Raw genomic sequence first — 72089 nt, 5'->3', positions numbered from 1 at the left:
ACTTAAAACAATGTCAAAACAAGTAGGGATGCCCCAGTCACTGTTTTTGCTGCTGATGTGCACAGGCGGTTCCACCATTAAGCCAAAGTCAGCATTCTCTGAGGGTCTCCTGCTGCACGGGGGCCTCAAGATGCTGATAGTTGAGCTTCAAATAGGAAATCAAACCAGACGTGTATTTTGAATGTAAGAAAGGAGCAAAGAATGTCTTTAAAACATTAAATAGATTTTTATTATCCAAAATAGCCCCAGATGAGGACCCCTGGCCCAAACATTAATGTCCATGCCCCTAAGAAAGCCCCCAAATGTCTTCATATCAAGCAAAGATAGTTTGATCAACCCCCACTGACATACTGAAACAGTGATCAACTGTGTGGTAAAATGCACCAAATAATCCAAATGTCGGACTAGTGTCAGACTATGTCACAAATAGTGAGCATCTATTTTTATTTTTTTAAGTTCCACCTGGACTGGAGATGTATTAAAATGTTAAGCTGTGCTGAGTTTGAGGTCTGGTGCTCTTCTCAGAGCTGATGAAGGACTGTTGGCTAGTTGGGGATTTAGATTTACTGTTTGAGTATGCTCTGTAGTTCTCTGACTTTGGTACCTGAAGAGAGACGCTTCAGAATATTTGCTTCACTCACTGTGATTGTTTTTAGTGAAATGTAGAACGGCCCCATTTTGGTTTGCCTCAGAGACTCCACATTATTCTTCTGGGTTGGGCCTAGACTGGCCTGCATGCAGAAGGCAAGGATGGAATGTTTTATAGGCTTTAAAGGATGACATAATCTCCAAAGGCAGAGGATGAATTGTTAGTGAAGCTTGGGATGTTGGGGTCTCTTTCCACGACTCGCCGATCAGGGTGATCTTGGTCGGACAAAGGCTTTTCGACAAAACACTCGACCAATCGAATGGAAGCTGTCAGCCCTAGATTTTTGTATGTCTCTGTTTCAGCCCTGCATAGAACGAGCTGTTTCTGTGTCTGTGGCTTTAAATGTTAATAAGCTGTCCAACTCTGCCCCAGACTCCACCTCTCTCTGGAAATGGATGTGACTCGGTGGGTGTGGCTTAATGAGGAGGGTGGAACTTTCTTCCAAGAGGGGCAGGCCAACTGAACCCGGGGGCGGGACTAACTCCCCCACATGACATCATGAGGGGAAAATCTGAGAACGGCTTGTTTCAGCAAACATTTTCTGAAAGGTGGATAAAGGGGTGGGGGGTGGGGGGTGGGGATTTTTCTGATTCTTGGGGTGATTGTTGACAGGCCAGTGGTACAAAAAAAAAAAAAAGCCTGAAAAAGTGATTTTTGCACAATATGTGACCTTTAATATGAGATTATTATAAGGTTCCTCATCAACAAATTCAAGCAATAAATCATTCTATATTTAACCTACCTTTAGCCAGGAACACTCTCGTCAACTATTTTATTGCTAAATAGATTCACAGTTTTACTTGGCAGAAAGGGCTCTGCTCTAAAGATGCTCCGTGGTTTGTCAGCAGCATGCTTTGACTTTCCAGGGAGCACATTGCTAGAAACTCCTGATATGGATAGATACATTTATGACAGTGTGTGTGTTAAAATTCAGTAAACTCTTTCAGAATATGAGTTTGCAACAAGCTTTAAGCTGTAAAGGAGGAGGCTACGGTGGAGGAGGTTGAAATTTGCCAGCAGCAGCGTGGTGCATCAGCATTAATGAAAGCTAGGATTAGTCAGAAGTACGTCATATTTAAATACACTGCTAAAAAGAGACGTGATTGGCCGTGGGAACAGGGAGGTGATGATTGGCTTCAGCTGGCCATCAGCTGTTCACAGCTGGGCGTATGACTTACGTAAACTAACGCTAAGCTTCACCAATTGATAGAATGAACTAGAGCAGAACAATTTTTAAAAAATCAAATTGCAATAAATTTTGCTCCTATTGCAAATCTGATATCGGTTGCTTTATTTAAGGGGATTATCATTTTAGGTCATTCTCATTTTGATAAAAACTGAAAAGGAGGATTTTTGTATGCCATTCTAAAAAAAATTGACACTTGAATGTTTGCATAATGTGCACAAAAGTTCTGGTCCTACAAAAAGTGAATGCATTAAACTGGTATTTTGACACAATTCAAGTTAAAGAAATATTACACCTTCTGCGATTTGTAAATTGCAGCAGGATATTGTGATTTGATCAAATTTGCAATTGATTGCCCAGTCCTATGTCATTTTTTGAACTTTTAGACTCATAATTTAAAATTTGATCTTATATTTTGGCCTTTTAAAGTTGGGATTTTGAATTTTATGTTGTATTTTGAACTTTTAGACTCAATTTAAAATTTAAACATATTTTGGCCTTTTAAAGTCAGGATTTTGATTTTATGTCATATTTTGAACTTTTGGCCTCATAATTTAAAATTTAAACTTATATTTTGGCCTTTTAAAGTCATGATTTTGAATATTGTGTTGTATTTTGACCTTTTAAACTAATGATTTTGAATTTTATATCTTTTGAAGTTTTAGAATCATAATTTAAAATTTAAATTTCTAATTTGGCCTTTTAAACTCATGATTTTGAATTTTATGTTGCATTTTGAACTTTTAGACTCATAATTTAAAAATTAAATTCATATTTTGACCTTTTAAACTCTTGATTTTGAATTTTATGTTGCATTTTGAACTTTTAGACTAATAATTTAAAATTTTAACTCATATTTTTACAACACAAAAAATCTGAAGAAAAAAGACAAAATTGACATAATTTTACACAAAACTCAAAAAATTAGCCGGAGGAAATTACTGTCCCTTTTTAAAAGCTGTGGGTAAATCATTTTATTTCCAGCATGTGATGCTCATTTAAACTCACCTGTGCCAAGTAACAGGTGCTGATAATCTAGACATCACACCTGAAGCCAGTTAGAATGTCTAAAAGTTGACTCAGCCTTTGTGTTGTGTGCCTGTGTGTATCACACCAAGCATGGAGAAGAGAAAGAAGAGCCCAGAGTTATCTGAGGACTTAAAAAGCAAAACTGTAGAAAAATATGAACAATCTCAAGGTTACAAGACCATCTCCAGAGATCTAGAAATTCCTTTGTCCACTGTGTGTAATATAATCAAGAAGTTTATAACCCATGGAGCTGTGGCTAATCTCCCTGGATGTGGACGGAAGAGAAAAACTGACCAAAGAATGCAACGCAGGATAGTTAGAATGGTGGATAAACATCCTCAGTCAACTTCCACACAAATTCAGGCTGTCCTGCAGACTCAGGGTGCAAAAGTGTCAGCTGGGACCATACGTGATCATCTGAATGAGATGAAGCGCTATGGCAGGAGACCCAGGAGAACCCCACTGCTGACAAAGCCAGACATAAAAAAGCCAGACTGAAGTTTGCAGAAATGTCCCTGAGTAAGCCTCAATCCTTCTGGGAGAACATTTAGTGGACAGATGAGACTAAGGTAGAGCTTTTTGGAAAAGCACGTCATTCTACTGTTTACAGAAAACAGAATGAGGCCTACAAAGAAAAGAACACAGTACCTACAGTCAAACATGGTGGAGGTTCAAGGATGTTTTGGGGTTGTTTTGCTGCCTCTGGCACTGGGTGCCTTGATTTTGTGCAAGGAATCGTGACATCTGGAGACTAGCAAACAATTTTGGGCCGCAATGTAGGGCCTAGTGTCAGAAAGCTGGGTCTGGGTCAGAGGTCATGGGTGTTCCAGCAGGACATTGACCCCCCAAACATACCTCAGAAAGCACCAAGAAATGGTTGGAGACAAAGCTGGAGAGTTCTGACGTGGCCAGCAATGAGTCTGGATCTAAATCTCATTGAACATCTATGGAGAGATCTCAAAACTGCTGTTGAAGAAGGCACCCTTCAAATCTGAGAGACCTGGAGCAGTTTGCAAAAGAAGAGTGGTCCAAAATTCCAGTTGAGAGGTGTAAGAAGCTTGTTAATGGTTATAGGAAGCGATTGGTTTCAGTTATTTTTTCCGAGGGTGTGCAGTCAAATGTTAAGTTGAAGGGGCCAACAATTTTGTCCGGCCTATTTTTGAGTTTTGTGTAAAATTATGTCAATTTTGTATTTTTTCCTCTGTTCATTTGTAATTGCAACAATTTCTGGGAGAAATGGTGTATTTTCTGGAAGAATTCCAGGATTGGCAATACTTTCATCCATGACTAATTAATCCACATTTGAAAAGCCAAACTGGTTCCAATTGAAGAGCCTTTGGGAGTGGGTCAGCATGCTTTGTGCAGGGTTTTAAGCAGTGAGGATGCTGCACAACCTGCAGAAAACATTGGCTTCAATTTTAGATCAAAGAAACACAGAGAAGCTGAGCCATTACACAGCTAAATATTGGGAATAATTTATGTGCATTTTACCTTATTAGAAAAAGAGTGACAGCCTCCTGCAGAGCAATAGATGATGAGAGCAGATGTGAGTGCTTTATGAGATCGCAAACAAACTTTCCAGTGATCAAAGGTCTGACCTGATAAATGATGCTTTACCTAAATAAAGTCTGTTATATTATTTTTTTGTTATCATTATCATTAAAATAGGAGTTAGAAAATCAAATGCATTCATTTCCAACCTTAATGGCATCATTATTAACATGTTATTGCTGCCAGCTCTACTCAGACTTAAAGGGAAGTAAAAAGGGTCATAACACAGCAGGTACAGTGTTCATGCATATTTCAGGATTATTTTTCCCTGATTGATGTGATTCATCTTTGTTCAAATGCAAACGTCTGACCCTGAAGCCGAGCATTTTAGATAACAGGAACATTTATGAACGCTGGATGACGACGGTCCTTCAGCTCCTCTCAGAAATATGAAATTGTTCCATTAAAGGAGAAAGTGGTGGTAATTGTTTTAGTGACGTTTTCGTGTTCCTCTCCTGCAGAGAGAAGAATGAGGCTGATTACAGATGAGGGAGAGGACGAGACGGGGTTATATAAGACGAATTAATGAAGCTCCATGGATGTAGACTGACTCCACAGAGACCTGGGCACACCGACACAAACACGGTAACATATGGAGCGCACACACGGATGTACAGGCACGTAAATATACACACAAGTAAGCTGAAATACTGGATATAAACTGAGCGTTAAATACAGCAAGACTTCACAAAAGGCTCAGAAAATTGGGGGGGGGTGCAAAGAAGTTTTTGGAAAGAGACCCCCCTCCCATTAGGCTGGCAGAAGCCTTGGACTGGTTGGCCAATCAGAGAGCCAAGAAAAGGTTAGTTTTTCCCATTCAGGTTTAGTGAAAGTGAAGGTTGCAGGATGGATAGAAGTCATTGTTGGATAAAAACGACTGACAGGAGATGAAGAGGGAGTAAAAGGAGAGAGTGAGCAGGGTCACGGACAGGCCATGCCACTGTAAATCGTCTTTGGCTTCACTGGCTGTTTCTCGTTAACCCTCTGTCCTGTACCGTCCTCCAACTTCCTCCTTTTCATCACCAAAACTCTCTTTTCTTCCTCTTTAAAAAGATTTCTCAGCCCGCTGTCCTCTGTGCTTTTGTCTCCGTCCCGTTCTTTTTCAAGGATTCCTACTCTCTCCCTCTCGCTCGTCATTCACTGGTCACTCCGTCCTCTAATATTGTGTCTTTTAGTGCAGACTCACATGTCGCCCGGGGGAAGGTTGTTGGAGCTGTGGTCACTAGGGACCCGTGGTTGAGAGTGCAGTGATGCAGAGAAAGTCTCGCTCTCTGCAGGACAGAAAACAACCCCTCCTCTTTACACCCATGCACAAAACATCACCACATGTATCACTCTGTGTTGTTTCTTAAAACATTTATACTTGTTATAAACTCTATATAGACAAAAGTAATAGACCGCCTCACCATTACACCAACAGGGACTGTAAGGCACTGTGTTTAAATCTATGCACTTTAATATCCTTATTTCCTGCATTGGTGACTAAGTCAAAGTTCTTCCACACTGTTGGTTCTCCTGCTTCCTTCTTCCTGCTTAGTTTTTTAGTAGCTCTGAACTCCAGAGATGACCTTTGTTTGATGTCAACCACACTGATCACATGATTATCCAGTAATACATTAAAGCATTCTTGCTAACATATGTTTTGGTTATCACAGTGTGTCAGGGCTGTCAAAGTCAAGGTAAAGGGGCCAAATCTGACCCATTATACCCAACCTGCAAGATCATTTCATGTTTCTGCTATAACTGGCCCAGCAATATGAGGTCTGAAGGTTTCCTCCGGTATCAAAATGCAAACTTTACCTTGATTATTTAAAATATCCTTGTTACGACATAAAATTTGAAAATATAAGAGTAAAATGATTCAATAACAAGACAAGAATGTGGAAAAAGAAAATAATTTGTGTTTTCTTCATATTTTAAAATTTGCCTTTCACAATTCTGACTTAAACTTATGATTTGTATTTTTACTTCATACACTGACTTTTAAATTCACAATTTTAAATTTCAAATTCTGTTTTGACCTGTTAAACACATGATTTAGTATTTTACCTCACATTTTGACTTTGTCAACTCCTAACTCTGAATTTGATCCCGTATGTTGAACTTTAAGACTCACATTTACCTAGACTCATTATATTTAATTTTATGTCATATTTTGAACTTTTAGACTCATGCGTAAAAACTTAAACCTATATTTTGACTGTTAAAAGTCGGGATTTTGAATTTCATGTCATATTTTGAACTTTAAAACTCATAACATAAAATTTAAACTTATATTTTGTCATTTTAAAGTCATAATTTTGAATTTTTTTGTCATATTTTCAACTTTTAGACTCATAATTTAAAATTTAAACTCCTATTTTGACTTTTTAAAGTCTGGATTTTGAATTTTATGTCATGTTTTAAACTTCAAGACTCATATTTAAAAATTTTAGCTTATATTTTGGCCTTTTAACGTCATGATTTTTGAATTTTTTTGTCATATTTTTAACTTTTAGACTTATAATTCAAAATTTAAACTCATATTTTGACCTTTTAAAAATCATGATTTTGAATTTTATGTCATATTTTGAACTTTTAGACTCATAATTTAAAATTTAAACTCATATTTTGACATTTTAAACTCATGATTTTGAGTTGTATGCCATATTTTGAACTTTTAGACTCATAATTTAAAATTTAAACTCATGTTTTGACCTTTTAACGTCATGATTTTTGATTTTTTTTCATAATATGACCCCTAAAACTGAGGATTTTTAATTTTATAACATGTTTTGACCTTTAAACCCATGATTTGGACCTTCTCTCTCATTTATTTACCTTTTAAAAAACTTTTTGACTTTTAATTCTGTGTTTTGATCTTATGAACTGATAAGTTTGACTTTTTACCTCAGATCATCATCATCAATGCTAATCCCCCCCCACACCCCCCACTCCCCACCCGTAATTCATCAGTGGTGAAAATGGGGTTTACATTTTATGGTCTATGTTGACCCTGTTTGGCTCTCAGGTTACACCTTAATTCAGAATCCCTGCTGTAATGGAGTTTAACACACCTGCAATATGTTATTACTGAATGTTTACTTATTCTATAATTGGCATATTTTTTAACCAGACATTTTGGCTAATAATCTTCTTATCTGCCAAACATCCGCCCATGAAAACACCAAAGAAAACGCCAAATACTGCCAACATAACCCTGCTTCTAGTACTTGGGTTTTTTTGAAACCATATCATCTAAATGTGTGTCGACTGCAGTCGGTACCTTTGCATGCATAAAGTCGTTCTGTAGTTTTAGCTCTGGTTTTATTAAAGGAAGTGAGTCCTATCATACATGTTTGATATTCACAGTTTGATATTCACTGCACAGTGGTGCAGTGGTTGGCACAGTTATTTCATAAGAAGAGCTACTGGTTCACATCTTGGTCAGAAGAGGCCGTATGTTTTCCCCCCCAAAGTCTACAGACATGCTCCTTAGACTGACTGGTGATGCTAAATTGCCCTTAGTTGTGAGTGTAAACATGTCTGTCACTGCATGTCCACCCTGTGATTGGCTGGTGACACTGCAGGGTGCCCCGCCTCCAACCCAGTGGCTGCTGGGATTAGTCCAGCCCTTCTGTGACCCAGAACAGGACTATAGATAATTGATGGATGGATGAATTATACATGTCAGGTTTAAAAATAACCTCTGCATGTTTCATCTAGAAGGAAAAGCTGTGAAAACATCTTCATATGAGCACAAATTAAAAGATAAAGTTGACACATGGTCAAAAAGAAGAAGAGAAAAAGTTTATTTCTTTATTAATCTTATATACAGACATTTACATCAATCATTGCTAACGTTATAGTGAAGGTAACTTCCTGTGGACTACGACAGTGTAACAGATAATGTCATTTGTTCCTTACACGCTCGGCCCGGGTGTTTGTGCCGTATAAATGATGAACAGTAGATTATATCGAAGAAGCAGGGTCGTCAGTTTGGCACACAACAGACAGCAATCATTCCTCTTTCACTGACTAAACACTAAAAACAACAAAGGTAAAAATATCTCCCACTTCTCGTCTTTGTCTTTACAGTGGTTTAATCCACGTGAGATGGTTCTGTAAATGTGAAACACGCCCACGCTGCAGAAACATGCGATCAATGAAACACCAAGAGGCGGTTTAAAGGACTCCTAAGGCAGTCCGTACCGTACTCGAGCATGTTTGACCCCAGAGTCCAGTCATTTTGACCAAGAGGGCTCCAGCCTGATCATAGAGGTGAGCTTTGGCTCAGGCACTGGAGTACAGGCTAGGGGCGTTGGCGGGGGAAGGGGGAAGGGGGGGCAACCATGCTTCAGTACGGTACACAGCCCCCTATCCTCTTTTAACAACTTTTCAACATTTCTATGTATTTGATCGTCCCGACAGCGCAGTTTGTTTTTAAAGAGCCTAAAATCAAAGCGGTTAATGCCACAGGCTGACATTTCTGTGTTTGGGATTCTCCACGTTTTATTTAGTCAGATATTTCTGGTTGGTTCTCTGATGGTTTTATTGTAAGCACGACTTCATGATGAACTTCAACCCTGCTCCGGTTTACGTGTTCAGGACAAAGACACCTTACCATGAGGGATGAGTACGTTTTCACTCTGCAGCTCTAAATGTTGTCATTCACCTCAGTCTGCTCAAGTACTTCCTGGGAAACACGTTTGTGGTTTATCACCATGAACTCTAATGAGTGACAAGATCCTGTTGGGATGTTTTCATGCAACTAGCTCTGCAGAATGACTAGAAGCAAAGGGGAATGGCTAGTTTGTGTTCAGCTCCTTAACAATCAACCAATCACTGAGAGCAGAAAAATGCCACTTCCTGCTTGTAACCACGCCCTCATTTGGGTCAAACCAGCCCTAATAATGTTCTGGCAGGGATTAGGAAGCACTGGTAGCACCTGGATTTATGCTAGTGGCACACATCATGATACAGTTATGAGTTTGCAGCTGAGGGCAAAGTGGCTAGGCTGAGGGTCACGACCCCCAGGGCCGAGATTCTCTGCTGAATAACTCTCCAGGTGGGAGGTGAGTCTCTGCTTTGAGTTTCTTTCAATCATCCTCCAGTTTAGCATCTGTCTAAGTCCACAGGAAGGTGGGTATTTTCAAAAACTGAGTTTTTTCTGTGTGTTTTGAACTTCCACACGTGCAAACAGGCCACCAAAGACGCACCTTTTTGAAAACTCCTTCTACAGGAAGATTTTTGGAGACTGTTTATTTGCTTTTGCGTGTAGACGAGGAAAAAGGAAAATTTGACCCGAAACGTCACACTGTGTGCTGGTTTCTCCTCTATGTGAACTAGCTGGTGCACGATGTTAGTTGTGTTTCCATAGCAACGTTGGATGCAGCTAACTGGACTTGCTACAAAGCTTTCTCCATGCTTACAAAAAAACAGTCGCTCTCCATCTGTGTTGAAAAAAAGACACCTGGCTGGACGACAGCGCTCACTGTGGTTTTATAACCTTCAGCCAACATCTGCAGTTCGGATCAGGTTAACGGGACAACTCTGAGAAGGAATAGGGCACTATAGATGACTGAATTTCCAAATGTAGGGTGTTACTTCTGTCTATGAGTAAACTGCTTCACCTAGAAAGTAAAGCACAGACTGTTGACATGGTGTGAGCTCTGGTGTGTCTCTGTGTGTACATAGATGTTCATAAAATGCTGCATGTCAGAATGAGATTATTTTTGAATACGGATGAGGACAAACCTCTGGTTCTTAAAAATATCACTCCTTTGGTTCCCAGCCTGGAGTGTCAGATGCCCTGGTGTTAACCCTCTGATACCCCTTGTACCAAAAATGCACACATTGTTGATATATGTTTTTTTTAAACTTTGTCCTCTTTCATAATTAATATTATCATGTATTATATTTTTTGTTCATTTTTGCACAATTTTCAAAATTCTGTCCCAGCCACAACAATCAGCCCAACATAAATAAGGTAACCTTTTTTATAGCGTTAATATCCCTGGTGTGCAAAAAATGCGCATTGAAACCCATTCAAACCACTTCTTTTAAACTATATGCCATTAAGGCATGAATCATGCATTTTCTGGTTTCTGGGCTTCATTTGAGAGTTGGGGCTTTACTTCTGCACCTGGACTTTTTTTACCCTGTGATGTGACGTTGACCATATTTGGGCGAGGGCAGGAAATACATGTTTTTTCCACCAGATTTCAGTGTTATACTTCCCTTTGCTCCCCTTCTCACTAACTCTCTGAGGTTTTGTTTAAGTGCAGATCAGTGTGTGAGTCTGTGTAGTGATGATGCAGTGGCATCATCAGTGAAACATGGCATTTAAAGGGTTAAAAAAATTAAATGAATGAGTATTTGACATTTATCGTTAGGGCTGACCTTAAATGAGAAAAATATAATTCAATAACAGTAATACAATTCTGAAATGTATGATATTTATAACATGATTTAAAGGTGTGCTTTTTTTTGCAGAAGGGTGAAAAACGTGAGTATTTTAGAATAATTGACCTCACAAAAAACTAATAATGCATTTTAACCAATGTTACTATTGATCAATGACGTATGCCAGGCTGCAATCATACTTAAATAAGTTATTCACTTTCAGTGTAGTATCTTGAAAAAAATCAATTTGTGTTTTTTTTTCATCAAAAAATTGTGTTTGTTTACATTACAAACATGGCAATTAAAGGGTTAAAAGATATGACAATTATTGAATATTTGGTATTTTTGTTAATGGCACAAGCTGATGAAACAAGGAAAAAATTAAACACTTAAAAATAAACTACTATAACTTTTCTATTTACAGTAATAACCCCCCTGTGAATTTTTGGCACACTAGGAGGAAAATGAGGCAGCAATTTGTAGGGGTACCAGAGGGTTGAAAGTAGACTGGCATATATTGACAAAAATCATGATAAAACATAGGGTAAATAGTGTTTACCAAGGTCTTTTGGTAAGAAAATGTATTTGTCTATCTTCTTGTGGATTTATCAATGAAACTGTTCATTGGAAAACTCATTCAAGCAAGCTTCGCCTTCACATAGAGGTTGGCCAGGCGCAGGCTCTTGGAAGATTCCAAACATGAGAATTCCGGAGGCCACTGTTCTCTTGGGAACCTTCAGAGCAGCAGAAATGTTTCTGGAGCCTTCTCCAGATCTGTGCCTGTCAACAATCCTGTCTTGGAGCTCTGCAGCTCTGCAGCTCCTCTAAACTCATGGCTCGGTTTTTACTGTGATATCATTGTCAGCTGTGAGGCATTCTATAGAGAGGCGTGAGCCTTCCCAAATCGTGTCCAATCAGTATAATTTAGCACAGGTGGACTCCAATCAAGGTGTAGAAGCATCTCAGCAACAATCAGAGAAATTGGAGGAACCTCAGCTAAATTTACTGTGTTGTTGCAAATGGTCTGAATACAAATGTTAATGTGGTATTTTAGTGTTTAGTTTGTAATTGATGTGCAAAATTTTCTAAAATTCTGTTCTCACTTTGTCATGATGGCATATAGAGCCCGACCAATATGGGACTTTTGGGGCTGATGCCAATACTGATATTAGGGGCTAAAAAAGCCGATATCCGATATATCGGCCGATATATCAAATAAGAATATTGATGTACACAGGGTATATACTGTACATGAACACAAATGTGGACATGTGAATTAACAGTTGGATTTATCTTTGTTTATTTCACAAATATGCAACTTAGACGACGTTAAAACGCTGTATAATAGTCTTATACTGTGGCTGTGGACCATATTAGACAGGAAAGTGATAAATGGAGAGCCATATTTACATCGTTCTGGCAAATATGCACATAGAATATGTTTACAGTGTGTTTCTTGATAACCCTGAGGAAGGCCACAAGCTTAAATGCGCCTGTTTTATAAAGTTGTTCTCTAAACATCTACTATTAGTGAAACTTTCTGTCTCCACACTGGTAGAAGATGTCACAGGAAAGATTAACACCGTATGAATGCCTTTCTGGTTTTTGCTTTTCAAAGTAAGAGCCTTGTTAGCATTTCTACAGAGAAACTCCATTCACTTGTACATAATGCTTTTATTTTGAATAGTTCCTGACAGACTTCCTCTGTACACTGAATCAAGTTGCTTTTATAAGGGTGGTTTATTGAGGTAAAACTTATAAAGAAGGACAGGGCTTTGAGAGCAGGGAGATGCGGCTGACACGAAGAAAACTCGCGCCCCGTGTGAAAGCCGCACCGGCAGGAACCAGAGCTGACACGCCTGGCACACGCAAGCAGCAAAACATGCTCACAGTCTGAAACAGACGTGAGTCTGACTACAGCAGGGACTGCTGCAGATGAGGCTGTCTGTGAGCAACAACAATACGTGCTTTCACGTCAGAGTCTCCAAAAGTCTCCAATAACACCAGAAAAAGTAGCTAGATTTGTCGCTAGATGCTTTTTTGAAAAAGAGTCACCAGAGGGGTCTGAAAACTAGCTAAATATAGCGACAAAGTGGCTAAGTTGGCAACACTGAGTGGGGGAGAGCTGCTGCTGCACTCGCTTGTTTCTTTGGCCAGCCGCTTGGGCTGAGTTTAGCAGGGACACACAGAGCGACAGAATCCCCACACAGCAAAAAAGTTAATATATCGGCTACATATTGTCTGATGTTGCTTAATCTGTGATACGCTCTAATCGGCCTGATTAATCGGTCAGGCTCTAATGAAATACGGAGTGTAGATTAATGAGAATAAAAATGATTTTTTTTCAACTGTAGCATCAAGTTGTAACAAAAAAACAAATGCCAAATTAGCCTGATGTCATTAGCAGGAGTTCTTTCATCACTTTTAAAGCTTCTTCGCACACAGACTGGGTGCTACTGCTGGAAATGGACACATCTTAAGGAAGTGATGTGGCTGTTCCTCTCAGTAGTCGTTTTAAACAATGCCTAGTGTTTAAGTGCCAAATCTGATCAAAACAGTTCAAAATAAGACACAAAGTGAGTAAAGTTACTGTCCTCTCACCAGATGCATTATTGAGAAGTTATCATGAGGGTATTGCAGAAATGCATTGTAATGCAGAAGCAGTACCAGTGACAGCAGGGAAGTTAGACGTGTCTTTTTAATCATGTGAGCAGAGCCAGCTATTTGTGTACTTGTCTATTTCAGTGTTGTATCTAAATAAATGTGATTGTGTTTCCTGTGTTTTATGTTTTTACCTGCCTGCAAAGCTAATTTCCCTCAGGGGACAATAAAGCTGAAGTTGAGTAGAGTTGAGCCAGGCTAGCAGTTTCCCTCCGTTTCCAGTGTTTATGCTAAGCTAGGCTAAACATCCCAACCAGATTTAAATCCAATTGAAAATCCAACTCAAAAAGGAAAAAATGAACAATATTTAACTTCACTTTGCAGAGACTTGCAGTATCACATAGAACTATTTTTATTCACTAAACTCATTAGGTTCTATTTAGGGTTCAGAAATCACCTAGAGGGCAGTTTAAATGTCTTTTTATATGCAGACAAGGCTTTACTTTCTCCCCATCCTCTGTGAGATCTCTGTAATCATGTTTTTTTTTTAATTTACGGCATGATTTTCACTCGCAGATGTTTAAATGGCAGCTGTTTTCTGATTAATGTGAATTATTAATGACCCATTTTACTCTACGAGGGGAGGCGAGGGAAGCGTTTTGTTACCTCGGGGCAGATTCACAAGGTCATGTGCAGTCAATGCATGAACGGTGAAGTGAACTTGAACGTCTCCTGGTCGTCCTCACAGCCTCAGAGTAAGGACCCCCATCAGACAGGCCAACAGCACAGAGGGGCCACATACTGAAGCTGCACTCGTTGTAATTATTATGTTGGGGAATATTTTCCCCACCACGTCCCTCTGAGCTTTTTCTGCCGGCTTTATTTGCTCATCCTCCTCCGTCTTCTTCTCCTCCACCACATCCTCGATCATCTTTACTTCCACCTCCTCTTGTCCTTCAGGTGTTGTTTCTGCCTCTTCTGGAGGCTGTGTGCCCGGGGCGGGGGTGTTTTCTGGTAGTACCTCCTCTACTACCTCCTGTAAGACTTCCTCCACTACTTCCTCTACTGCTTCCTCTGCTTCCTCTGCAGCAGTGGTGGGGATACTGGTAGTAATGGGAATAGTGGTGCTAGTCGTAGGTGTTGCAGTGGTGGTTGGAGGCTGAGTGTAAAGATCAGTAGCAGCAGGAGGAGGGACGACCGCCTCCTCTTCCCTCTCTTCCTCCTCGTCAGGCAGGACGGTAGGTTTAGTTGTTGCAGGAATTTCTGTCATGTCCTCCTCCCCCCCCTCGTCCACGTCATCCTCCGTCTCCTCCGTCTCCTCCGTCTCCTCCACGGTGTCATAAACTACAAAACAGAGAAAACAGAACTGATCTTAATGTTCTCAAGCTTTCCAAAGGCTGAACAAACAACCTGTATAAACACATAAGGCAGTTTTTTAAATGAAGATTTCATTTATTAAGGGAGAAAGCCATCCAAACCTACTTGGCCCTACGTGAAAAAGTCATTCCCCCCTAAACCTAATAACTGGTTGTCCCACCTTTGGCAGCAGCATTTGAGATGACTGGCAATGAGTCTTTCACTGGGGAGGAATGTTGACCCACTCTTCTTTGCAGAATTGCTGTTATTCAGCCACATTGGGGGGTTTAAGGTGCAATCAGATTTAAGTCCAGACTTTGACTAGACCACTCCGGGACCTTCATTTAGTCTTTAGTCCATTCAGAGGTGGACTTGCTGGTGTGTTTGGGATCATCGTCCTGCTCCATAACCCAAGTGTGCTTGAGCCTGAGGTCATGAACTGATGGCCGGACATTCTCCTTCAGGATTTTCTGGGAGAGAGCAGAATTTAGATGGTCCCGGTTCTGAAGCAGCAGAACAAGCTCAGACCATCCCACTACCACCACCACAGTTGGTGCTGTTCTTGTGTTAGTTTTACTCCAGATGAACTGGGACACAGACTTTCCATGAAGTTCAGCTTTTGTCAGGTCAGTCTGCAGAATATTTTCCCAGGAGTCTTGGGGATCATCAGGATGTTTTTAGTCAAATGTGAGTTGAGCTTTTGTGTTTTTTTTGGTCCGCAGTGGTTTTGTCCTTGGAACTCTCCCATGATGCCATTGTTGCCCAGTCTCTCTTATTGTTAAATCGTGAACCCTGACCTTAATTGAGCCAGTGAGGCCTGCAGGTCTTGTTCTGAGTTCTTCTGGGACCTCCTGGATGAGTTGTCCATGCGCTCTTGGAGTCATTTTCGTAGGTCGGCCACTCCTAGGGAGGTTCACCACTTTTACAAGTTTTCCCCTTTTGTGGATAATGGCTCTCATTGTGGTTCACTGGCGTCCCAAAGCCTGAGAAACATCTTTGTAACCCTTTCAGACTGATAGATGTCAGTGTCTTTGTTTCTCATCTGTTCTTGAATTCCTTTAGATGATTAGAAGTAATCAGGTCTAGGTGTAGCAAATGATAATGAACTCAGCTTTCCATAATTCATGATTCAACAAGCAGGGCAATACGTTTTCACAGCACTTCGCATCGCTTTTAGAAAAAAGTATATGCCCTGATCCTGGTTTTAAGAAACTTGTTTTTTCTGGACCTGATTTGACTGATTAAAGAAGTTCAAAAAGCCACATTTTTGGACTTAGAGTTTGGACTGAAATATAAAGACTTTTCATTGACTAAAACTGCTCGCTAATGATTTTTTAGTTTTAGTTGACTAAATGTTTTTAATAGTTGACATTTATGGGTGCAATATATGTTTTAACTGACTGCTTTCATTCACATTAAAGATGGTAAAATAAATAAATAGCAGTAAAGAGATAAAGCACCGTACCACAGAGGTTGTTTTCACACTTCTGGAGGTTCTCAGGACACCTGGAGCACCAGTCACCTTCAACGTACGGCCTCTCACCTTCATAGTTCCCTCTGAAAACACAGAACCACACAGACAGTTAGCTCAGTATCTTATAATAAAGTCTATTTCTCACTCTGTTTTATATCTGTTATTATATTCCACCTGAAGGAAGATGTGAAGTTTTATTAAATATAACCTTTCTATCAGTGGGAGTGTGACTAGAAATGTGAAGTACATGCAGCTGTCCAGCAGAGGGAGCTGTTGTTCCAGCAGTGCACCTGCTGCTGGTGCTGAATGTAGAAGAAGTGACATTACATTACATTACATGGACAAAAATATCAGCACTAAAGACAGAGACAGAGGAGAGGACAGCAGGCATGATTTTCAGGAGTGATTTAATGTAGTCAAGAGGAAACGCTGCAGGAGGAACATTAGGGGTTGGGTTAGGAGCAGTGGTGTTAGTGGGTGTAGTAGGACGGCTGATATGAGGATTTTAAGATTTTTTTAACAAGATAGAGAAAAAAAGTTTTTATATTGGTCAGGATTATGTTGAAAAATCCACCAGGCCTAGTGCTGGGAAAACATTTTACTGTGAGAAACTCTAAAATAATGATTATTAATGATGAAATACTCTATTAGAAAAGTCTCCATGGTGAATCTTTTATTTAATTCAGTATGAGAGCATTTATTTCAGAGTAGGTGTCACACCGTTATATTCTCTAAATCACAGTTGGTCTCCCCTTTTGTGTTCGAGTTATGTTTTATAGTTAAATTTCAGCTGTGCTCTAGTGATGTTCTGCTTATTTTCTACATTTGTTCTTTTTATATTCTAGTTGTGCTTCAGTTTTAAGTTAAATTGTAGTTTTGAACTACTTGTGTTCTAGTTATGTTCTCCTTTAACAATTTATGTTCTAGTTATGTTCTATAGTTTTGTTCTAAATAGTTCTTGTCATGCTCTAGTTTACTAGTGTACTATTTTTGTTCTTGCTGTGCTCTAGTTTTAATCTAGATGTGTTCGAGTCATGTTCTAGTCATGCTCTAGTTTTGTACTAGTCATGTTCTAGTCATGCTCCAGTTTTGCACTAGTCATGTTGTAGTTGTGCTTTAGTTTTGCACTAGTCATGTTCTAGTTATGCTCTTGTTTTGCACCAGTCATGTTGTAGTTATGCTCTCGTTTTGCACTAGTCATGTTCTCCTTATGCTCTAGTTATGCACTAGTCATGTTGTAGTTATGCTCTAGTTTTGCACCAGTCATGTTCTAGTAACACTCTTGTTTTGCACTAGTCATGTTCCACTTTATGCTCTTGTTTTGCACTAGTCATGTTCTAGTTATGCTCTAGTTTTGTACTGGTCATGTTCTATTCATGCTCTAGTTTTGCACTAGTCATGTTCCACTTTGTGCTCTAGTTTTGCACTAGTCATGTTCCACTTTATGCTCTAAATTTGCACTAGTCATGTTCTAGTTATGCTCTTGTTTTGCACTAGTCATGTTCTAGTTATGCTCTAGTTTTGCACTAGTCATGTTGTAGTTATGCTCTAGTTTTGCATTAGTCATGTTGTAGTTATGCTCTAGTTTTGCACTAGTCATGTTGTAGTTATGCTCTAGTTTTGCACTAGTCATGTTGTAGTTATGCTCTAGTTTTGCACTCGTCATGTTCCACTTTATGCTCTAGTTTTGCACTAGTAATGTTCTAGTTATGCTCTTGTTTTGCACTAGTCATGTTCTAGTTATGCTCTAGTTTTGCACTAGTCATGTTCTAGTTATGCTCTAGTTTTGCACTCGTCATGTTTCACTTTATGCTCTAGTTTTGCACTCGTCATGTTCCACTTTATGCTCTAGTTTTGCACTAGTCATGTTCTAGTTATGCTCTTGTTTTGCACCAGTCCTATTCTAGTTATGCTCTTGTTTTGCACTAGTCATGTTCTACTTTATGCTCTAGTTTTGTACTGGTCATGTTCTATTCATGCTCTAGTTTTGCACTAGTCATGTTCCACTTTGTGCTCTAGTTTTGCACTAGTCATGTTCCACTTTATGCTCTAAATTTGCACTAGTCATGTTCTAGTTATGCTCTTGTTTTGCACTAGTCATGTTCTAGTTATGCTCTAGTTTTGCACTAGTCATGTTCTAGTTATGCTCTAGTTTTGCACTAGTCATATTCTCCTTATGCTCTAGTTTTGTACTAGTCATGTTCCACTTTATGCTCTAGTTTTGCACTAGTAATGTTCTAGTTATGCTCTTGTTTTGCACTAGTCATGTTCTCCTTATGCTCTAGTTATGCACTAGTCATGTTCTAGTTATGCTCTAGTTTTGCACTAGTCATGTTCTAGTTATGCTCTAGTTTTGCACTAGTCATGTTCTAGTTATGCTCTAGTTTTGCACTCGTCATGTTCCACTTTATGCTCTAGTTTTGCACTAGTCATGTTGTAGTTATGCTCTAGTTTTGCACTAGTCATGTTGTAGTTATGCTCTAGTTTTGCATTAGTCATGTTGTAGTTATGCTCTAGTTTTGCATTAGTAATGTTCTAGTTATGCTCTTGTTTTGCACCAGTCCTATTCTAGTTATGCTCTAGTTTTGCACTAGTCATGTTGTAGTTATGCTCTAGTATTGCATTTGTTTCAGATGTGTTCTAGCTGTGGTACTGACGCTGGGTAATAGTTGCAGACGAGGAAGTGTGTTGGCATCTCCCAGTTCAGTCCCTCCATGTCATTACAGAGGTGAACGGCACAGCCCACTCTGTGAGTATCGGCCCACACCATCTGAAACACAGAGACCAGATCAGACCAGACCAGATCAGCTTAGACCAGACCAGATCAGACCAGACCAGATTAGGCTGGAGGGACAGGAGGGTATATTCACACATGTCTGTGTCTGACCTGAGTGTAGTGTCCACACATCTTGTCCTCATCACAGCTGTTGTTGTTGAAGTCGTAGCTCAGGTGTTCTGCAGGAAGAAACAACATTACAAATCATCATTTATAATACATTATACTGGATTATTACTGATGGCTTTGGTGTCACTGGTAGGAGCTCAGGTTTAGTGCAATGTTCTACCACACATTCTAAAAACAGAACATTCAAAGTTATGTTATCACATTAGAAGTAGAACTGCTTCAAAAATGTTCATAATTTCACCGTCAAAGTTAGAGAAGAAGAAATATGTAAAGCTGCACACTCTGAACATTCTAAATTAGCAGAAGTAGCTCGTAGCTCATTTCAGCAGCCTGGACTCTGACATGGCTAAAATAGTTTCTAAAAAACAACTTTGCTTGTTTTTGTTTCTGTTTTTCTTGTCAAAATTAGTGTGACATAAAATGATCATTACCCCCAATACAAGAGTGAATATCAAATCTGCAGTATCAGTGAAAATCACATTTTTCTGAAATGTTTAGCTCTACCTGCTGCAGCTGAGTGGTAAACTGTAGCCTCATGGGACCTTGTGCTGCCAACAGAACTGGAAAAATGCAACCGGTGACCTTTACCTTTAACCTTTGACCTCCAAGATTTAGACAGATCATCTTAAAGTCACAGAGGACATTTATATAAACAAGAAAAACCTAAAAACCTAAAAATAGGCGTGAAATAGTCTACCATTGCAGAATGGAAATCTTTTCCTTCTTAATGGTTGAAATGAGATTTTCAATCCAAACCAGTTAGTACATCTGAATTTAAGACAAAGAAAATCCTTTTTTTATTTCTTTAAATAAAATGTTTATTTGTACGCGCCAGCTGGATTAGAATAAGAATAATTGAATTATTTTGTTTGGAGAAATATTCAAATGAACTCACTGAGATTTGAGTTTGTTTTTTAACAGCTGCTGTACCATGGAAACATCACAATAAACTGGATTAAACTAGAGGGTATTAGATCAGGTCATTACATCATATGATGTTAGAAGTAATTCAGCTGAATTATTAGATTTTTATTATTTCACTCTCTGGGCAGCCTGAGTGGAAACACAGCCCTCCTCTGGTATTATGACGGTCATTCTGTTATTTTTCTTTAGTGTAAATATCCAGATAGATGTCAGGTCTTCTCATCTAAAACCAAAACAGAAAGGACTTGTCCTTTTTGTTGTCCTTATCTTAAGTAACAATGGGCAAATGGCTCAAATTTTTCCTCTTTTTAATAAAAACACTATTGGCTGTTAAATACATGGACCAACATGACAGAGAGTTCACCGTTTTTTTTTAACCATCCGATGCCTTTTTGTCATCTTAAAATCTCTCTTTTCACTTCCTCTGCTCCTCACTTAAATTAAAATAAGAGCCTTTTTAAGGAGAGCTGTGCTGTAAATGAAGAGGAGGGGGGACTCTCCTTGACAAATGACAAAACCTGTGGACAAGAGCAATAATTATCTGATCTCCATTTTATTCCTAATACGATGTTGAGAAACTAAAATCATAACTGAAATTGAAAGTCAGTTAAATGCCCAACATTACTTAAAGTTGACCTTTAGTTTAAAGATGCCTGATATTATCAACATGTTATAAGTATCTGCAGATATGAAATGTCTCTATTTATTTTCACAATCAAGATATTGACTGTTGATACTGGCATTAATTAGCTGAAAATACCCTAGATCAGCTGTAAATATCAGCCTATATTGACTGTTGATACTGACATTAATTATTATTATTAATAAAGGTCTATGTTGGTTGTAAATATAGGTCTATATCGGTTGTAAATATTGGTCTATATTGGCTGTAAATATCGGTCTATATTAGTTGTAAATATTGGTCTATATTGGTTGTAAATATTGGTCTATATTGGCTGTAAATATAGGTCTATATTGGCTGTAAATATAGGTCTATTTTGGCTGTTAATATTGATCTATATTGGCTGTAAATATAGGTCTATTTTGGCTGTTAATATTGGTCTATATTGACTGTAAATATAGGTCTATATTGGTTGTAAATATAGGTCTATATTGGCTTAAAATATTGGTCTATATTGGCTGTAAATAAACGTCTATATTGGCTGTTATTAAAGGGGGGATTTTGGCTGTTCATATCAGTCAATATTGGCTGTAAATATTGGTCTATATTGGATGTAAATATTGGTCTATATTGGCTGTTAATATAGGTCTATATTGGCTGTTCATATCAGTCTATATTGGCTTTAAATATTGGTCTATATTGGCTGTAAATATAGGTCTATATAGGCTGTTAATACAGGTCTATTTTGTCTGTTAGTATTGGTCTATATTGGCTTTTAATATCGGTCTGTGTTGGCATTAAATATTGGTCTATATAGGCTGTTAATATAGGTCTACTTTGGCTGTTAATATCGGTCTATATTGGTTGTAAATATTGGTCTATAGTGGTTGTAAATATAGGTCTATATTGGTTGTGAATATTGGTCTATATTGGCTGTAAATATAGGTGTATATTGGTTGTAAATATAGGTCTATATTGGCTATAAATATAGGTCTATTTTGGCTTTTAATATTGGTCTACATTGACTGTAAATATTGGTCTATATTGGCTGTTAATATCGGTCTATATTGGCTGTTCATATCAGTCTATATTGGCTGTATATATTGGTCTATATTGGCTGTAAATATAGGTCTATATCGGTTGTAAATATTGGTCTATATTGGCTGTAAATATAGGTCTACTTTGGCTGTTAATATTGGTCTATGTTGGCTGTTAGTATCGGTCTATATTGGCTGTTAATATCGGTCTATATTGGCTGTTACTATAGGTCTATATCAGTTGTAAATATTGGTCTATATTGGCTGTAAATATAGGTCTATATTGGCTGTAAACATTGGCCTATATCAGTTGTAAATATAGGTCTATATTGGCTGTAAATATAGGTCTATATTGGCTGTAAATATCGGTCTATATTGGCTGTAACTATAGGTCTATATCAGTTGTAAACATTGGCCTATATCAGTTGTAAATATAGGTCTATATTGGCTGTAAATATAGGTCTATATTGGCTGTAAATATAGGTCTATATTGGCTGTAAATATAGGTCTATTTTGGCTGTTAATATTGATCTATATTGGCTGTAAATATAGGTCTATTTTGGCTGTTAATATTGGTCTATATTGACTGTAAATATAGGTCTATATTGGTTGTAAATATTGGTCTATATTGGCTTAAAATATTGGTCTATATTGGCTGTAAATAAACGTCTATATTGGCTGTTATTAAAGGGGGGATTTTGGCTGTTCATATCAGTCAATATTGGCTGTAAATATTGGTCTATATTGGATGTAAATATTGGTCTATATTGGCTGTTAATATAGGTCTATATTGGCTGTTCATATCAGTCTATATTGGCTTTAAATATTGGTCTATATTGGCTGTAAATATAGGTCTATATAGGCTGTTAATACAGGTCTATTTTGTCTGTTAGTATTGGTCTATATTGGCTTTTAATATCGGTCTGTGTTGGCATTAAATATTGGTCTATATAGGCTGTTAATATAGGTCTACTTTGGCTGTTAATATCGGTCTATATTGGTTGTAAATATTGGTCTATAGTGGTTGTAAATATAGGTCTATATAGGTTGTGAATATTGGTCTATATTGGCTGTAAATATAGGTGTATATTGGTTGTAAATATAGGTCTATATTGGCTATAAATATAGGTCTATTTTGGCTTTTAATATCGGTCTACATTGACTGTAAATATTGGTCTATATTGGCTGTTAATATCGGTCTATATTGGCTGTTAATATCGGTCTATATTGGCTGTATATATTGGTCTATATTGGCTGTAAATATAGGTCTATATCGGTTGTAAATATTGGTCTATATTGGCTGTAAATATAGGTCTACTTTGGCTGTTAATATCGGTCTATATTGGCTGTTAGTATCGGTCTATATTGGCTGTTAATATCGGTCTATATTGGCTGTTACTATAGGTCTATATCAGTTGTAAATATTGGTCTATATTGGCTGTAAATATAGGTCTATATTGGCTGTAAACATTGGCCTATATCAGTTGTAAATATAGGTCTATATTGGCTGTAAATATAGGTCTATATTGGCTGTAAATATCGGTCTATATTGGCTGTAACTATAGGTCTATATCAGTTGTAAATATTGGTCTATATTGGCTGTAAGTATAGCTCTATATTGGCTGTTAGTATCGGTCTATATTGGCTGTAAATATTGGTCTACATTGGCTGTAAATGTTGGTCTATATTGGCTGTTAGTATCGGTCTATATTGGCTGTAAATATAGGTCTATATTGGCTGTAAACATTGGTCTATATCAGTTGTAAATATTGGTCTATATTGGCTGTAAGTATAGCTCTATATTGGCTGTTAGTATCGGTCTATATTGGCTGTAAATATTGGTCTACATTGGCTGTAAATGTTGGTCTATATTGGCTGTTAGTATCGGTCTATATTGGCTGTTAATATCGGTCTATATTGGCTGTAACTATAGGTCTATATCAGTTGTAAACATTGGTCTATATCAGTTGTAAATATAGGTCCATATCAGTTGTAAATATTGGTCTATATTGGCTGTAAATATAGCTCTATATTGGCTGTTAGTATCGGTCTATATTGGCTGTAAATATTGGTCTATATTGGCCGGATCAATAAGTCTATATCAGTTGTGAATATTGGTCTATATTGGCTGTTAATATCGGTCTATATTGGCTGTAAATATTGGTGTATATTGGCTGTAAATATTGGTCTATATTGGCTGTAAATATTGGTCTATATTGGTTGTAAATATTGCACTATATTGGCTGTAAATATTTGTCCATATTGGCTGTAAATATAGGTCTATATTTGTTGTAAATATAGGTCTATATTGGTTGTAAATGTTGAACTATATTGGTTGTAAATATTGGTCTATATTGGCTGTTTATATCTGTGTATTTTGGCTGTAAATATTGGTCTATATTGGCTGTAAATATAGGTGTATATTGGTTGTAAATATAGGTCTATATTGGCTGTAAATATAATATATTAATAATATTAATATATTAATATTGACCTACAGTAGCTGTAAGTATCAACCTGTACTGACTATGAACTTCGGCCTTAAACAGCTGTAACTATGGGCTATCAATTTTAGCCTTTGGTTAATATTGGTGGAAAAATTGTCTATAAATGCTTTAAAAATCTGTCTTTATATGCTGTAACTGAATCTTTCTCTCTGTTCATCTTCATTCCTTAAACTTTCAAAATCATAACTGAAATTGAAAGTCAGTTAAATGCCCAACATTACTTAAAGTTGACCTTTAGTTTAAAGATGCCTGATATTATCAACATGTTATAAGTATCTGCAGATATGAAATGTCTCTATTTATTTTCACAATCAAGATATTGACTGTTGATACTGGCATTAATTAGCTGAAAATACCCTAGATCAGCTGTAAATATCAGCCTATATTGACTGTTGATACTGACATTAATTATTATTATTAATAAAGGTCTATGTTGGTTGTAAATATAGGTCTATATCGGTTGTAAATATTGGTCTATATTGGCTGTAAATATAGGTCTACTTTGGCTGTTAATATCGGTCTATATTGGCTGTAAATATCGGTCTATATTAGTTGTAAATATTGGTCTATATTGGTTGTAAATATTGGTCTATATTGGCTGTAAATATAGGTCTATATTGGCTGTAAATATAAGTCTATTTTGGCTGTTAATATTGATCTATATTGGCTGTAAATATAGGTCTATTTTGGCTGTTAATATTGGTCTATATTGGCTTAAAATATTGGTCTATATTGGCTGTAAATAAACGTCTATATTGGCTGTTATTAAAGGGGGGATTTTGGCTGTTGATATTGGTCTATATTGACTGTAAATATAGGTCTATATTGGCTGTTAATATTGGTCTATATTGGCTTAAAATATTGGTCTATATTGGCTGTTAATATAGGTCTATTTTGGCTGTTAATATTGGTCTATATTGGCTTAAAATATTGGTCTATATTGGCTGTAAATAAACGTCTATATTGGCTGTTATTATAGGTGTATTTTGGCTGTTCATATCAGTCAATATTGGCTGTAAATATTGGTCTATATTGGATGTAAATATTGGTCTATATTGGCTGTTAATATAGGTCTATATTGGCTGTTCATATCAGTCTATATTGGCTTTAAATATTGGTCTATATTGGCTGTAAATATAGGTCTATATAGGCTGTTAATACAGGTCTATTTTGGCTGTTAGTATTGGTCTATATTGGCTTTTAATATCGGTCTGTGTTGGCATTAAATATTGGTCTATATAGGCTGTTAATATAGGTCTACTTTGGCTGTTAATATCGGTCTATATTGGTTGTAAATATTGGTCTATAGTGGTTGTAAATATAGGTCTATATTGGTTGTGAATATTGGTCTATATTGGCTGTAAATATAGGTGTATATTGGTTGTAAATATAGGTCTATATTGGCTATAAATATAGGTCTATTTTGGCTTTTAATATCGGTCTACATTGACTGTAAATATTGGTCTATATTGGCTGTTAATATCGGTCTATATTGGCTGTTAGTATCGGTCTATATTGGCTGTAAATATTGGTCTATATTGGCCGGATCAATAAGTCTATATCAGTTGTGAATATTGGTCTATATTGGCTGTTAATATCGGTCTATATTGGCTGTAAATATTGGTGTATATTGGTTGTAAATATTGGTCTATATTGGCTGTAAATATAGGTCTATATTGGCTGTTAATATTGGTCTATATTGGCTTAAAATATTGGTCTATATTGGCTGTTAATATAGGTCTATTTTGGCTGTTAATATTGGTCTATATTGGCTTAAAATATTGGTCTATATTGGCTGTAAATAAACGTCTATATTGGCTGTTATTATAGGTGTATTTTGGCTGTTCATATCAGTCAATATTGGCTGTAAATATTGGTCTACATTGGCTGTAAATGTTGGTCTATATTGGCTGTTAGTATCGGTCTATATTGGCTGTAAATATCGGTCTATATTGGCTGTAACTATAGGTCTATATCAGTTGTAAACATTGGTCTATATCAGTTGTAAATATAGGTCCATATCAGTTGTAAATATTGGTCTATATTGGCTGTAAATATAGCTCTATATTGGCTGTTAGTATCGGTCTATATTGGCTGTAAATATTGGTCTATATTGGCCGGATCAATAAGTCTATATCAGTTGTGAATATTGGTCTATATTGGCTGTTAATATCGGTCTATATTGGCTGTAAATATTGGTGTATATTGGTTGTAAATATTGGTCTATATTGGCTGTAAATATAGGTCTATATTGGCTGTTAATATTGGTCTATATTGGCTTAAAATATTGGTCTATATTGGCTGTTAATATAGGTCTATTTTGGCTGTTAATATTGGTCTATATTGGCTTAAAATATTGGTCTATATTGGCTGTAAATAAACGTCTATATTGGCTGTTATTATAGGTGTATTTTGGCTGTTCATATCAGTCAATATTGGCTGTAAATATTGGTCTACATTGGCTGTAAATGTTGGTCTATATTGGCTGTTAGTATCGGTCTATATTGGCTGTTAATATCGGTCTATATTGGCTGTAACTATAGGTCTATATCAGTTGTAAACATTGGTCTATATCAGTTGTAAATATAGGTCCATATCAGTTGTAAATATTGGTCTATATTGGCTGTAAATATAGCTCTATATTGGCTGTTAGTATCGGTCTATATTGGCTGTAAATATTGGTCTATATTGGCCGGATCAATAAGTCTATATCAGTTGTGAATATTGGTCTATATTGGCTGTTAATATCGGTCTATATTGGCTGTAAATATTGGTGTATATTGGTTGTAAATATTGGTCTATATTGGTTGTAAATATAGGTCTATATTGGCTGTTAATATTGGTCTATATTGGCTTAAAATATTGGTCTATATTGGCTGTTAATATAGGTCTATTTTGGCTGTTAATATTGGTCTATATTGGCTTAAAATATTGGTCTATATTGGCTGTAAATAAACGTCTATATTGGCTGTTATTATAGGTGTATTTTGGCTGTTCATATCAGTCAATATTGGCTGTAAATATTGGTCTACATTGGCTGTAAATGTTGGTCTATATTGGCTGTTAGTATCGGTCTATATTGGCTGTTAATATCGGTCTATATTGGCTGTAACTATAGGTCTATATCAGTTGTAAACATTGGTCTATATCAGTTGTAAATATAGGTCCATATCAGTTGTAAATATTGGTCTATATTGGCTGTAAATATAGCTCTATATTGGCTGTTAGTATCGGTCTATATTGGCTGTAAATATTGGTCTATATTGGCCGGATCAATAAGTCTATATCAGTTGTGAATATTGGTCTATATTGGCTGTTAATATCGGTCTATATTGGCTGTAAATATTGGTGTATATTGGTTGTAAATATTGGTCTATATTGGCTGTAAATATAGGTCTATATTGGCTGTTAATATTGGTCTATATTGGTTGTAAATATTGCACTATATTGGCTGTAAATATTTGTCCATATTGGCTGTAAATATAGGTCTATATTTGTTGTAAATATAGGTCTATATTGGTTGTAAATGTTGAACTATATTGGTTGTAAATATTGGTCTATATTGGCTGTTTATATCTGTGTATTTTGGCTGTAAATATTGGTCTATATTGGCTGTAAATATAGGTGTATATTGGTTGTAAATATAGGTCTATATTGGCTGTAAATATAGGTCTATTTTGGCTCTTAATATTGGTCTATATTGGCTGTAAATATAGGTGTATATTGGTTGTAAATATAGGTCTATATTGGCTGTAAATATAGGTCTATTTTGGCTCTTAATATTGGTCTATATTGGCTGTAAATATAGGTCTATTTTGGCTCTTAATATTGGTCTATATTGGCTGTAAATATTGGTCTATATTGGCTGTTAATAATGGTCTATTTTGGCTGTAAATATTGGTCTATTTTAGCTTAAATACCGGCCTAAAACCCTCTAAAATTTGGTAATGTTTCAATATGAAATAAGATATAATATATACCCTATCTATTTGCCCCTAGTGGCTGTAAATATTGACCTACAGTAGCTGTAAGTATCAACCTGTACTGACTATGAACTTCGGCCTTAAACAGCTGTAACTATGGGCTATCAATTTTAGCCTTTGGTTAATATTGGTGGAAAAATTGTCTATAAATGCTTTAAAAATCTGTCTTTATATGCTGTAACTGAATCTTTCTCTCTGTTCATCTTCATTCCTTAAACTTTAGAGATTGCTTGTAGGACGATGGTTTAAGGTCTGAACTACAGCTCTATATCGGCATTGGTATTTGTACTATCAGTTTGTAAAATTTAGCATATTAGACATCTACAAAAGTCCAATGTTCTCACTGTATTTGATTAGACAGCAGAAGAGAGGAAGATAATATGGGCCAGGCAATGTGGGAAGACATGTACCATACAGCACAAGGATCTGGGGCTGAGTCTTTCACCCCTCTATGGAGGACTCTAGCTTCAGGGAGTCTTCTCTACTAGCTGGGCTAAACCAGCGTCCTGCCCAGCACTGATCAATTCTGTCAAATAAATGCAGAGTAGTAGAACAACTGTATTTGTTCAACACAGGAGTCTGTGGTCTGAACTTACCCAAGAACCATTCCTCCAGAGCCTCATGGAGGTCCAGAACTTTAGTGCTGGCGTACAGATTCTCACCAGTCTCCTCCAGTTCAGGGTTGTGGTTCCAGATACATTTAGCAGCGTAACCCTCGGCGATCAACTTCAGACTGGGGTCCCACTTCTGCAGAGAAGCCAAGACAGAGAGGTTCTAAGATTAGGGATCTAAGATCAGGTAGAACTGGTGGTTCTCTGTGTGGTATAGAACTGGATGTGAATGAAAACTCATTCCATGAACCATCAAAAAAAAAAAACCAAATAAATAGATAAATAACCTCAATTCCAAAAAGTTAGCGCTGTTTAAAATGTAAATAGCAAGACAATTATTGTCAAATCTCATAAACCCATTTTTGATTTACAGCAGAACATAAACGACATATCAGATGTTGAGACATTTTACTTTTTCATGAAACATATGAACTCATTTTGAATTTGAAGGCAGCAACACATCCCAAAAAATAGGGATCGGGTAGTAAAAAGCTGGAAAAGTAAGAGATACCAAAAAAAAAAAAAAAAAAAAAAAACAGCTGGAAGAGCATTTTGCAGCTTAATAGGTTATTTGGCAACAGGTCAGTTACATGACTGGGTATAAAAGGAGCATTTTGAATATCCCTCTGTCTGCAGTCCATAATATCAGAAGATTCAGAGAATCTGGAGAAATCTCTGTGAGCAAGAGACAAGACTGAAGGGGCCCTCAGGGGCCACTGCATTAAAAACTAGCATGGTTCAATCACTGCATGGGCTCAGGGAGACTTCCAGAAATCATTGTCTGTCGACACAGTTGGCCGTGCCATCCACAAGTGACAGTTAAAGCTGGATCATGGAGAGAAGAAGCCATATGTGAACAGGATCCAGAACCACCGCCTGGACCAAAGCTCATTTAACATGGACTGAGGAAACATGGAAAACTGTTCTGTGGTCAGAGGAAACCACAGACGCCGTTTCCTGTGGACTAAAGAGGAGAGGGAGCATCCAGCTTGTTCTCCCAGCTCAGCTCTAAAGCCTGCATCTCTGATGGTATGGGGTTGCATTAGTGCCTATGGCGTGGGCAGCTCTAACATCTGGAAAGGAACTATCAATGCTGAAAAGTAGAGAGAGCTTTTAGAGCTGTGATACTCAACCTGTGGCTCTGGAGCCACTTTGTGATGATTTGTGACCCTTTTGTGTCTTAATTTTAAATACTATTCCCCCAGAAAACCTTAAAAAGGGAACTTTTTAGCCATTTTCACCTATTTTGTCACTTTTCACCAATATGAGCTACATTTTGCCATTACATACCCCATTTTACCCTTTTTTTGGCCATTTTGCAGCTTCTTTTTGCCACTTTTCCCCATTTTTTCCACTTTTATCCCACTTTTGCCCTTTTTACCATTTTATTGCCACTTTTTGCCCTTATAAGCTACCTTTTGCTATTAAATACCCCTTTTTTCCTATTTTTGCCCATCTTTGCAAATTCTTTTTGACACTTTTTCCCAATTTTTGCCACTCTTATCCAATTTTTGCCCTTTTTAAACCATTTTTTTTGCCACTTCTTGAGTAAATAGGCCACCTTTTGGCATTAAATACCACTTGTTTCCATTTTGTCCCAAATTTTTGCCTCTTCTTTTTGCCACTTTTCCCCATTTTTGTTCTTTTTCCCCATTTTTTTTCCATGTTTTGCTCATTTAAGCTCCCTTTTGCAATTACATACCCCTTGTTTCCATTTTTTGCCCATTTTAGTCACTTTTCTCTCATTTTTATTCCACCTGTAAGACATTTTTTTGTCACTTCTCACTCATGTTTGCTACTTTCTGACTGTTTTCCCACTTTTTCTCCCCATTTTCTTTTTCACACATTTTTGTTGCTTTTGGACCATTTTAGCCATCTTTAACTTATTTTTATTGCTACTTCAAGCCATTTTTGCCACTTTTCACCACTTAGATTGTGGCTCTTGTAAAGGTATTTTTTAAATAGTTGGCTCTTTGACACTGATGTAGAGCAACATATGCTCCCATCCAGACAACGCATGAAGAACCCAGCAAAGAAGACCCATGACTGATGAGCAGCTAGAATTCTACATTAGACAGGAATGGGACAACATTCCTCCCCAAAACTGCAGCATCTGGTCTCCTCACTTCCCAGTTGTGATGATTGGTTGGGTACGTCAATATTGTCGGTCATGTCTGTTGTCAAGTTATGCCATGAGTTTTTTGCCTTTGTGAGATTCTCATGCACAGAAAAGTTGATGGTCCCTGACCTCACCATAAAGGAGGAATTCTGGATCAATAATTTATTAATACATAAAAATGTGGATTTATCAAACAGAATTAACTCTCTATTTTCAAAGCTGTCCCTAATCTTTATTTCTAACAGACCATGTGGTCCAAAAGTCCTCGTGGTTGGATCTTGAGTTAATTTTTTTAAACTGTATATTTAAAATATCGTTAACCCCCAAACCAAAACTCTGAGTACAAACGTGTAATAAGAGAGCACAGAATCCAAACATTCAGTTTATAATTGGATGCAGCTTTCCCAATGAAAGTCTTCCCGTGGGTCGAGCTGATCAGCAGGAATGAGGAACATAAATCATAAACAGCCTCGGAGAAATACTTCATTTATACGAGACTTAAACATAAACACAGATAGTAAACAAAGAGAGTCATTCATTTAACACACAGAATATTCATTTAGTACATCACACTCAAACATGAAGGGACTGAAGGAGGACTTTACTGTGACTGTTGATGTTTGAGTCTGGCTCTGGCTTCTTTTTCCTGCTTTTAATGACTTATTATCCTCTGATTAAGATTTATTTGGTATTAAAGCTTGTAAATATCTCTCAGTAATTTTAATAACTCATTATTAATAGTATATATCATCTTTTATGTGTTTTTGTTATAAACAACCACAGATATTTCCTGCAGACTCAACAGTTTTTCTCTGACTGCTGGAGATGGATGCTCCATTTTTCATCTTTAAACATGACTGGAATCCGTCCTACGTTTAATATCTTGTAAAGGAAATGTGGAGGATGAAGCTGAATGCGTTTATTTTCTAAACGATGCTCTCATGCCAACACGGCAGAAACAGGATATTATCGCTTTTATCCATAAAAACATTTTCTTTCTGCTTCCTCCTCCTCTGATATCTGACCTCAGGGTATCGTGGGTTTCTGAGTGTTTTATTTCCTGAATATGAGGTCAGCCCACGCCTGACCCCGCACACCGACCCTGTCTGTCTGACATTTTTATTTCCTTCATGCTGACTTTTAATTGAACCTGAAGACAATTTCCTCCATAGGAAGTAATGCTCACGGTTAGGCTGAGTCAGCTGTGAGGAGGGAGTTATTGTTATGGTTTACTATGTAAATATGCAGCCAAAATCTAGAGATTTATATGACACAGGTACATAGGTGGATTTACCGTCAGGTAAAGGAAGGCAGCCACCTGGAGCCTCATTGTAGTCATCAAGGCACATGTCTAAAGTGGCTGTGAGGGATTAAGATTTTATTATGAATGTAAATGAGGGGCCAAGAATGAATAGAAACATCAAAACAGACTTGATGGACCCCTGGATCCAACATCAAGGTCCAAGCCCCTCAAAAAGCCTTCATATGAAGCTAATGATGGTACGGCAGACCCCTATAGATACTGAAACAATGAATCGGTGTTCTGTTATAAGGAGAAAAGCTGTTAAAAGTGGCCTTCCTGTTGAAACTAAGGATGTTCCTAAGCGTCTATTTCCTTATTCAGCTAAATGCTCATTCACATTTCATTTAACCGAATAGTCTAAAGAGGAGAAAATACCTAGAAAAGGGTCATATTGTCAGCGGGTGTGACGTTAGCTTGATATGCTCGCTACAGCAAGGCTAACATTGCAAGCTAGCGCCGCCAGCCTTCAGTCTTCTCTGTAGATTGATATCGTGGTGGGATGTGTGGCCTCTTTTCACTTCAGGTGGAAGTTATACGTGAGTTCAACCCTCCACAGCTTACATTCCACTTTATTTCCATTTACTACACTAAAAAACTGTCATACCGTGCTGTTTCTACCGCACGCTGCCGCTGAGCTGCTCATGTTTACATCCGTGAAGTGCCAGACAGGAAGCTCAGCGGCCATTAATTGAAGCTCCAGCGACCTCTAGTGGTGGGAGATTCAGTATAAAAGAGCGTTAAAGACCGGGATTTCAAGCCCGTGTTTATAAAAATGATGGATATTCTTTTAACAAACTGGTAAATCCTGCGGCGGCTAATTTAATAAACAAATTTAACTGTTTTAGTGATTTACGGAACGCATCCCTAGTTGAAACACTTCAAGCTTTTCAACGTTATGTTCTGCTTCCTTTAGCATCAGAGCCTCACCGAGGTAGAACTCTAAAAATCAGACATGTTGACGATGTGAGGTCAGGCTGCCTCCAGTGAATACCAACAACAGCCAGTGAGAGTGAGCAGACTGGGAAGACTAACCCTAACCCTAGCAAGCTGGCATGACGCCTCGTTTCCACATACGTGTGGTTATAGTTAGTCAACAGGAAGTCTTTTAATTCCTACGGAGATTATGATGTCCGACATGCCTGCGAAACCCCTCCCCTCTGTAATTTTTTCATCTGGAAAGTGCTGCGAGTACGTTGGAAAAATTAGCGGTAGATTTCAGAGGGACCGTACTACAGGCTACTAGAAGTCATATTTATCAGCTCGACATGATTATGGTGTTACCTACTTTGGTGTGAAATATATCAGGATTTATGAGCTGATATGAGGTGCGAGGAGATGGTTTTGGTAGTGCTGATATATTTGAACATTTCAGTGAACAGTTGGAAGGGATGGTTAGATTGAAAATAGCTTATTTAACATGAACATTTGAATGGCTAAACAAGTTAGCTTAGCTTAGCCCGTTCGGCCGTTCATATGTCCATATATTAAATATACAGGGATGCACAATATTGTATTTTTGCTGATATCTGATATGCCAATATTGCAGATACTGATATCGATACGGTATTCAAATACACTTTTCAGATGAAAAATTTCAGTCCTTTTGGACACACTTTAAGGTTTGAGGATGACCAAGGAAACAAACTTAAGTCCTTAAAAAAGCTGAAGTTTAAAGAATGAAGATAGATAAAGAGAAATACCCAACAGACATAGGTCAGTTTCAGCGTGAAACTCCAGTAATTTATTAGTATATATTAGCAAATTTTACAGTTGATATATGCTGAAATACACAGGCAAAATATTGGGTGTAAATAAAAAATTAAAATGTGAATAATAATAATATTTAAATTTTGATATCTGTGGATAATGACACCAGACTGATAATGTTGTGCATCCCTGGAAATATACGCTGCTTTCCTGGTTGGCCAACTTCTTCAGTTATTTGCTGATATGTAATAGTAGTCCTGTTTTGACTCTGTAATTCCAGTAAAAAATAATTCCAAGATGCTCAGTCACAAAGAATGGCAATATTGTCCTGTCCCTAATGGCTGCTTTATCAGCTTTTTTTTATCCTTCTGTAGAAAAGTGCACTTTCATGTGTTGGACACTAGGAGGCGTCATCCATATTTATTAGGGATACACGGACATCAGTCGTGACATTACCCAGGAAGGCCACTTTTAACAGCTTTTCACCTTCATTATGTGAAACTCATCAATGAGTTTTGATGAGCAGTTCTTTGAAGGGGTGGACGATATTGGAAAAAATGGCCTTGCAATCATTTTTCTTTGTGTTGTATGTACTGGGATTTTCTTTGATTGAAAAGGGAAATTATACCAGATAAATGCCTATTTAATTACATTTTTTTTTCAGTTCAATAATTCCATTTAACTTTAAATACTTAAGTTATTTTCAGAATCCAAAAATCACTGTGATGGGGAGAAAAAGAGCAGGTAGACCGAGAGACTTAAGGACTTTTCCAAATGAACTCAAAGGTACTGTGTACCTTAAATGTCTAACCATTTCTAAAGATGTTGAAAGTTGGGTTAATCTGACAGGACCAGGCCCACGAGTGCAACTTATGATCAAACAAACTTGTGGATGTCTCACAATGTTAGAATGACACTGAGCAGTGGCTGTTATCCAAAGCAGCGCACATCTGAGATATAGCAGGAGTTTATGGGGTTAAGGACCTTGGCAGAGGGTCCACACTGGATACTGATCATGCCCAGGCTGAGATCTGAACTCCCAATATCCTGTACCAAAGCCAGCAATGTAAACCACTGAGCGATCTTCTGCCCAACATGTTTGGGAAATTATAAACAATCGGCATGTCCGTGCCGCTAACGGACGGTATTTGAATGCTCAACAGGATGAGCGGTCGCTCATAGCGGGCATCTGCTCACCGAGGCCTGATGGAGTATCTGCTTGGAGCTTCATGCCCAGCAGCTCCAGCAGCATCACCTGTAGCCTAAACGTACATGAAGCAGACACTCAGACTCTGAATGTACATTGTTCATCTTCTGATAGAATTTCACACTGACTTACATGCAAATTAGTGAAGGAAATGAGAAACATGGTTTATGGCCTCTAATCAACAACATAGAAGGTGTGTGAGGAGAGCAGCACATCTGGTGTCTGACTGACCTGGAAATTATGAAAAATTCTTTATAATTTTTAGGTTTTAGAAACTGAACTTTTGTAGCAGCAGGAATCCCACATGTTTTGTGGAGTACTTTAAGAATATCTGTTGTCCTGATGTCTTTAAAGGAGCTTAAAGCTTTTAGAAACACGTCATTGATCAGATAAATCAGTGATGAAATGATCAGAGACTTTTTTTTATCAAGACAAAGAAACAAAACTCAGCTGCTGCCAGACCAGGCAGCCTCCTGATTGGTTAATAATGAGCGTGCCCATGTGTGTCGGTGCGTGCATTGGTGTGCATGTTGACCATGTCCATGACCCTCGAGTCAAAACACGGAGCAGATGTTAGAGAGCCTGGAGAGAGAGAGGAATGTGGAGGAGACCCCTGACTATTGTTTTGTGTTGTGTGTCATTGCTGGACAAATAAACACACGGACACACAGAAATGTGGTGTGGATGATTTGTTGGAGATTCTTTGCGGCTATAAGAGATACAGAGTCACATTCAGAACAGAAACTATGAAACTCTCTTTTTCTTCTACATCAACAAATCCTGGAAAAGACTCGACCCAACATCTTGTTTATCATCCTCTCAATACTTTCTGACCTCCCAAGTCCTCAAAGTCATTAGACTCAGGATTATGATCAGCTGTGGCCATTTTTTATTTTTCATCTGAAGCTTCAAACTTGACAGACGGAAACAGATCTGACTCTGCTTTCTTTTTTTTTTTTTTTAAAGATTTATTTTTGGGCCTTTTCGTGCCTTTATTAGATAGAAGAGGACAGTGGATGGACTCGGAAACAGGGAAGAGAGCGGGGAGGAAATGGTGCCAGAGGCTGGACTTGAACCTGGGCCGCCCGCGGCCCATGACTCTGCTTTCTGATCTAAAATGCTGCATGGCTTTGGATTGCCCTGGAGCCTCCCTCAACTCTTATCAAAGACTGCGCCATACCCTAACAACACAACCAAACTAAAGGATTATACCCCCAAATTCCACATACTCTGCCTGCTCTGCGCTCCAGCATGCAGCACTTTGCTCTAAGCCATTGCCCACTGGAAGTGTTTCTGGAGTCCAGCGCTGCTCTAAGCAACTGGTGACCCAAGACCACGGAGAACTACAAGTTCCTGTGGCAAAAGTGTGTAAAACAACAGACTACCTTCCTTGTGTTGATTCTGGGTTCAAACGTTTGAGCTAAACTGAAGCTGAAGTAAGGCGTAGATGTGGGGAGTAAGCTGCCTAAACTCACCATCTGGCAGGAAGGATTGACACAACCCAAGCCGTGCTCTGGATGTCTTTGCATGTTAACAAAGGGCATGGGAAATTAATCTGCTGAAAAATATTAAGTCCACACGTTAAGGGTGGAGTCAGGGTGAGTAGGTGTGGCTTATAGTTCTATCCAGGCAGGTAGGAGGGGTGTCATGAGCCGCTGGTTGTATTGTGGATGTCCCAAGGGTCCAAAAACTGCCAGCGGTGTCTGGGTGTATTATCCAGGGATGAAAAGGCCCAGACTAAAGAGACTCCATCAAGCTTGACCTTAGCTTTCTTAGCACTCCAAATTATGCACAATACCAATTATGTACATGAATATGGTGTGCCTTGAGAATCTGGCCTGATTCTAGGTGTGCCTTGGGCAATTTAAGTGTGAAAACCACTGCTTTATTGATTGGCCCAGTTCGGCTGTGGCTTTCACCAAAAATAGACCTGGACACATATCTCAAGCGGAGCAGAGGGCTGCTTTTGGGACACGCTGGAGAAGACCAGAGTGGATTAGCAAAGAACAACATGAAAGAAAGTGATTTACTTTACATTGTGCTTCACAGGCCTATCACTGCAGAGTGACAAGGCCTGTCTCCACCCACCGCTGTAATATGATAATAATTAATATTAAGGGATTATTATCATTCTATTATCAATAATCTGTATTTACTAATCATTACTCGAGGTGTAACAATTCAGTGATGTATTTCAATATGTCGATTGGTCGATTAATGATCCAATCAGATTGATGGAAAGTCAAAACATTGATCGAAATCGATGCTTCACGCTACACTTTATTTTGAAACTCCTCCTCACGCCTGTTGACAGTTTCCGCCCCAGGCAGTGTCCTCAACAAGCTAGCTGCTAGCCAACTAAGTAGCAGCAGTGGCTTAAAGTTTTGTGGCCGAGGTAAAGAGGATTTCCTCTCCTCTCTATGCTGTGTGGATATATTTCAGACAGACACTGCTGCAGGATGGATCTCTCCCCTTAGTCTGACAGCTATGTCTATGTCTTATCTGAATATAACCGCCTATGAGATCGTTCACGGATAAAAACACTCATTATGGCTGAGGAAGCGAGCGCTGTCTGCAGCAGACCGCAGATACACAGAGAGGGAAAAATCCACTGCTGCATGTCTCCTTTGATACACTGATTTTACATCGCCGTCTCATGTTAGATTTATAATGAAATTATAAGCTGTCCAAATTTAAAGTGGTTCAAGCAGGACAGCTGTTCTCTGTGTACCCCCACCCCCTCACTCCTGTTATAAAGCTGCACATCACAGGAATGTCTTTTATAATAAAACTTTGCTCCAGTCTAAACTCTCCATTTATTAAAGTCAATAGCTGGGTTTCCATTACACTTGGAAATGTGCAAAATCGAAATAGCGCAATAAAAAACTGGTAATGGTAACACCTGAATTTTGAAAAAACCCTAAAATATCGCTAAAAAGTTTTAACGCTTTCATGAGGAGGTTTTTCAGGTGTTTCGACATAGAAATATATCACAAAAGTGCAATGGAAACACTTTTTCTGTCACGTGATCAGTCACTCCGAGACAACATGGCACGGTACGTGTAGACAGAAGAAGAGACGAGGCTTTTCTTAACATCATACTTCTATCCTTATGCGTGGCTTTTGCCGTACATACGGACTTTACCTCTATCATCCGTCGCCTACGTCTTTTGTTCAAATTATCAAGGCAACCGCCGTAGATGTAACCAAAACCGTACCAACACACAACAGGTTTTGAGCGTCAAGCTTCCCTGCAGTGGATTCATGCGAGATGAGATTTTATGAGAATTGCAAGGCCTACGCCCAAAACTCCCTTCAATGGAAACACATTCAAAGTGCAATTGTACTTCATTGAAATTTAATATCGATTTTATTTTGTGAAAAACTGTAATGGAAACCCAGCTAATGTAGCAATAAATAAAAAAGAATAAAAATGCGTCACTATAACATCATATATATATATATATATATATATCAAAAATGAACTATCTGCCACATTAATAGGCTCTTGTGTAAAGAATGAAGGACTGATATAGAGCAGAGATATCTGTTGAAGTCCACATGTGTGTAAATAAGTTTAAGAAAAAAAATCTAAAATGGGAACACAGGCCAAACATTTTGATCATTATTATAAAGGGTTGCAGAAAAAGTCCATATTGGTGCTTTAGAGTGACCTGGGGATGTGAGGAAATAAAAACATTTGGCACTGAAAATGTTTGCTGTTTTAAATCAACATGTTTTAACACAAATGTTCATAGTTGTGTTCCTAATTTAAGGGTAATCAGGTCTTTGTTGTTTTTGTTAGAGGTATTTATTTTATTAAATACAGAGACCCGTCTATAATTGATTGATTTGATTGCAGAAATGCTTTTTTCTGTAACTGTGAAATTTTTGCATTAAATCGCCTGATATCGTTGGCCCCATATTGAATTGAATCTAAATCGTGTCGTGGCAGATTTGTGATACTGGTAAATATCATATCGTTGTCCAAAATATCGAACTCCCCAACACCCCCAATCATTACAGCCCTGTTATTATTTAATGGCCCTCAGGGACCAAATGATGATGGCCCAGAGATTTTGTCTGTTTTTTTTTAATTGCATTTTTCCTAAAAGCTGGGGCACCAATACAATAGACCAGTGATTTTCAATCTTTTTTTTTGCACAAGGCACACCAAAGATCAAGCCAAAATTTCATAGCACACCAAAACCATATCTGTACAAAATAGCCTCTTCCATGTTACAGTAAATGAAGTTTATAGCATTAGTTCAGGAAGGTCACGGAGTCAAGCACCGCCTTATAACTGAAATCAGCTGATCTCACACAAGCCCTCATCAGCTGTCAGCAAGCTGATTCATTCTGAGCACACTGCTGGCAAATCTTGAGGCAAAGATAGGCAGTCTGCTGGGGGTTTGATGACATCATCTTCGAAGGCATGTATGGAATGTTGGTGAAGCTGGGGATGTCGGGGCCTATTCCCTCCATTTCTGCTAAATTGGAGGCCATAGTCGGCAACTTTTGGAAAGTGGGTGTAACTGGCGAGGAGCGAGGCTTGCTCAACATCAAGGAAAGATTGCTGGTGTATGTGTTTTATAAGGGTATTTCCTTTAGCTTTCTGGCTTTGTTACTTGAAAAGAGATGCTTTTTAACATTTGTTTCCCTCGCTATGATTAATTTTAGATAAATGATGAAGGGCCTCACATTGCTCTCTGCCTGGGGCCTTTTAAATTACTAAAACTGACCTTTCCTACAGGCGTTTTAATCTTCCTCTTTCACTAAAAAAGATTTGGCTCGGATCACAGCAGTGATTTAGAGCTGTAAACCTCTCTGGATGTTTCCTCTGGGTTCATTTTTATTGGTTTCAGAGCGCTAATAATGAGCCGAGTACAGTACAGATGATGAAATACCCGAAAACAAATAATCACATGCAGCGCTGCGGTATTAATTCAGAATTACAGGACTTCCTGTGGAGAGGATTTACATTCTTCCTCTGCAGGTTTCTGCTTTAGTTTCAGGCTCTGAGGCCGTCATGGAAACAACTGTTGGTTTGTTTTCACCCCAAACTCTGCAGGAAGCTTTGAAACGCTTTAATATTACCATAGCTTGATCTTTAAAATAGTCATCATCGAACAAAGTTTACCTGGACTTAAGGATGAACTGAGTAGATTTAGGAGGTCAAAGGTCATATGTAAGGTTGTGCACTTGCTTACAACAAATACCTCTCCAGCTTGGTGCACACAGGAGGCATGATTGAAGCCTTCGTTAGCGTAACAGAGATATGTGAGAGACAGTCGGTCAGTCTGAGTCCAGTCATCAGCACGGCAGCCAGGTAATCAGGTGAAATGTGCTCTCTCCTCTCTAAGTCTGATGCCTATAATAACAGCAACATGCATCGAGTGTGCTCACTTTGCAAAGCGTCTTTATTGGCCTGTCTAAGGCTTTAACATGAGCTGTGAGCTCTATTTTTAATTGTAAAACGTGTGAGAACATGTTGGTTTACTCGTCTTTGACCAAATAAAAAAATGAAATGTAAATGAAATAAGTAAAAACATCAGTATCAGCCCAAATTTCCAAAATCAGTGTTTCCCCATTACCTCAGTCAGGTTTTTCTGGACCCTGCTGATCTCCTCCCACTCTTCTTCACACCTTATCTCATCTAGAAGCTTGTCCTTTCACTGTACGCACATTTTTCCTGCCAGAATCAGCAGTAATCTGTCTGCTGTATCTCCTCCCTTCACTCCCCGCTCTGTCTCATCTTACTCCTTTCACCACAACTCCCTCTCTCACACAGCTAGACCAACAGGACTGGACCGGGTTCAGGTTCTTAAAGACTCCTCCAAAATGATACCTGGTCCCTCCTTAGGATGACTGTGACCAGGATGAATGAGACCTACAGACATCATGTCTCCAGGTTCTTCTCTACCTCCATCCCTCTTTTCCCTCTCTCTCTAACTCCTGCTGCTCCTTCCCTTTTTCTCTTGGGTCACAAAAACAACAGAAACATTAATATGGAAATGTCCCAGTGGGGCTTCCATACCGGTCAGAGACAGGCTGGGATGTCTCCTCGTCCTCACCCACATTAACACAATCACAAACACTCTGATACACAAACATTCATTCATTGCCGACCTAATATTCCTCTCTCTTTCTGTAAACATGGTCTTCTCTCTCTCTCTCTCTCTCTCTCGTCTTTTTTCCCCTCGTTCTCTTTCCCAACACTCCTCCTCATCCTCATCTGTTGCTCAACCTCAATGCCGTCTCCCTCCCCGTCTCCTGATGATTTCACAGAAAACTCTCCTCCAACTTTCAGGTCATTACCAGCAGGGAAACACCCGTCTGTTCCTGGAAGCCAGGCTCAGATTTAGTCAGCGACTCTGCTGAGTTTCTTTAGAAACTTCAGGAATGACCCAGAGTCCTGAGCCGCTAACCTCTGCAGGATAACAGAGGTAGGATCTGTGGCTGCACTGGAGGAGGTCTTAAAGTGCTGAAGTGAAGGTTTGGACAAAAAAACAGAGGAAGGATGACCATTGTGTCAAACTGAGAAAGCCACAGCTGCTGTCACGGCCAGTGAAGAAGAACAAGGAGGTTCCAAAGGGCAGTCTCTGGGAGGTCTCGAATGAATGCGAGTCCAAAAAGGCTAAAACAAAACCTTTTTAACAGAAAAGCGTAATGCAGAAAGCAATGTCACAAACACAAGTCAAAGCACAAGTGCAACAAACAACTCAAAAAGCTGGAACATGAATGCAAGAGGCCTAAACAGAATGCAAATTCCTGCAACACAAACACAAGAAGCAGTGGGCTGTTTGCAATCATTTGATGGAAGGAATGGTAATAGGGAAAGTTAGTACTTTAAAGCTCTAAATGTGCTATAATTATCATCAGAAAGAGTAAAATCCCTACACTTTATAAAAAGGCGATTTTTTTTCCCACAGTTTAACTGATTTACCTGGCACAGAGGCGATCAGTATCTCAAATGGATGGATGGTCGGATGATTAATCCCAAGTGATCGAGTAATAATATGCCATTCATGAATTAGCCGGTTCCATAAAACGTCTCTATAATGTGAGACCCTGTAGCTAGCTCCAGTTTGAGTCCCAGCTTCCCTTCCCCCAATCCTTTATCGTTACAGGTTGTTTTCAGATGACGTCAAGCAGCAGCCGAGAACTCCAGATGGGGGGCAAGCATAGAGATACGCGACCAAAAAGGCCACAATTTAAGCCGGTTACGACTATGACAAATGTTCAAAATAAAAATAATAAAAACATTCTTTATTCTTAAGCTAAATATGTGTCCAAAAGTAGTGAAATATTCAGGCAAAAAACAGAAAAAAGATTAGAAAAATCTCATAGAGAAGGCAAGAATTTAAAAAGCCTCTGTCTGAAGCCTGGATGAGTGTGTGGTCTGGTTCCACAAAGCAGTCCAGTTTGGTTCAGCACAGGTTTGTCCTGGTTTAGCTCATTAAACTCAGATCTTTTGTTTGGCTGATGTCAGTCCAGTCTTGCTCGTTGTGATGGTAAATCTGTCTCTTTTAGCTGAGCTCAGTAGAGCTTGTTGCTCTTCATTTGGTACCAGTTTCAGGTTCAGGTTCAGGTTACTTTATTTGTACCTGTAGGTAGATTTGTTTTGCAGTCAGTGAGTTTCCAACATCCATTTCAAAACTCAGATCACAGGACAGAAGCAACGAGAAACAAACAGGAACAATGAAGGTTATTTAAAACCTCCTAAGACATAAAAACCCACCCCCCATCCACACCCTCCCACCCATCCCCTGAAAAGTGAAACATGCCAGAAACAAAGGTAAAACATTAAAGTGCTCAAGGTTCCATCAGTACAGCAGAAATAGGCATAAAAGAGAGTGAGGTACCATCCATTAAGATCAAATTAAACACTCAGCAAGTCAATAGCTCTCAAATAAGCCAGGGTGAAAACCAAGTTGAAGATTTAAATGTAGGAATACATTTATAAGTGCATGAACAAATGAATACATGTGTGCAAAATAAGGCTACAGCTTTGTTCATCTCGGCAATAGCAGCAGGAACAAAGCTGTTTTTATACCACTTTGTTCTGCACCTTGGGACTAAAAACCTCCGTCCAGAGAGGAGAAGCTGAAATTCACTGTGCAAAGGGTCGAATCATCATTTCAGGCAGAGTTAGCTATCCTCTGCAACTGCTTAGAGTACAGGGATGCTGAATAGAGCTGACGCTCACCAATCAGTCGACTTGACTTGATTTCGCTACCTGACTACCTCAAGGAATTTTTATCTTTCAGAGACATGTGACTGAACCAAGACACCAAGGAAAAAGGCAAAGTTTGGCTTATTAAATATGGATTAAATATGGGAGGAAAGGAAACTGGCACTCAAATAGGAGTTAGCTGGTAAGCGACAACCTCCAGTCCTGAAAAACGTGCACAACACGTTTATAAAGCTGTTTTTTTACACTAGAAAGAAACTGGTTTACAGCCTGGTTCAAAAACCAAACGTCTCACTAGCTGGTTTCTTGATGTGCTCTCACGGGTGTGTGAATTTTTTGTACCACAATCATTTCGATTATTTTTTAGGAAAAACCTTGCTGCGCTCTGTGCATCTCCTTTGATTGACAGATAGCTCGACAGGCAGACGCTACCTGTCTGTCAACCAGACTGCTAGCTAGCTAGCTGACAGGAAGTCGAACTCAGTGGGCGGGCTTTGGCCTGCTGTTAGGTTGATCCAAAGTCTGGTTGTGACAGCAATTTCAATTTGAAGGCCACCGCGGATTGGCTTCAAATACAGTTTGAGTCCACCTATTGTAATCAAACGGCTGATGTCACACAGGATTTGTCTAATTCTTTTTACAGACTACGCTAGCTAGTTTTGATCAGACATCTTTAAAGTCACTGATATCGTCTTTAATCCTGTTTAATGACTCCACCACCTGTTTCTAGTGTCTCCATAGTTACAGATGAAAGCTTACATTCAGTGTGCACAATAGAGCATTTACTGTCACCAGCTAATCCAACACCATTTAAACTGTGACACCATCTCTAAGCATCGTACAAAATAAAGAGTGATTTTTTAAAACATAAATGCATAAAATCATGTATTGATCATGATGAAAACATTATCTGAAATTTATGATTTATGTTTATGATTTTATTTATTAGTGTGGATGCTGAATAGGCATCCACACTATTGATATTTGCGTCATTATTATTATTATTATTATTATTCTGCGCCGGCTATCTCCTCCTATAGGACACCGTCTAAACTTTAAAAAATTCAGTTTCTTCGTCATTTGACTGCTATGACTTTTCTCATTTCTAACTTTGATCATTTTTAAAATATTTAACTTTAACAATGTTAAACAGATGGAAAATTTCACAAATCTGCACTTTCTTCAACTCCTCATAACTTTGGCATTCCTTGGGATGTTTTCACTATTCTACTATCATACTCTTCAGCTTCTTTTGCTCTTTTTAGCCATTTATAATACTTTTTTATACTATTTATACTTTTTAAACTATTTTTATTTTTCTAAAACTAACATTTCGGATGGGCTTTTCACTCATTTTTTTTGCCACATATGGACCATTTTATGTCACCTACAACTCATTTTTGTCACTCCTTACCCAATTTTTGCTATTTTCTGACCACTTTTCCTCCCCATTCTCAACCCTTTTCAAGCTGCTTTTGCTTCACCACTTGGATTGTGGCTCTTGCAAAGGTATTTTTCAACATTTTGACTTAGGATTAAGTAACACTGCTGTGAACAATATCTCCACCATCTTTAGCACAATGACACACACCTTCAGCCTTTAGAGTCAAGAGGCTACTCTGTCAATAAGGCAGTGTTCAATTGTTTTTGTCAATTAAATTCTATATTTTGAGCCACGATTTCACATTCTTCATAAATCAGGTATTGAACTCTTCAGCTTTCATGCTATTTTTGGCTAATTTTCCACTATTTTCAGCAATTTTCATGCTATTTTCAGGTATTCCTATGCTTTTTCAGCCATTGAATGCAATTTCCATCTACGTTTAGGCTATTTAAGTTATTTTCATGCTATTTTCAGCTATTTTAAGGCTACTTTCAGCTATTCTTAAGCTATTTTCAGCTATATTTAGACTACTTTCAGCTATTTTTTATCCCTTTTTTAAGCTATTGAATGCCATTTTCAGCTACTTTTATGCCATTTTATGCTATTTTATGCTATTCTTATGCTTTTTTCAGCTATTTTTGTGCTTTTGGCTATTTTCAGCAGTTATTCCAAAATTGAGCCGTCAGCATCCCCACGCAATTTCAGCTGAAATTGCAATTTTGATCTAGTTTTGAATGATCTATCACAGAGCACTGAGTCGGCCTAGACTTTTGGAAGCACTGCACTGGACGGTTTACAAACTAGTCCATAAATGTCAAGCACGTTTGATATCAGTGATTTTTATTTAGACGGCAAGTCCACCTAAGAAGGATGCTTTTGTTTACTCGTCCAATAATCCTGATTCATAGCCCTTAGATACTTTTGAGCCTCGTTTTGGTTCATCGTGGGAGAACCAGACTCTCTCCTGTTTATCTCTGTCTGTAAATGTCTGGGAGCTCTGATGAAGATCAATTCTCTTATCGTCCTCTCCTGGCTCCAAAAACAGCTCATTGAACATGTTTCTGCTGGTCAGGGTCCGAGTGGGAGCCTCAGGTATTCAATCCAGGCGTTTATTACTCTGCTGTGAGCTGGAGGCCGTCAGTGAGCATGTGCAGCTCATTTCATTCATCCTTTCATTATCCAGACGAGTCAGATTCAAGTTAACGTTTCTTAAATGATCGGCTTTGGATTGCAGATCAAATAGCCAAATATAATATCACGAGAGGTAATGAAAACATGCCAGAATGACCACAAACAAACTGATGGGAATCCTCCCAGAGGATGTCCACACAGTCGTCCTGTTAAAAGACAAAAATAAGGCCTGAATGGCTCCTAGAGAGAGAGGTAACATGCAAAACTGTGCGTTAATAAAAGTAATTATTTCTGTTTGACTAGAAATCAGTCAAATACTCTTTCTCAAATTTGAGTGTTGCAGTTTTTGTTTGATTTATAAAGCCTGAAATCTGCAGACCGAGCTGAAAGAAGCAAATAACTGCACAGTGCTAAGTAAATGTAGCTGGTTTGAAAGGTGGAGTGTTATAAACTTTATTGGCATCATCTTTAGGGACAGAGGAGAGAATGCTGGTGAAGCTGGGAATGTTGGGAGCTTTTTCCCTCCATGTTTGCCAATAGTAAGCCAAAGGCTGTTTGCAGTCACGTGATCCTGAATGTCTGTTCGGGGTCAGGAAGTGGGGGACAGACATTAGGAATGAATGGGTACAGAGGAAAGTTAGAGCCTGAATCTCTAACGGACCAGTAGCTGCAATTCTTATCAGAAAATATCTGCATACATTGAGTATAATCCCTACACTTTACAAAAAAGTTATTTTTACCATGTGATTTACCTGGTATGGAGGTGATTGATATCACAAATAACCCAGTCCTGCAGACCTCCTAGCCTCCTTAGCCTCCTAGCTTCCTAGCTCCTAGCATCTAGAGTAGCCTGGTACTGAGCTAATAGGCTAACTGAGCCTCTTTAATGTAGAATAAAACTCCAGGTTGTGCCACAAACATGCTTTTCATTGAAACAGTGATGTACAATCAGCAGAATAAACCTTGTGGTTTGAGCGACCGAGAGATGATGAGCCGTTCATGAACGAGCCAGTGCTTTGAAACAACTCTGTTATCGTGAGCCACTGTAACTAGCTCTCATTTAAGAGCCAGTTTCCTTTCCTCCCTCCTTTGTTGTTATTTATTCCACATTTAAAAGCCAGACTGGTACCAAGTGAAGCGCCGTTTTGGAGTCAAACAACCAGCTCTACTGAGCTGAGCTGAAAGAGACTGATTTCCTGTCACAAGTGAGACTGGACAGACATCAGCTGAGCCAAATGAGCTGAGACTCTTCAAGAGATGGATTTCCCGTCACAATAAAGGAGACTGTACAGATATAACCACAGATGGGAACAGAGGTTAAAGACAAAACTGGACTGAACCAAACTGGACCACTTTGTGGAAACAGACCACACACAAGTGTTGTGTGACTGCTCTTCCAGGCTTTAGACAGAGGCTTTTTTAATTACTGCCTGCTTCTGTTTCTCTGAGTTTTTTAAACAGTTTTTTTTCTTTTTTGCCTGAATATTTCATATTTTCAGCTAGGCCTGAGCGATACAGCCTAAAAATCATATCACGGTATTTTTCTTGCCTTTGACGATAATGGTATTATATCATGGTATTAAAAAATTTAAAAGAGATCATGTTTTTTAATCCAAATTCAAGTGTTATTAAACCCTTCTCCCCTTAAAACAAACCTTTTGATGGTATACTCAATTTATCTCCAAGTATAGGAACGCAGAAAAACATGTTTTATTTTTTGTAAGTCTCTCTAGGTTTACTTCTAACTTTAGTCCAAGTTTCACATTTCATCTCTAACCTGATGAGGTGTGTTAAGCTGCTAATGACTTGAACACGTTTCCTAGTGAAGGCGTTCACAATAAAAGCATTTCAGGAAAATAACAGCCGCGGACTTTAATTTTGAAGAGCTTGACGGAAGTATTATGTTTAGGATTGAGTTAGCTTAGCTTTGGCTGCTGTTCGGAGGATATGGCTAGTTTACAGAAGCTTTTCTGACCTCATTTAACATCACAGCCTGGATCTTTGACTCACTGTGGACTTAGAAAAGAAAGTCATAAGTTAAAATAGACTTTTAAACAGTTTTTTATGCCGTTGTAAAAGAAAGAGCTGCAGCGCTGGGCTCTGCGACCAGCCAAAGCAGCTCTTAGCTTGTGTTACAGCCCCAGGCAGGCTGACAGAGACAGCACATTGACTTAGTTGCGGTACAGTCGTAAAATTTTGAGAGGAAAAAACACGTGTTTTTGCCTGCTAACGCATACTAAGGCAGATACGATGACGTCATTAACAAGTGTTATCACGATTGGTCGGTAGAGTCCAAATCTCTACAGTAGGCCAAATTTATGTCATTTATACTGTCTACCGCATATACCACACACCCCTATTTTCAGCACACAAAAAACAGCCCCAGATGAATGATTGGCATTGTTATAACCAGCTCAAAAACTGCCTTTTGGTAGAGTTTTTCTATGCAGAAATCAATTCTTGCCCCCCATGGGAGTTCTGCACTCCTGTGTCAATTAATCTGCAAAGGAACTATGCAGATGACCTCTGATGCAGCAAAAATTGCGGAACAAATTTCAGAAAAGTGTTTCTTATAGTAAAATCATGAAGACTACGACTCTCCAACCATCCACAGTCCATAAAAAGGATGTTCCTAAGCGTCTATTTCCCCATTTGGCTAAATGCTCATTTAGATTTCGTTTAACCGACTAAGAGGGGAAAATCCTTAGAAAGCAGACACATTCCTCACAGGGACATAGTGTTAGCAGGTGTAACGTTAGCCTGATATACTCTCTACAGCAAGGCTAACATTACAAGCTAGTGCCGCCAGCCTTCGTTCCTCTTTGTAGGCCTTTTCCCTCCAGATAGAAGTTATATGTGAGATCAATCCTCGACGGCCTACATACCACTTTATTTCCATTTACCACTTTCAAAAACGGTCATACCGTGCTGTTCCCACTACACGTTCTTCTACACTAACCCCATGTTAACATCTCTGAAGAGCCAGACAGGTTTTGTGGTGAAACAGTATGTTTTTCTCCAGCTTTAGATGAAAATTGTCTCTAATTTTGGATGAAGCTAACAACCCAGCCGGTCTCATGGTTCTGACCAAATTTTCCCACTTCTATAATTAGCCTTCGGGCTGCTAATTTGTTTAAAACTGGGCTTTGTGATTTAAATGAGAATATTAAGTTAAAGTTTAAAAAAGTCCTTGAAGTGTCACCATCCATCTTAAATCAAAGCTTTTCTCTCCAGTTATAAACTGGTGACTTTGGTCCACAAAACAAAGATTCCAAACAAAGAAAAGTAAATGACTGAAGTGTTTTCATCGGCGACAAGCTCGGCATGAAAACCAGAAAATAACAGCGTGACAGAGGAGCAGACAGACATCTGTGTTTGTGTTCATGACAAACAAAAAGAGGAAACAGAAGAAGAAAACAGTGCATCGATGGAAGATTAGTGTTCTGTATTTTAGACCCTTTTATTAAAGGCTAATTTCTGTAATCTTCTGTTGTTAAGGGCATAAAAAAGCACAATAGAGATGGTGGAGAAGCTCACAGCTGGACACGATTAGCATTCATTCATTTCTTAAAAAACAGGACTGAGGTTCTGACCGTTGGCTGTGAGAGGGGGGTCTTCTGAAAAATTCCCCTGGCTGCAGGCTTGTAAAACCATATTTTCTGACATTCCTCTGGTCTGATTCCTGCAGATAGTTGGACTTAAACCTGCCGAGTTTGGAGTTATTAGATTATCTTCACAATGACAAGAGTCCAGCTTCTCCCACCGCTTCAAATCTGATTATAAAAGTGAACGGCAGCGTCTGTTTCTGCGTATAAAGACGACTCTGTGACGTCTAAGGACGAGCCTCGCTGTCAGCAGCTTCATTCACAACCTCAGGCTGGAATCAGACGTGACTCGTCTCCATGACCTCATGTTTACAGCGCTGACAAATCAATTTGGTCTTTGGATTCAACCGGAGAGTGTATGAGACATGGACGTCGGCCTAGTGATGTCACCCACTAGAGACATTTTGAAGCCAACCGATTGTTGTCTCCACATTAGAAAAGCGAGCTTTTATAACTTAAGATCAGTCTAGCAACAGACAGAGGTGGAGCAACAGCCATGAGTCATCTCAGCCACGCCCTCAGACGCTTGTTAGCAAGCAAACGTTGCATCGACATCCTGCAACATCCCACGCTCACCATCCACACTGCATCCATTAAATATATGTCATCTGAGGATCGTCAGCTGCATTGTTTAATTTTTCTTTAGTGGTTTTAACTGGTTAACAGAGTTGATTTCAGTGGTACACATAAAGTCTGTGATGTATGGAAGCCCTGAGCAGACATGCATCCATTTGTGTAATTTTTAGGGGTGCACCGATCGATCAGCCAAAATCAGTATCAGCGCCGATTTCCTTAATTTTAGGAGATCGGCGATCGGCCGATCCTTGTAAATAAGATCGGTGGATAAGAATGGTTTCATCTGCCTCTACTAAAATATGAAAAATGAAAGACTAAAGGAACTGATATAATTTAGTAGTTTGGACAGCAATGCTTTAATCTTTTCATTTGTATTTGAGAGAACTACCTCATGTGCGGTTAAAACAACAATTTTGTATTGTTACATGGGTATTGTTCAATGTTATTCAATGAAATAAGATTGGAACATTGAAGGTGTATGCTGTCAGTTATAAAAAAAATTGGTATTGGCCAAAATTGGAATGGGCAGGTCAGGCTTTTTAAAGATTGGTGATCGGTGATCGGCCAGAAAATTGCAATCTGTGCACCCCTAGTAATTTTACTTCATTTTGCAATAAATCAAAAATTTTTTTCTTGAGGGCACAATCAGACAGGAAGGAGGATTCACATAACCCAGATCGTGTTCTGGATGTCTTTGCATGTTACCAACGGCGTGGGAAAATAATCTGCTGAAAAACATAAAGTCTGCATGAGTAAACACGGCCTAGGGTACCATCTGAGCAGGTACTAGGGGTGCCAACAGCCCCTGGTAGGGCTGTGGTTGTCCCAAGGGCCTGAAAACCACCAGAGGCCTCCAGGCGTATCGCCGGGGTTGAAAAGACCCGGAGCGATTGGGCTTGACCTTGGCTGCTGAGTGACACGTGTGTCCGGTTGTGGCACATCGGGCCCTGCAATAAATCCTTTGTGCCCTACATGCCTGAACTTATGCACAACATGTTTGTCATTAGCCCTGCCTAAAACTGCACAACGTGTTGGTAAAAACCGCTGATGCAAAATATCGGCAGAAATGTTCTGATAATTCACTTCAAGTGTGCATGCATGTCCTCCATAGGCTTCTGTAATGTCTGTTTCTGACTGGGTGCATCGTGGCTGCATGGCAGCTGTGCGACCGCTTGAGTTTCATTTCAAAGTGCATGATAAGGAGTCAGGGCTTCACATGCCTCCCAGCCAGTGTTGGCACAAAAAATCATAAATATTGATCATGTTTTATCACATATGAATGTCCACAGTGGTGTAATATGTCACAGTTGGGTAAATACACTCTGTATGTGGTGTTTATTAATAATGTGGAGCCTTATTACCTCATGTTTATTTCTTTGTCCAGATTTTTTAATGCAGTGCCTCTTAAAGTTGTGCTACAGACCTCTGTTGGGCCTCAAAGGTACTGCAGGTGGGCAGCGAGACCCATTTACAATTAACTATAAAAATCATTAGCATGAACAGGGTTTTCAAAAAATTAGGAACTTTGAATTACAATCAAATACTTGATAAGATTTTTAGGTCTTTGTAATGTCCTAGAACGATGAAAAAAACAACCTAAACATGTAAGGTGATATCGCGTTTTTTCATCTTTGTTCAGTCTGATGTGGAGATCCAGTGTCATGGTTTAACTGGTGCTGAATTAAGTGGAGCTCACTTGAGGAGAATTTATCAGTGCCTCTGGGACATTTTTAGAGTCAAAAGTAGATCTGTGGGGATGAACATTAGAAAGAAAATGTAGGTGACCATGCAGATGCCTGTTTAAAACCAAATAAATGGTGGTAACTCCTTAATTTTACTTTGTTTCTACACAAATGCTTTTCTAGTAACATTAATGCCTGGAAAACTTTTGCTTTCAATTTCTGTTTATGATGTTAAAAGTTAAAGACTTCTCATGTGAAGGTCGTGAGGGTTTTCAGGGTCCAAAATAGCTTTACTTTGTAGGAGGCTGTTTTATGGTGTTTTTATTCTACTAGCAGACTTGCTGAGAGCTGCTGTAACATCACAGTGTCCTAGTTTGGGATTAGGGCTGAAAAATGTTAGAAAAAATAAGATTATTTTTCCAGTGTTGCATCTGCAATGTAACATTTGATTATTTTATAGGTTCTTGCCTTGTGTATACAATAATTTGGGAAAATAACAACAATCAAATTGCAACACCCCCCATATTTCTGTTGCGATTGAATATGTAATTATTTTTTAAGTACCTCATCTTATGCATTTCTCAACAAACAAGCGATAAATCATTCTGTATTATAACAAACTAAATACAGGTGGATTAAACTAATGCTGAGCAATTTTGGAAAAAAATATGCAATTGCAAATAATTTGACGAATCATTATAACAAGGGAATGACCGTTTTGTGTAATTCTCATTTTTAAAAAGAAAAACGTTCAAAACAAGGAAAATAGGATTTTTTTGCAGCAATGTTTGCATGATGTGTGAGCCCAAAATATGCCTAAAATATACATTAAACTGGTATTTTGACCCGTTCAGGTCAAAGAAATACTGCACCTTCTGTGATTTGAAAATTGCAGTAGGACATATTGTTATTTTATCTACATTTGGATTTATTTTCTAGCCACAATTCTTTATTATAACACAATTTAGAAACAAGGGATGAGCAATTTTAGAAAAATATCAAATTTTGATCATTTTGACCCATTTCAAATTCAATATAAAGTGCTGTCTCAGAGGGAGTGAACATTTTTATGTCATTCTCATTTAGTTAAGGAAAACAACTTAAAAGGAAAGTAGGATTTCTTTGTAAATAATTCTAAAAAAAAGAAAAGGCACTTCAGTGTTTGCTTGATGTGTTGAGCTGAATATCTCTGCTGGAAAAAAAATACTAGTAACAAATTCTGTGTATACTACACAGTTTTTTTTTTTACTCACATTATTGCAGCTTCTGCAATTCAAAAATTGCAGCACGCCATATTGTGATTCAGTCTAAATTTAGATTAACTGCCCAGCCCTATTTGGGATCATTGAAGTGCGTATGTGTGCCTATTGGGGCTTCATGATTTTAAAATAATATGCAATAGTGTGCAGTTGCACATTGCAAACTGCAATCTGCAGTCTACCTGCTTGGTTATCAAGGAAAACTCAGAGAATAATGATGATTGAGAAGTCTGTATTTCTCAACTCAAAACATACAAATTTATATTTGCATAAAAAATGCAAAACCTGAATGTTGTACTGTAAGGTACAGCATTTATAAATAACTCTAATAATAATAACAATAATAATAATTAAAAATGTTTTTTTTAAAATAACGCTACTTCTAAAAAGTGCGAAAGACCTTTCTGCAGGCATTCTAGTTTACTGAAATATTTGCAGCCTTTTGTGTGATTATGTAAGCCATCTTTGCACTGTCATCGTTTTTGCTTTTCAAAGTAAAAGCCCAGTTTATCAGAATACATTTGTTCTGAAATTTTCCTGGCTCAGTTCTACATAAGTCAGGTGAGACTGATGAAGAGAGACGGGGCTCTGACAGGAGGGAGACTTAGCCAACATGCAACAAACATGAATCTTATATGAAAGTTCTAAGGGTGCAGACCGAGGTGGACACGCACTGCAGCCGTCCCGGAGCAAACACGCACCCAGTCTGAAACAGTAACACTAATGATGAGCTTTTATAACATTTCAGTTGAATCTTGATTCTTTGTTTAATTACATTTCATTCCATCTAAGGTCCAAACTGTATCATTCTTGAATAATTACATTTGATTGGTTGAAAATTCTCTAAAGTTTTGTGTCATGTTTTCTCCTTCAGGCGTGGCGCCGTGTCCTGACCAGGTGTGGACTGCTCTAACATCATGCACGTTGAAGCTCCGTGTGTGTCTTACCAGAGGCAGCATGGCCGAGGCGGTGGGCGACACCACTCCTCTGTAGCGGTTGTGAAGCTCCACCAGCAGCTCCTCCTGCTCCTCGCTCAGAAAGCTCCAGGCTCCAGGGACCACCAGGGCCCCCAGCAGGAGCCAAACCCAGAGAAGACCTGCCCTGGGCGGGCTGAGGCAGCACCGCGCGGACCCCCCCTTCCTCAGCCGGGGGCCCCACCTTGAGGCTCCGTCCTGGGTAGTCCTTAGAGCCCAGGCCCCTTGCTGAGAGGAGACCCCCTGGAGCTCCGACAGGCTCCTGTGGTGCATGATGGGAAATGTAGTCCTGGGGGAGAAGTATCCTCAGAGGTCAGTCCAGGGTCCAGAGGGGTGAGCGTAGGGATGAGGTCTGCTGGTGAGGACAAAAGGCCTGCTGTTGTTGATTGTGAGTGTGTTGTGTGGTTGTGTGTGTCTGTGTGTAGTTGAAGAGGCTGTGAAGTGTGTCTGTCCGTCTGTCCGTCCTTAGCTCCGATCTCTCTCAGCTCTGCAGAGCTCACTCCTCCTCGGCCGGCTTTAAGAGGCAGAGATCCTCCTCCTCCTCCCCACGCTGACACACACGCCACAGTTCACATTTCACACACTGCACCGACTGGTACGCACCACAAACACCCCCCACCCCCACCCCCCACTCTTAGCCTCCATATTCTCCATGTCACTCTCTCCTCCTCCTCCTCCCCCTCCTCCTCCTCCTCCTCCTCCTCATCATCTCTTTTTCTTTGTCTCTCTGCCCTCACTTGTTCTTTCTTCTGTCATTTGAACTTTGTTTGTTTTTCTGTCCCAACATTTTTGTTTATTCTTGTTTATACTTTAAAGACAAAATCAACAGTCTTCACTGCAGATCAAAAGGACTAAAGGAACTGGTCCCCAAACTTTTTCTGCCAAGCCCCCTTTGAGATTTACAACCCCAGTTCCAAAAAAGTTGGGGCGCTGTGAAAAATGTAAATAAAAACAGAATCAATGATTGTCAAATCTTATAAACCCATACTTTATTTTAGAACATAAACATTACAATAGAACATAAACAACATATCAGATAGTGAAACTGAGACATTTTACCATTTCAGGAAAAATATTTTTGATGGACTGCAGGCAGACCAGTTCAGGACTTGTGAAGCCATGTTGTTGTGTTGGATGTGGTATGTGGTTTAGCACTGTCTTGCTGAAATAGTCAAGGCCTTCCCTGACAGAGACATTGTCTGGATAGGAGCATATGTTGCTCTAAAAGCTCTCTCCACTTTCCAGCATTGATAGTTCCTTTCCAGATGTTAGAGCTGCCCACGCCATAGGCACTAATGCAACCCCATACTATCAGAGATGCAGGCTTTAGAACGGAGCCAGGAGAACAAGCTGGATGGTCCCTCTCCTCTTCAGGACACGGCATCTGTGGTTTCCTCTGACCACAGAACAGTTTTCCACGTTTCCTAAGTCCATGTTAAATGAGCTTTGGTCCAGAGAAGACAGGGGTGTTTCTGGATCCTGTTCACACATGGCTTCAACTGTCATTTGTGGATGGCACGGCCAACTGTGTTGACAATGATTTCTGGAATGTTCCTGAGCCATTGCAGGGATTTCAGTCCAGAATCATGCCTGTTTTTAATGCAGTGGCCCCTGAGGGCCCCTTCAGTCTTGTCCCTTGCTCTCAGAGATTTCTCCAGATTCTCTGAGTCTGTTGATGATGTTACGGACTGTAGATGGTGGGACATTCAAAGTCGTTGCAATTTTACATTGAGGTAACCTTGTAAAGCAGATGGATACGCCCGTTTCCTTGTTTCTTACTGGTGAATCCATCTTGCAAATCTCCCATCTGAACTGTTTGGGCCCGGTTAGAAAGTGACAAGACCAATCAGCATCGAGGGGCAGTACTTTCAGGCGCAGCAGAGTCGTGACATAAGCAAGCAGCAGCAAGAGCTGGTGCAGTTATGGAGGAAGAGATTAGTGTGGATGCTGCTAAAGCGCCAGTTTTATCAGAACTTGACAGCATTTCTTCGTTAAAAGAAGAAGAAAGAAGAACTGAGTTGTTTTCTTTTCAAAAACGACTAAAGTCGAGTACTTACATGTCTAAAGTCGCCATGTTTCGAGTTATTCCTCAGTAGCTGCGCACGCGCAGCTTGATAGCTGCTATGTCCTGTGTTTTCCTGCTCTGATTGGCCCGTAGAGATGTGACAGACAGAACGTTCACCCAATCACACTCTGAGTTTTTTTCAAAGCCTCTGCCTTTTCTCATACGTTTCCTATTGAAGCTTTCCCAGATGGATGTGTAAAACAAATCCACCTGGCATGTCAGGTTAACATTGAGGAACATTTTTTTCTGAAATTGTTCCACAATTTTTGGACATAGATTGGTGAACTTCTGCCCATTTTTACTTCTGAGAGACTCTGCCTCTATAAAATGCTCCTTTTATACACAGTCATGTTATAGACCTATTGACAATTAACCTAATTAGTTGCAGAATGCTCCTCCATCTGTTTTCCTTTAGTACCAGTTACTTTTCCAGCCATTTGTTGCCCTGTCCCAACTTTATTGTGAGATGTGTTGCTGCCATCAAATTCAAAACGAGCTATTTTTCATGAAATGGTAAAATGTCTCAGTTTCAACATCTGGTATGTTGTTTCTGTTCTATTGTGGGTTTATGAGATTTGACAATTGTTGACTTTTGCTTTCATTTACATTCTACACAGTGCCCCAATTTTTTTGGAATTGGTGATAAATTTGTAAACAGCTGGTTCCTTTCCCTTTCTCAGATTGATCTGCTGATCACCTCCATGTTACTCTGTGATTTTTTTCCTTCTTCATGGGTGAGCCTGCAGGGTTCCAGTGGATCCTTGAGAAGTCTTGGATTGGACTTTTGAAATTTAAGGCCATAAAAAGTTTTATAAAGTTTTACATTTTCTCTGGTGTGAAGTCTTGAATTCTAGATTGTAACATCTAGGCCATCTGGAATCCTGGAGAGATGTCCCATTGGTTAAAAATATTAATCCAGGCTATTTTTCACTCCATAATTTTGTCTGCTGCAGAGGCGGAGCAATTAAATCATTCTTACTTTTTACTTTTTGTGCTGTTTGTTGATGATTATAAAAATGTTGACTAACTTTAGGAGAAAAGCAAGAACTTGCAGTTAAGAGTTTAAGCCTTAAAGTGGATTTTATTTGATGGCTCTGACTGCCACAAAAGCTGAGACATAAAGGTTTTTTGTGAAGGTTGAAATTCTGTGCAGTTTGTCTGAAAACGCTCAGGTTTCAAAACACTACTGAGGTTATAGAGGACGTTTTTGAGGCGTCCTCAGTGTTGTCATGTTAGTTACACATTTAGATACATTTTAAGGATGCAGTGAAATTCAGAGACCAAAATAGAATATATTACAACAGATCATCATACTTGATATTGTGAAAGAGTTTGGTTTGTTCCAACTGATTTGATGAAATATCACGGTTTGGGATGAAGACAAAACCAAACTCCCTCCATCTTTATCAATGAAATCTGAGAAAGTTTGATACAGACTCACTCTCTGAGTCACATCCAGCTCATCCTACTGACTCATAGTACTCTTACTCTTAAATCTAACTGAGAACAGTTCTGACGTTAGAACAGCAGGGAATCGCTGTCATGGTGACCCACAACCTGGCAGTGGAATTCATACACTGAGGGTTTAAGGATTTTATGAGTGGTTTGATTTTTTTTTTAACCATCAAATAATTTGACATTCTCATCTTTGTTCTTAAGGTTAGTCATTGTTGTTGTAAGGGTATAACTGTGTTAGGATGAGCCCTGATTTTTTAAGGTATAGACGTCATAGTGCAATGCACGCAGTCATACAACAAACATCCAACAGAGAAAGGAGAAGAGCCAATCACATATGGCGATATACTCCCAATCAAGGCGGCAGTGATGCACCTTATCATCCTTCCCGGGTTGACCAGGACTGTCCTGTTTTAAAGCTCTGTATCCTGAGTCCCAACAAATATCTTTAAGACAGTAATATGCTTCAGTTTTGGACGCCCTTTTTCCCAGTTTCAACCACCTACAGTAGGTGGTTTGCATGTGGTAGACAAACCTGTTCTACCTTACAACTCTTAATGTGTGCCACAGTAGCTAGCTCCCGTTTGAATGCCAGTGTCCTTTCCTCCATCCTTTGTCGTTATTTGATTCACCCGTAAAAAGCCAATAAAGAGCCGCTTGGGAGCCAAGCAACCAGCTCTTTTGAGCTGAACCAAATGATCTGTATCTCCTAAAAGAGATGGATTTCCTGTCACAATGAGCGAGACTGGATGGACATGACCTGAGGAACCATAGGTTGAGATCAGAGGTTAATGAGCTAAACCAGGGCAGCAGTACTGAACCAAACCAAACCACTTTGTGGAAATGGACCATACACTATCATTGTGTGTTACAGCTCATCCAGGCTTCAGATGGAGGATTTTCTACTTCCAAGCGTCTGCTGTTTCACCATGTTTTCTTTCTTTTTTTTAACTTTTTGTTTTTGTCCTCTGTCTCTTGCCTTAAAAAATGATTCCATCCTTAAATGTGTATTTAACATTCTAACCATTGCCTTTGATGAGGAACTTATCCTTTAATATCTATAAAACACTCCATCCTCTGCATTTGAAGATGATGTCATCCTTTAATATCTATGAATCACTCCATCCTCTGCCTTTGAAGATGATGTCATCCTTTAATATTTATGAAACACTCCATCCTCTGCCTTTGCAGATGATGTCATCCTTTAAGATCTAGAAAACACTTCATCCTCTGCATTTGAAGATGATGTCATCCTTTAATATCTAAAAAACACTCCATCCTCTGCCTTTGCAGATGATGTCATCGTTTAATATTTATAAAACATTCCATCCTCTGCCTTTGCAGATGATGTAATCCTTAAATGTCTATGAAATATTTCATCCTCTGCCTTTGAAGATGATGCCATTCTCTGATATCTATAAAACACTCCATCCTCTGCATTTGAAGATGATGTCATCCTTTAATATCTATAAAACACTCCATCCTCTGCCTTTGAAGATGATGCCATTCTCTGATATCTATAAAACACCCCATCCTCTGCATTTGAAGATGATGCCATTCTCTGATATCTATAAAACACTCCATCCTCTGCATTTGAAGATGATGCCATTCTTTGATATCTATAAAACACTCCATCCTCTGCATTTGAAGATGATGCCATTCTCTGATATCTAGAAAACACCCCATCCTCTGCCTTTGCAGATGATGTCATCCTTTAATATCTATAAAACATTCCATCCTCTGTCTCTTAGCTCAGTACTAGACTGCTCCAGACTCTCATCTCCCTCCATCTGTCTAGAGGTGTTGTCGGACTGTCATTAGTGATATTGATCACCTCCTCTCCAGGTAAATCAGTTATCCTGTGGTAGAAATCACAGTTTTGTAAAGTGTCGGGATCATAGCTGATGGATGCAGACATTTTCAGAGAACTACAGCATGCAGGTCCACTAAGAGCATCAGGTAAATCAGTTATCCTGTGGTAGAAATCACAGTTTTGTAAAGTGTCGGGATCATAGCTGATGGATGCAGACATTTTCAGAGAACTACAGCATGCAGGTCCACTAAGAGCATGAATGGACTAACTTTAATCCGTTCACAGTGGTTCCTAACCACTTTTGTTGACTCTCTGATATTCTGGTGTCATCTAGATCATATGTCTATTATGTGTTCAGAGGATTATAATGTTAAAATCAGTTCAAACTGTCCTGTCTGTGGTCTACCACATTTAGAACATCAGTTAAGATTGTAAAATCGTCTAGTGTGGCTGTATTAAAGCATCATTGTTGACGTGATGTTTGGCAGCAGGTGGATGAGGGCGTCTCTACAGAAATCAGTGGGTGGTGGGCTGAAAAATGTGTTTGTCATTGAATATTTTCTGCTCTGCTGAATAACCCATTAAAAAACCAAGCCTCCCTCTTAGGACATCTGTGTCGAACTGACAGATATAAAGATCAGAAGTAAAGAAAGTGCTGCGAGAACTGTGAGAAACACTCAAAGGATGCCCACACTGTGATTCTCCAGAACAAAGAAAATATCTGTTGGTTGTAAACGCAGTCCAGCATGCAGAGATAATTTTGTTTGTTGCTGTGAAGCTTTTGTGTTGTAGTGGTAGCCTGGTAACCGCAGAGAACAGAAGAGCCTCCTGACGTCTGAAATGTGCGATCAATGAGGAGGGCGAACCACACCACGGACCGGGCGGAGTCACAGCTGTCACATCTGTTTGTAACAAGCTCCCAACAAACAGAGGACGGGCCCAGTGGACGGTGAACTGGGACAAACTGGTCCAGAAACATCTAGAAACGTCTGAGCTAAGAGGAAAAAACTCTCTAGGTGGTTTTAATCCTAATCAGACGCTTTTTCTCTCACTCACTCTCACAGCTGGGCGTGCACGGCAAGATCAGCTTCAACTATTTATTAAAACATGGTCTAAAGGGAACAGGGCAGGTGTATTTAGAGCTTCCTAAAGTTGAGTCAGGGTTTCTTAAAGGTCTTCATGAGATGTCTGAATTCTTTATCTAAAGCCTGGTTTGCATAGCATAAGTTCTGTGGAGTTACTTGTTCATATGGCAGCTCATGACATTAGTAAGAACATACCAACAAACTAGGGATGCACGATATTGGATTTTTGCCGATATCAGATATGCCGATACTTACAGATTCATTTTAGCCGATATCGATACCGGTATTTAAATACCCTTTTCGGACAAAAAATGTCAGTCCTTTTGGACTCTTTAAGGTTCAAGGATGACCAGAGAAACAATTTTTAGTCCTTAAAAACACTGTCAAGTTTAAAGAATGAAAATAAATAAAGAAAAAGAACTCACCTGACACAGGTCTATTGGTTCAGACTAAAACTCCACTAATTTATTAGTATATATGGACAAAATTTGCAGTTGATCTATGCTGAAATACACAGGCAAAATATTGGATGTAAATATCGGCAGAAATTTTGATATCTGCCGATACCGATATTTGCCTTTTTAAGCTAATATCTGTGGATACCGATACCAGACCGATAATATTGTGCATCCCTACAACAAACCATAGAAGGAAGAGAGAAGGAAAAGCTGAGGGGTTGCAAGTTTATCTGAAATACTGTCATAACCTACACATTCAATACATTTTTATATATAAAATATGCAGCTGCCATCATTAAACGCTGCACAAGACCTTCTAGAACTGACAATTCATCCCCATTTTTATTTGAACATAAAAATTGTAAGTTGAAAGGTGAATCTTTTTCTAAATTAATTTCTTTTTAGATAAAAAAAAAGAAAGAAAGAAAAACAAAACAGAAAACTGAAAACAAATAAGAAGCAAAAACTTAGAAATACATGAAAAACAAGAAATGGCAAACAAGATATTGAAGACTAAAATGGAAATAAAATCCAAGAACTGAATGATAAAAATCTCAAAATAAAAAAGCAAGATAGAGAAAAAAAAATAACAAAAGTGTAAAATCAGGCATTGCAAGAAAATAGCATGAAACAAAAAACAACAAACTAAGAGAAAATACCTCAAAACCACAAATAAATGAAAACCTAAGATATAGAAAACAAGACACTGAAAACAAAAGACAAAAATGGAAAACAAAATTCAAGAACTAGAAACCAGACGGTGATCCGGATCACTCCCAAAATCTAATTCGCTGATTACTCCCTACCTGGTGGGGTGGAGACACGGTGAGTCAAAGCATTGGCTTCGCTACTTGTGAAAGTCATGGTAGAGGGTGAATATTCCTCTATTCCTCCCAGCATTGTGAGTATTCTCACTATAATTGGCTGCTCCGACTCGTCTCTTCGACTGGGCGTGCGTCTTTCAAACTCTATGAACTCCAAAACTTTGGAGTAAAGTGGTAACAGCGCAGCCCTATCTCCCAATAGTACAGAATCTTTTTTAAAAATTCCTGGATCCAGACGGTGATCCAGATTGGTCCCAAAATGTAACCAGTTCTTCCTTATGCCATTTCTGACATTTCCTGAAAATTTCATCAAATTCCGTCCATGACTTTTTGAGTTATGTTGCTAACAAACAAACAAACACACCCGATCACATAACCTCCTTGGCGGAGGTAATTAGAAAACAAAACCCAAGAAATGGAGAACCCCCCAAAAAAGATGGAAAGAAAAAGCGGGAAATTAAAAAATGCAGATGAAAGGAAAACAACAATCTGAGACAAATTGCAAGAAACAAAAAAGAAACTGAATACAGATCTGTTTAAAACAAGAAATGAAAAACAAATAAGAAACACAAAGCAAGACACTTGAAACAAATAGATTAAAAAAACAACAACAACAAAAAATATTTTAGGATATGGAAAAAAAAAACCAAGAATTGGGAAGCCAAAAAAAACAAAACAAAACAAAAAACAAGCGGAAAATTAAAACCAAGAAACAACAAAACAAAAACAGGAAACATAAAATAAAAAGTAGGGAACTGAAAATTAAGAAAATAAAGGCATTGCCTCAGTCATTGTTATTTTTAGAATTTCTTTTCAATCCAAAAATTAAAACAACAAAACTAATAAATAAACTTTTTTTTTTAAATTTTATTTATTTATTTGTTTGTTTGTTACAAGGAGAATGCACATTAATGAACATGGACATGTAAATGTGCCAGTTTGTAGCCATCGGCTAATCTCCATCTGTAGTCTGTGGCAGGTCGATGTTATAAACAACAAAGAGTTCATTAGAAATCTGAATAAAAATCTGACAACACCAAAATCAGATAGATTTGGCCACATAGAAGTACAATAAAATACAAAGACCCAAATATAACGATACAGTAGGTTTCTGCATGACCTTTGCTTCAGACAGACCAGGAATAAAGTGACCATTGCTGTTAAAGTGCATAAGGCAGACGATAAAGTGCTGTAGTGCTAAAGTGCAGGTGTGCTGATATATTGCACACATTCATTTTGGAAAATCAAAAACAAGAAATGGAAAATAGTATTTTTTAGTTTTGCTTTATCTTTTCTTTAAAAACAACAAAACTATAGATATTTAATCAAAATGTCTGTTAGGGACAAGGTCACGCTTTTCTGTGGTTTGCTTTCCTAACTGGGAACCAGTTTGTGTCCTGATTTTGGATTTCTCATCTAAGGTAAAATCCAGTTGGCCTGAACAGACACTGACAGAGGACCGAGGTTATGTGTTTCCTTTAAAAGTGTGAGCAAAGGTAGAAATGATTTATTCATGTGTTGACTGTCAGCAGCTCCAGCTTACTGTTGATTTAGGGAAGACAAAACAACTCATGACACCACTGGTAAACTACTGAAAGCACTCTAGGTGCTCTAGGTCTAGAGTTAGAATGCTATTGGCTGAATTTTATCCCCTGCATAATTTGGCTGTTTTTAAATTTAAAAATGATATATTTTTCAGTGTCTGCATAGGAATTGAAACACATAAAACTTGAATGTAAAAATATTAATTACTAAGAAAATTTAAAAACAATTTCCTGGTGATGTTTGGCTCTCTCAGTGGTCCCTCTAGCACCCCTTGGTCCCTCCCTGGAGCCGCCTATGGCTGCAAAATCATCACCAGAGAGTCATCTCTGAGCGCAATAAAAGCTAAAGGGTCCTAAGTAATGACCGGTTAAAATTCACCATCCAGGTTTACTGGATCTCCAACAAGAGGTCCTAAGAGAGAAGACTGTGCAGAAATAAGAGCACTGGATGTCTTTCATTGGTGTACCAGTCTGACTTTAAGGTCGCTGGAGGCTTGAGAATCAATCAGTAACATGAACTGAAACGTATATTCCATCAGAACGTGTAACTGTAGATGTTTACACGCAGCGAGGGTTCATGTATATGCAGACGATGCGGCGGCAGTCGATGTGTTGTGATTTTCTGTCTAAAAACCATGGAATAATTATGGAAAATGCATTTCTATGAGCCTCATTCAATAATCTGGAGATGATCCCGGTGTACCATCGCCTATATGCTGGACTACACTCTGCATGTGTGTTCATCAGATACCACAGATGCAATTACAGTCATGGCTTGTGGTGTGAATGCTCGCTAAAGCTGTGTTTTCATTCTTCCAGCCAAGAACATCACATCATAACACACACCCAGCTGTACCCACAGGCTCACATTTCACTGTACGACGCATTCCTGCCTGACTGTGAGTGTCTGTGCGAGAGTTTTTGTTGAAGGAAGCCCAGGGGTTGAACACATGAAACTGAATCCTGCGGGTCACCGTTTGCTCTGTAACACCGACCTCATGTTGACAGTCTGCAGGGAGACACGGCACATGTGCGTCCTGACCTCACTGTTACTCACAAATGCAGAGAAAACTCAAGTTTGCCATGTGAGAGTTTGAATTCTTTGCATCGATGATTTAACAGCACAGATCCATTAAATCTGAGTGTAATTACATGAAAGGCTACAGCTGTGAGGGCTTCATGTTGGCTTTTCTTTGAGGAACGTTTGATATCAGAACACAGATATTATATGGACTAAAGTATTCAGCCACCTGACCATTACACCAACAGGGACGGTGATGGCGTTATATTCAAATACATGTACTTTAAAATGAAGGTTGCCCCCTTTTGCAGATATAACAGCCTCAAAATAGCCTTGGAATAGAAAATGTTTGTAAATGGAGGCTGCATGGCTAGGTGAGGATTTTATACACCTGTGTCTACGGGGTAAACCTGAATTCAATAATTAACAGGTGTGGCCAAATACTTATGCCCATACAGTGTATCTGTGTCCAGATAGAAGCAGTAAAAACTCCTTTAAAAGTGGATGGTCTGGTTCATTCAGGATCGACTGGGGTCCTTTAAGAGTTTGAGTAAATCAGTCCGATCACTCAGTGTGGTGTTTGCAATTTTACAGCTTGTTTTGACAAAGCTCAGCAGCCAGTTCCTGTTTTTAATAAAGGGAACATGAAAGGAAATAAAAGAGAATGCAAAAACAGATTCAGTAAAACAAGAATAAAACCATCCATTTTCTTTTCTTTCTTTTAATCTGGCAGCAGGCTAAGCAGGGCAGCCCAGACATCTCTCCCCCCAGGGACATATTCCAGCCCTTCTTGGGGACTCCAGGGTGTTCCCAGGCCAGATGAGATATATACTCCCTTAAAGTTTAGCGAGCCTGAAACCCTAGTGTCTCCTCACGGTTTGGTGAGCCTGTAACCCTAGTGTCTCCTCACGGTTTGGTGAGCCTGAAACCCTAGTGTCTCCTCACGGTTTGGTGAGCCTGTAACCCTAGTGTCTCCTCATGGTTTGGTGAGCCTGTAACCCTAGTGTCTCCTCATGGTTTGGTGAGCCTGTAACCCTAGTGTCTCCTCACGGTTTGGTGAGCCTGTAACCCTAATGTCTCCTCACGGTTTGGTGAACCTGAAACCCTAGTGTCTTTTCACAGTTTGGCAAGGCTGAAACCCCAGTGTATTCTCACTGTTTGGTGAGCCTGAAACTGTAGTGTCTTCTCATGGTTTGGCAACCCTGAAAGACCTCCACAGGTCATAAAGAATTTTCTTAAAAAAAAAAATTGTCCACATTGACCCTCTGAGGATGGCGATGTTGTATACAAAAAGAAGGGACTTTTTTTTTTTTTAAAGTTGAATATTTTTTGAACCATAAATCGCAGGTACTCACTCGTTTCATTCGTGTAAAAGCCCTCCAGTGTGCCATTCTAATGACACTATCCATGCCTTCGTAGCTCTTACAGAACATTTTCCAGTGAGCCTGGAACTTGACTGACATTCAGGGGTCTATAAAGATTAAATCCACACCAGTCACTCTGAAATTGGATGTCTATTTATCCATTTATAACCCATTTTTTAAAATTGTTATAGCAGTTTGCTGGTCAGCCTACTGCCATGTTGTCTGTTTGTATCCCAGAATGCATTGCAACTGGACTGTTACAACCAGTGGCAGGCTGGTCCATCATCATGTCATGCTTTGCCTAACAGTGCATGTACACAGACTTTGAACCTGAAGAAGAGAGACTGAGTGACTCATAATAAAGGGACCATGTCCCTCAGAGTCACTGCACTTCAGATGACTCAAATTTCCAAAAGTGCAAGGACTTATTTTGTAAAAATGTGAACATTTTGAAGACTTTTTTCACAGAATGATTTTTACCCATGCCGATGAAATCGGCAGGGGGTTATGTAAAGGGTTCCGTATCTTTCTATCTTTGTTTGTTTGTTTGTTTGTATGTGTACAAGATAACTCCAGAATGGAAAGTCGGATCTTCACCAAACTTTCAGGGACTGTTGGGATAGTGACAGGGAAGAATCGATTAGATTTTGGTGATGATCCGCACACCCGTTCTTTTTTTCTTGGACTTCGAAATTTTGAACACCACAGTTATTAATGGGAGCATGAGTTCCTTGGTGGCGCTGCCATTCTAGTTTAATAATAGTTTAATAATTTTTTAGTCCCAAAGAGATGAGAGAACAAGTTTGTACCAAAAAACCCTTGGTCATTAATGTTAATGTGTTTAATACATAACAATCTTTGAGTATTGATTTTATTAGTAACTCTTAGGGGGTTATCAATTGTCATTGACACCGATTGTAGTGTTTAGGCCCTCAGTTCAGTCCTTCTTTGTTGTGTTTGTGTGTGTGTATTAAAGAATGCATCGAAGGGTTAACGGCGGTTTCTGAGGGTTTGGCGTGTGCAGAGCTCAAGCAGGAATTTCCCTGAGGTGATTCAGGCGAGGAAGGAGATATTGGTTCAGTCGTCCTCGTCCTCTGGGATCACATGATCGTCCAGTGCTGAGTACCATACTGTGATGTCGGGGGGGAGAAAAACAGCAGATCGTCGTTTCACAGTGCTCTTACACTATTACACCATTTACGAAAGGGCCGGATCACCAGAATCCACACAGATGTTAAATGTGTGTAATAGAGCGAGGTATGATTGCCTGAATCAGTTTGATTCCAGTTTACATTTTAGACTTTCCTAAGCAGTCCTGAAGCTGAGTAGGCTGTATTTTGTTAGACATAATTACACCCATTAGGGCCAGAGCACTGTGGTTGGGGGACCCTATAGAGATTGTGAGCATTATTCATTTTTTCATTCCATGAAAGTTTTCAAATTTGACCGCCATAATGTATCTGAAAATCCTTGAAACTTTGCACATGCATGGGGTCTGGTGGAAAATTGGTTTCCAGCATGAGTGATGGGAACTGGCTCACTGGTGCCCCCCTAAACCAAGCTTAAAATTCAGCCCCTTAAGGACATTTTACCTATCAAAATAAAATTTTGTGGATCAAGAGATGCACAAAAAAGTCTCTTAGCATCATGGCGAGTTCCCTACACGAAGTCTGCAAAGTGTACAATTTGTTTTTTTGATTTTTTGTTTTTTTGTTTTTTTGTTTTTTTTTTGCCATGTCCAAGGGTTCTTCAAGGATGAACTTTTTTGAGGGCGTTACTCCTATAAAGCTGAATTTTGGTAGGCAGTTTGAAGAGACTTGAATGATGAAAAGTTGTAAATATCTCTTACAAAACTCAAAGAGCGTGGCCATGGCAAGCTCTCAAATCTGCTTAGCTATGCATTTTCCAATCTGACTGAAATGTTCCACATATGTATGGGGTCCAGACATGAATTCATTCATATGATCATATTTTAGACAAATCATAGCGCCACCTAGCGGAGTCAAGAAATACCATGTGTTACATCACAAGCCACAGTTTCAAGCCGAAACATGGTAAAGACAATTCTTAGAGGGAAAATGAGATTATTTATCTTAATTTTTTTTGGTGGGCGTGGCTTAATAGCTCAGTTGCACCCCCTAGAAAAAATTTAAAAGCACACCCTGTTTAGCATTGCCAGTAGCTACCCCCCTCATTCTCTTTAAATGATGCTGATTGGTCTGGTCCATTTTAAAACCTGGCACCAATGTTTCAGGTTGAAGCTTTGCTAGATGGGCCTGATGACGGACATCGAATCTGGACAATCCATTGTCTTTGCAAGTTTACACACGCTGAGGAGTTGCAGGAAATAGACGATACCTATTTTTAAAGATCAGTCTCTTGATTATATGACTCATTATCTCATGTGATTAGGATTTTTGTCACAAGTCAGAAGCTCTTGTTCATTCTTGAGTCAGACTCAGCATTTGTGCGAACGTGAAGAAAATCCCTCAACGCCTTCTTATTTGTGAGGCACGATAAGTATTTTTTCGAACCGATACCGATAATTTCCTACTCCTGATGGCCAATATCCGATAAGAGCTGATCTTTTTTTTTTCATTGTTGATTAAAAAAATGTTTATTTGATGTTTTTATGAACATCTGGGGGTAAGAAGGGGTTAATATGAAGTTTTTTATAACTAATTCTAACTGACATCACTCGTGTTTACATCCAAAAACAATTCTGACTTTACAGCTGTTAATTTGTGTAATATTTGTGTACCAGTATACAACCTACACAAACAACTGACATAGGTTTTCCCCCTTTCCCTTGAAATAAATTCATGTATCTTGACAAGTGGCCAAATCTGACATTTCAATCAACTAAACAAGAATTCAGCTGACTTCTGTCAAAGACATGAAACCAAATAAGAAGAAATGATAAGAATGTAAAGTCAGCCGTGGTCTGTGGGTAAACTTCTGTTCCTAATGTCGATGAGACTGAATGAAAGCACATCAAACAGAGCAGGCAGGGATATGTCTATGAAAGTAGTGGTGGATCAGGAGACTTTCAGACTGATTTTGTCATTATTAGCATTGCCTTTTGGCTCTGATGAACTTTCTGCAGTTTCCAGTGCCTGCTTAATCAGCGCTCTGCCTCGTCTTAACCTTTGGCTTGGCCCTAATGCCCGTGTCTAACGTTAGCGGCTACTGCCATATCATTTTGACTTTTAAGTGACTTATAAGATCCGTTGTGTCAGAGTGGAAAACTCAAAAGAATGTTTTCCACTCTTCAGGATGTTTGCAGGGCAAATTTTGTAAACACTGTCATGTTAATCCTCCCCGTAAATACTGAAAAACTCTGCCAGTACAGCTAAGGCTGCATCCTTCTTCTTCACCGGTGGTTAACAGCGGGTCTTGTACTGAGATGCCACCTGCTGTTTCAGAATGTGTAATCTTGTGAGAAAGAAAACAAATGTCTTTACTATCAGTGGATTTTATCGGTTAATATTTTATTATCGGGAGCAGACGTTTCTGCAAAATCTGGAGAAAATCCCTCAAAATGCTGCTGTGATGTTGTGCTCACAAGAATGGCCTGGATGAAACCTGAAAACATAATGCCTCTAGCCTTGACTATCACTGGCATGAAGATGTAAAATTGACCTGTCCTGATGTCTGTGGACTCCCACGATTAAATCTAGATCTGATGGGACTGTCTCCTTCTGCAGTCAGCCTTAGACAGCACACTTTACACCTTCAAAGTAGGGCCCTGTAAGGTCTGTATGTTATTGCACATGGCCGTTAGAAGAGTTTTTATCATGATTGCATGATCAGTCAAAGTTAAATTTAAATCAGCTGATTACATAAAAAAAGAAGTTTGTCTTTGTCACCTTTAAGATGAATGTTCAACAGGTCAGGAAGCATTGAATCACGCAGGTCTCAGGCTTAAATAATGTTCAGATTTTCTGCTTTGAAATCAACATGAGATCTTTTCAGTAGGAACAGCACTGTAGTTTACAGCAGGCACAAGAGAAACAAAGAACAAACAAGTAAAATCAGACGTTTTCAGTGAACCACATCCTGTACATTTTATTTTCCAGATATGTGAGACATGCAGGGCAGAGTCGGGGCGTTCAGGATCAGTTTTACTCTTTTGTCCTGCTCTCCGCTGCATCTGGACGGTGGAGACGAGCCAAAAAAAAAGTCTTCTCATGTTCATCGTGATGAGGGGAGTCTGCTCGCCGTGACGGGCTGAGATCCTGCGAGAGATGAGCTGGAGCTGTGCAGAGACTGAGCTGAGGTTTGATGGATAGACGATCACATGATTCAGCAGGGAGAGGATCGGCTCTGAGTCCGTCTTTCTGCGGGAACGGTGTTCCTTGTGATTTTATGTGAGATCTGCAGTTTTGGAGGTTATTTCTCTTCCTTTCCAGTCAATTTAAACACACGCTCAGATTCGCTCTCATCTGGCCTCTTGCTGGATCTCGAGCTCGGTTCAGTGCCTGCAGGGCTCTCAGCCAAAAACCGGTGTCATTCTTATTAGGAGAGATCAGAGCAGCTTAATCTAAGTTACATGGTTCACAGAGAGGCGTGAGGGGCGTTGGTGGAAAAGAAAGACGTTTCGTACGTCCTTTAGTAAGTCAGTGTACCAAGTCAAAGATTCAGATGTTGTTTTAAGGTGAAACTTTAGTCTTCTCTCTCTATATGTGCAGCTGCATGTTCATTCAGCTTCCTCCTCTAATCTCCAGCTGAACTTTTATGTACACTCAGCTCTGTTCTTCATTTAGGTGAGGTGTTGGAGCACGTTTAAAACCAAAGATCGACTTTCCCACCTAGTAGAGGAATGTTAGCATCCTCCACTGGGATAGCAGGTCTATCTGAAGGAACCCAGTCAATCCATCGGTTAGTTTTCATTTGTATACTACTAATTTACAACCACAGTTTCCTGCACACAACTAAGAGGTCAGGTCTAGACCAGACTCTGTTATATTACTGATAAATACCCAGTATTAGTTCACCATGAGCTCAGTAATGAGAAAAATCTGGGAACTTTAAAAGGGAGTGGAAAACTTTATGAAACAGGTAAAAACCTGAGGCAGAACCACACCTGTAGAGAACAGGCAGAAACCTGGAGCAGAACCAGAGCTGTAGAGAACAGGCAGAAACCTGGAGTGGAACCAGAGCTGTAGAGAACAGGCAGAAACCTGGAGTGGAACCAGAGCTGTAGAGAACAGGCAGAAACCTGGAGTGGAACCGGAGCTGTAGAGAACAGGCAGAAACCTGGAGCAAAACCAGGCCAATGAAGAACACGTAGAAACTTGGAGCAAAACCAGACTGATCTAAAAACCTGGAGCAGAACCAGATCCATAGAGAACAGGCAGAAAACCTGAAGCAGAACCAGGCTGATGAAGAACAGGTAGAAAGCTGGAGCAGAACCAGACTGATCCAAAAACCTAAATCAGAACCAGGGTGATGAAGAACAGGCAGAGACCTGGGGCAAACCAGACTGATCTAAAAACCTGGAGCAGAACCAGATCCATAGAGAACAGGAAGGAACCTGGAGCCAACCAGAGCTGTAGAGAACAGGCAGAAACCTGGAGCAAAACCAGGCAGATGAAGAACACGTAGAAACTTGGAGCAGAACCAGATCCACAGAGAACAGGCAGAAACCTGAAGCAGAACCAGACTGCTGGTAAAATCTGAAGCAGATGCAGACTGATGATGAACAGAACTAGACTGATGATGAACAGAACTAGACTGATGATGAACAGAACCAGACTGATGATGAACAGAACTAGACTGATGATGAACAGAACCAGACTGATGATGAACAGAACCAGACTGATGATGAAACCTGGACCAGAATCGGTTTCTTTGCCCCTCTCTTAATAAAGAAATGTCTACATCTGACCAAACTGCTGCCATAGCTGCATCTTTTAATCTTCTCAGCAGCCGTCTTTGTTTGCAGACTTGCAGTGGCTTCAACTAAACCCCGCCTGTAACAACCGCCTTGTTCTCCTCTAACGATGCTGATTGGTCCAGTAGGTTTTTCAGACCAAGCATAAACATTTCAGGCTGGAGCTTTGCAAGATGGATGTGCCTGATGACAGACATGGAATCTGGGCAATCCTTGAACTTTGTGAGGTTTAACAACTGAGCAAAGGAGAGAACACCTCTTTATTTTAGAACAACCTCTCCTAATGTTCCAGGTGTAAAAGCACCTTTAAACCCTTTAACTCCACGTTTGGTTAGAGCGCAGTTTTCTCTCAGGGATCGGTGTGTTACATGTTAAAGAAAGTGTCTCTTATTTTTAAGGCTGTAAGTGTGAGGAGGGACTGAGTAAAGGCTGGAGAAGACAGAGAATAGAGACGTTAAAGGAGGAGAGACAATAGAGAGGGAGGAGGTCTGACTGGAATTCCCCCACAGTTACATACTGGGACTGATGATGTTAAACTGGTACCAAATGTTAAATCCTCTATACCTCCCCATTACTCTGTGACCCCCCCCCCCCAACAGAGGAA

The 72089-nt window shown here is 39.1% G+C and overlaps 1 protein-coding gene across 1 annotated transcript; it reads right to left on the bottom strand.

The window, feature by feature from the left end:
• Positions 1 to 12251: 12251 nt before the first annotated feature.
• Positions 12252 to 54460, bottom strand: LOC121517379 (peptidase inhibitor 16-like). The gene is made up of 6 exons (XM_041799081.1): positions 53934 to 54460; positions 28805 to 28955; positions 19118 to 19185; positions 18888 to 19000; positions 16222 to 16313; positions 12252 to 14744 (listed from the first exon to the last, which is right to left on the bottom strand). Exons 1-6 carry the CDS (start codon positions 54231 to 54233, stop codon positions 14143 to 14145), a joined length of 1326 nt encoding a protein of 441 aa, XP_041655015.1. The 5' UTR covers positions 54234 to 54460; the 3' UTR covers positions 12252 to 14142.
• Positions 54461 to 72089: the final 17629 nt, after the last annotated feature.

The sequence above is a fragment of the Cheilinus undulatus genome, linkage group 11 (assembly GCF_018320785.1).
Source record: "Cheilinus undulatus linkage group 11, ASM1832078v1, whole genome shotgun sequence".
Classification (NCBI taxonomy): domain Eukaryota; kingdom Metazoa; phylum Chordata; class Actinopteri; order Labriformes; family Labridae; genus Cheilinus; species Cheilinus undulatus.
Note: the sequence above shows the minus strand (reverse complement) of the source record. Positions and strands in the feature narration are given on the sequence as shown.

What these genes read in the sequence shown, in the direction of transcription:
- LOC121517379 (XM_041799081.1), bottom strand. Translation starts at nt 54,233, where the DNA reads ATGCACCACAGGAGCCTGTCGGAGCTCCAGGGGGTCTCCTCTCAGCAA. An exon ending in CCTCGGCCATGCTGCCTCTG is followed by an intron (nt 28,956 to 53,933) that starts GTAAGACACACA and finishes GCTTCTCTGCAG; the next exon opens with AAGTGGGACCCCAGTCTGAA. An exon ending in GTGTGAAAACAACCTCTGTG is followed by an intron (nt 14,745 to 16,221) that starts GTACGGTGCTTT and finishes TCTGTTTTGTAG; the next exon opens with TTTATGACACCGTGGAGGAG.